Consider the following 66,539-nt stretch of genomic DNA (forward strand, 5'->3'; position numbering starts at 1 on the left):
AAAGCAGTAATACCACCTTACGGGCTGCTGTGAGGTATAATTCATAAATATTTCTGAAAAGCTCAGAGATCCTCCAAAGAATGCAATCTGGAAACAAAATCATCATTAACACATGTGGAGGATTTACTGAATTCATCTCCATTCTCCATTACACAAATGACTGGTTTGGGGGGTTGGAGTTTGCTTGCGTGTGTGTGTGTGTGTTTGTGTGCATGTGCATATGCATATGAGGGAGAGCAAAAACTTGCCACATTTTGGTACACCTCAATGGTACTGTGAATCGCCTTACTCTTACCAGTGGTTCTGGTTTTGTATTCTTTCCTCTTAAACAGTATCTAAGAATTTAATTTAAAGAATAGAAACCTTACTAGAAAAAATGTTTGCAGAACTGTGTCAAAAACATGAGAAATGATATGATCCCATGATATGGAAGACAAAGCAAGGAGATTTACACATTCAAAAAGCTGCAGTAGGTAGTGCTGAACACCTGATGAAGGTGATCTGAGCTGTTGCTTGGACACAATTATTTCTCTCATTGGCTACCAAGAGAACCCACAGCAACTAGGATCACTAGGCATATAATTTAGATGCCTAACATTAGGAGGTATGTATAGTCCCCAAAAGGAATGGAAATTATAGATTCAAACCTACTTCAAACTAGACAGAATCAGCTGAATGCCTCCATGGAAATATATTCCCAAACTTTGCTTACCCTTGAAGGTGAACACATTTCAATACAGGAGCGCCGAGCTGGATTCCCACGTCTGCCACAAGACTCCAGTCTGATGCCAAGCAAACACTAGATGAGGGATTTTCTAGCAACCAAAGTGCAGCTAGGAAGCCCCCCGGGAGCCACCCCTCCTATCTGCAGCTTTGAAAAACTCCTTTAATTTCTCTCTGTCCCTGTAAAACAGGGATAACACCTTTCTCCTTTCTCTCCCTGTTTGCTCCATCTGCTTAGTCTGGGAATTCTTACGGATTGTGTCTGTCTCTCCTACTGTGTCTGAATGGGGTGCTTAATACAGTGGGCCACTGATCTTAGCCCTCAAGGCACTAAAGTAAAACAAACACAGGAGTGACACCTCAACTGTGGCAACTGTGTATCTATATGCTGCTCACACAGACAGAGAAAAATAGTCTCACATTCATCCCCCAAATACACAATTTAAAGTGTAGGTCTTTGCTGAACAGGGTCTCAAGTTTTAAAAATGACATTTTGGGCCTCCATGTTTCTTGTTGCTCAGTAATTTCAATATGTATATTCACTACAAGGAAAATTAGGAATGGAACGGGGGGGCCTAATTAAGCACTCTTGCTCTACAATTTTTGCCAAAACTTGAATCAAAACAGGTTTTTAGTCCAAGAATTGAGGTCTGTTTTTTTTTAATGCATGCTTTATGAATTTCTAGACCTCATCTATATTAGAACTCAATAAGCCAAAGCAAACACACATGTGCACACACTAACGCACAGCACTGGGTACATTTTCTGTGTGTAACTGCAAGAGAAAGAGAGAGTTTGTTCTCCCAGTATTTCTGCATCTGTAAGCAGGAAGGTTTGAAAATCTTGCAAAGAAAAGTCTATTCCCATGAGAATTCCTGCCTACTTCTCTGCAGATTCAGGAAGCAATTTCTGGCTACCGCGCACAGGAATCCCAGTGTTTTGGCACAATTCTAACATCAGCATCATTAAAAACATTGATTTATTTTAATTGTCACCTTGTGCCCTATACTGCCAAATGCAGTCAGAATGTCAATTCTTTATCAATGTGAGCTGTTGACATGGAAACAGAGCAGCTGTAATGAAAGCAATAGGAAAAAATGTGTCACTCCTCTAAGTTATACTTAGAAGTGGTAAATCTGTGTGTGCTACAATAGATTTAAATACTCAGTAAACTACACGGAAGAAATAAACAACTATTTGGGGTGACAGTCATTTTAGTTGTTTACATCATAGACTGCATTTAGAAAATCTCCAGTGTTACTATGGTAACCGCTTTTGCTTAAACGTAGTTGTGGCCGCACTTTAGGTATGATCTAAATTAACTGAAGACGGAGGAACAAAACTGGGGGGAACAGCTGAAGGAGTGATGGGCTGCTCCCCATCAGCCCTATCTGCTACATGCACTGGCGGGGGGACAGCCAGAGGCCCAAGTAGCATAGACACCTTGGCTCATCCCTGTCTATGCCCTCCGTGAGGACCTGAAGCAGCTCACAGACTGCATTGTTTAGAAAAACAATGCTTTTAAAAAAAGCAGAGAGACACAGAGCTGTTTATGACCCCCCCACACTCATAACACAGCCCAGAGCCACTCGTTCCCTCCCTCCAGTCACTGGATGGGTGGCGGGAAGGGGAGGCAAGCAAGAAAGGGAGCCTGCAAGCGCCAGGCTGGAGGCCCGCTCTGCATTCCTGGCGGAGTTTGCAGCTTTCCTATTTGGGATCTCTTCCAGGCAAGAGAGCAGAGCTGCAGAAAGGTGAGTCTGCTGCACAAGCTTCCTGCCAAAATCTGCAACTTGGAACTGACACTGCCTCATGATTAACGTCTTGGAGCTAAGAAACAGCCCTAAAAGATGCAGCGCAGACCTTTGACCAACACTACATTTCCACTAGAAAGATTAAATCTCTGTGCCGCTAAAGCTAGTTTCATAGTCATAGGGAATAAGGCCAGAGGGGCCACTGTGATCTGCTGTTCTTAATAGGGATTAAAGGAACCTATGGTCTCCAGCACACCTGCCTCACAACCTGAAAGTGAACGATGGTGAGATGAAGATCACTGAGCAGAAAATGGAGGGAGAGGCTCCTTTGCCCTCTTGCCGGGTGCCAGGGCAAGGGGCAGCAGAAGTATCAGACACATTTAAAACAATTTCTCTAAACAGGATCACGGAGGTGTTTGGATCCAAAGACTGTTCAAAGCTCATGGATCCTGGCAACACTGTGAGGCATTCAAGCTCGGAACTTGCTAGGGAAAAAAATCCCCCTTCAACTGAGATAAGACATCAAGGGATGTGGCTTTTTTTCTTTTTTCCCCCTTTCTCCTTTTCACATTTCTGCATGATTACATTAGATAGTAATATATACCTCCCAAAAGCTTGTGTATCAATTAACAGGGGAAGGAAGGACACACATCATTAATCACATACTGCTCTGTGAAATACGGATGTGGAATATGGTATAACATTCTAAAAATATCAGGAAGGCCTGCCTGTTTAGGTCAAGTTTTATTTTAATTCCCATAATAAAACATTTCATATTAAACAATGAAGCAGAAGACACACCACTGTTTAACCTTAATGGGTGTTCCAGATATATCTACTATAACTTAATTTGTGCGCTAAAATGCAAAGCCAAGGAATGTAAGTTTATGTGAGCATTACACATAATAGTGCTTTAAACTTACATAGCATGTATCATCCCAAATGATCCCAAACTTTACAAACCCTCTATTTTACAAACCATATGCTGAGTAACCGAAATGATTCCACCTGTATTGTCATCTTATACACAGCATTTATATTTTGGTGAGATCTAGGATATGTTAGATGCAGGACCAAATTGCTGACATAGCTCCGTACAGTCAGAGATGAGGCTGCTAGTTGTCACAGTTGTTTACGGACATGGTTACATAGAGGAAATTATGCTTTTCCCAAATAGGGATGAGGGAACAGAACTGGATGAGAAAAGGACGTGCAATGCATGTCTCTGTATGTATAACTGGTCCACATCAGAAGCAGTCAGTCAGTGTGACAGAATTGTATTTCTAGATCATTAAAGCATGCATATTGGATGCATACATACTTCAGGAATGACAGACAGCCTCTGTCTTAAACTGCTTGTAGGCTAAGCAGAATAGACTGATAAAGGAGGAAGAAAATCATCTTGCTTATTCCCAGTTTTCAGATAGGGATTAGTAATTTCAAGATCACACGAGAATGTTACAGAAAAAAAGAAAACAACCCAGCTGCTCTAAGCACTTCTGAGCATAAATCACATGCCCTTTTCTTACCCTCCCCCCCCCACAAAGCCCCAACCTCCTTCTTCACCCTCTGAAGTGGATCATGGCTGCCAGAAAAATTTACTGCAGAGGGGCAAAGAAAAAAAAAAATCAGTGCAATTATTAGTGCAAACTCCTACTCTGAAACACACCCCATAGGCAACTTGGTTTCCAGTTAGGACATACAAGATTGTCATTTTCGAAGCCTCATCTGAAAACATAAATGATGATCTTATCCTATACTGACTGGCAATAAAGGCAGCAATCTTCTATCTGTGTCTTAATCTCAGATCTTAGAAACCTGAGGTATTGTTTTCAAATGCCCCTAATATGTCTGAAGAGCAGATGCTCCCCTAAAAGCCACTGAGTCTTTTGATCCTATATATAAATTGGGTGATTAGAGAATGTCACCCAGATTTCTCATGTCAGTCCTAGGAAAACATAATCTAAAATAGAGGATAATTTTGATTTTCTTCCTGACTCAGCAGATGAAGAGATAATTAGATATGGAAAATGAGTGTTCTTGAGGGTAAATATACCTGCTGTAATCCTACTGTCAACTGAATTAAGGTTTGCTTACTGCAGTAAGGCATATATTAACTCAGTATCCGGAGGAAAGCTAAGACTTGTCAGATTTCAGAAGCCACTGGTGGTCCTCCGCATTTTATAACTTAGTATTTTAGACCATAAAAACTGAGAAAGAGAGAGAGAGAGAGAGGGAGAGAGAGAGAGAGAGAGAGAGAGAGAAGCAGGAAAGTATTTGTCATCTCCATCTGTGGTTATGAACAATAGCAATAAAAGAATTCAGCAACGCCACAGAAAACTAAAGAGGGTGGATTGCCTACTCTTTTCTCCCCATCAAACCCAACGGATTCCTCTTATGGACTGGTAACATGAAGCGGCTCATTTTTTTCAAGTGCCCTTCAGCCTAACCATGACTCCCACCTCTGGAAGTGGAAGAATCCCATATGTCAAGTAAGCAAAGACAGGTTATCCTTCTGAGGCGATAGCTCAATGCTGATTGAAAGTCTCATTTGTCAGAGGAAAGAATTGTTGTTTTTCTTTTTAAATTAACCCAGAAGAAGAAAAAGATATTTGTGCAGACCCAGGTGTTTTTTCATTCCTCAAGCAGCTGCTAGTTTGAGAGAATTTTAAATGGCTGGCCTTTATGAAATGAATTGGTAATCACAGCCCTGTGTCTCGCACACTGTAGACTGAATGATTCAGGGGACTGGTAATGGGATAAAGCCTTTCACCTCACAGGCTGTGGTTCAAATCTAGAATAATTCTTAACTTACTAAACACTGCCACTACACGATGGGCATTTGAGTGTTATCATACAATGAATCAGGTGTTTTTCCTAGTGGAAAAGTATTCATACCACAGACAATATACTAATTATTGTCAGTAATTAGCAGCACTCTGGGCAGCAACAGTAAAGAGACCTGTAGAAAATTACCCATATGCTCATCCCTTGGAGGCTGCCATTTCAAGGCAGGGGTCAAGCCCTCAGAAAGTCATTGTGGCAATTCTTGCAGCTCTTTCCCAATTTGGGTATATTTTGTGGAAAAACGGAGTTCAGCCTCCAGAGTTGTCAATCTAACACTTTTATTAGCACTAAATTACTTTTGTTTCAAATGCTGGAGGCAACTTTGAATGCCAGGTCTAATTAGATTGTAATTGTTGGAAGATCTGAGCAACAGTGACAGGTTTGGGTGGAGACTTTGTTGGTTTATACTTGTGCAAATAGATTTTACAAGCACAAAACCTACAGCTGCTTATAACAGTAGACATTCGCTTGGACAATTTAGACTGCTAACTATCTAAGCCAGACAAGCAAAACTCTGGATTTCCGCATGCATACTGGGTGATCTGCAAAAGCTGTCTGTCCAAGTAGGCAATTTCACAGGTCAGCCAGTTTTCATGAGCCCAGGATGCTTTAGTGCAAACACAAAAGGTGTGTTTAATTAGGAACAAGTATTTTTGTACAAGCAGAATGAGGTACATTGACCTACGCAAGAACCAATAGCAATAAAGACGTATATATGTAACCCTGCTTTCAGAACAAAATCCAAACTAAAAAGAAAATAAATCTCAAACATACATAGGAATAAATCCTGCCATTTAGCACTAGAAGCCTTATCATCCCCTAGGGGAAAAATACTCATGAACAGTCCAGGAACTCCATGCCTTGTTGCTGAATAGCATTTTTCCTCTGCCTTCCTTTGGGAAAGTGCAGGATCTTCAACCCTTCTAATATAGCAGAGCACAGAGATCTGCAGGGAAATCCTGAAGATCCAAGAGTGAACATTTAAAGGCCAGGGAGCTTCTGCTAGAAGACCCCGTGCTTCCACATTACCTCCTGAGGCCTACCTATCATAATGACAGCATTACCTCTTCGTGCAGCTCCAGGGAGAGCTGTGCAAAATATTGGATTATCTGGTTCAATGGCCAAACAAAAAACAGTCATGGATGGAAGACATTTCCATTGAATCTACTTGAAATAAAAGCTAAAGGGGTTAGCTTGGCTAAGGGGGAAAAAAAGGAGGGAACATTTATTAAATCCTCTAGTCTCTATTTTTTGACCTGAAAAGAAAAAAAAAAGGTCACACTGAAAATTAAATCATTTTATAAACTTTTTACTTGTCTCTCCTTTCCTTTTTTTTTTTTTTTTTTTTAAATAAGCCTTTGCCAGATTTCACACCATACCAAAACAGATCTGGTCTCCCTGGAAAGTTGCATTCTTCAGCAAATCTACTGTTTAAAAACATTTTGCCTAGGTCCAGCTCTAGGAAGAATGGTATAATCTGAAGTTGAAAAGATCCAGTGCTCAGATTTTTGTCTAAGATGCTAAGATATCAAGTTAGAAAACCACACTGATCTACTCTGTCACTATGGAACATGAAGTGATTGCCATTTTTTTGGTCCCATGAAGGGAGAAGAGAAGCAAATACTATCCTTCAAAGGATGGACTAGTAGCCTCACTCATGCACCATAAGCACTGTACCCTTTGCTTAGTTTTTCTGTAAATAAATCCACAGCCACAGTTCTTCATTCAGAAGCTGATCTTTTGCATCTGCTGCAGTGCCTATGTGAAATGAAATATAGAGATTGGTTCCACTGGTGGCAGTAACATCCATGAGACACCAAGAGCACACACATTCCTGTGTGCTTGTGTTGCTAGTTACTTACACAGCAGGGCTGGCAGCAGGTGCATGTGGAAGCCACAGAGGTTATCGGTTAATTACACAGCTCTACCAGGACTGGTTGGTGCATTGCAAGGCCACTCCTGATTATCTCTGAAAGGTTGTGGCGATCAGGAGAGGTTCCTGAGGACTGGAAGAAAGCAAATGTCACCCCTACCTTCAAGAAGGGCAAGGAGGAGGATCCAGGGAACTACAGGCTGGTTAGCATCACCTTGATCCCTGGGAAGGTGATGGAGCAAATAACCCTGGATACCATTTCCAGACACATGAAGGACAGGAAGGTGATCAGGAGTGGTCAGCATAGATTTACGAAGGGGAAACCATGCTTAACCAACCTGATAGCCTTCTGTGATGAGATGACTGCCTTGGCGGATGAGGGGAGAGCAGTGGATATTGTTTGCCTTGACTTTAGTAAGGCTTTCAACACTGTCTCCCATAACATCCTCACAGACGAGCTGATGAAGTACGGGCTACTTAAGCGGATAGTGCCAGGCTCAGAGGGTTGTGATCAGCAGCATGAAGTCCAGCTGGATTCTAGTCACTAATGGAGTACGCCTGTTGTCAATACTGGTTCCAATACAGTTTAACCTCTTCATTAATAACCTGAATGATGGGGCAGAGTGCACCTACAGCAAGTTTGCTGATGATACAAAGCTGGGAGGAGTGGTTGATACACCAGAGGGCTGTGCTGACATTCAGAGAGACCTCAACAGGCCGGAGAGATGGGCAGAGGGGAACTCCATGAAGTTCAGCAAAGGTAAATGCAGAGTCCTGCACCTGGGAAGAAATAACCCTCGGCATGAGCACAGGCTGGGGGCTGACCAGCTGGAAAGCAGCTCTGCAGAAAAGGACCTGGGGGTCCTGGTGGACAAGTTGAACATGGTCCAGCAATGCGCCCTTGTGGCCAAGAAGGCCAATGGTATCCTGCGCTGCATTAGGAAGCGCATTGCTAGCAGGTCAAGGGAGGTGATCCTTCCTCTCTACTCAGCACTGGTGAGGCCACATCTGGACAGCTGCGTCCAGTTCTGGGCTCCCCAGTACACAGGAGACATGGACTTACTGGAGGGAGTTCAGCAAATGGCCCCAAAGATGATTAAGGAACTGGAGAATCTGCCATATGAGGAGAAGCTGAGAGAGTTGGGACTGTTTAGCTTGCAGAAGAGAAGGCTTGGGGGGAGGGATCTCACCCATGTTTATAAATAGCTGATGGGAAAGTGTGACGAAGACAGGGCCAGACTCTTCTCAGTGGTGCCCCATGACAGAACAAGAAGCAATGGGCACATACAGAAACACAGGAAATTCTGTCTGAACATAAGAAAAAACTTTTACTGTGAGGGTCATCGAGCACTGAAACAGGCTGCCCAAAGAGGTTGTGGAGTCTCCATTCTTGGAGATACTCAAAACCCAACTGGACACAGCCCTGGGCAACCTGTTCTGGCTGACCCTGCTTGAGCAGGGGGGTTGGACTAGATGATCTCCAGGGGTGCTTTCTAACCCCAACTACTCTGTGATTCTGCTTCTGTGGGTTGGTAGCTGGTTCCTTTACTCTCATAGACTGAGCTAAACTGGATTCAGGAGTTCCCACAGCAGAACTGGCTTTGGTAAATACGTAGAGATACCCTCTACTAGATAAGTATGTGTACCAAAATTAGAACAAAATTTGCTTAGAATGGCAAAAATGGGAAAAATTCAGATGTCTGTAGAATTGGCATTGGTAAATATGGACAGATACCAACTACTGTAGAAAACAGATACATACGTATATATACCAAAATTAGAACATAATTTGTTCAAATTGACAAAAATCAGAAATATTCAGAAGCCTCTGGGTCAATCCAAAATTATAAAATCCAGACCCCCAGACTGTACACAAAACCACTAGTCAGGACAGTAATAGATGGGTAACTGCTTGGTTAAACCTCTTTCTTCCAGACCTGTGCTGCAAACAGAACAAGGCATTGGCCAATTTTTATGCTAGATTCTATCAACTAGCATCCACGAAAGATTTCACTCCTTTGGATCACAAGATCACGATGCAAATTGTTGTTTATTAACCCATCTTCACAGACCTCCCCTGGACAACCAGGGCTTTAATGGACAGATTATTAAAGCTATTGAAAGACACAGTTACTGAATACACAAACTAGTGCACAACCTGCACATGTGTTAGAGGAGTATGAGCCCATACTCCTGAGCAACACTGCAGAAGACAGGCCATTCTGAGGACAATCCTCAGCTTGTTCAGCATTTGTAAAGAGACGTAAAAAATGTGAACGTTCAAAAAAAAAAAAAAAAAAACCTATCACACTGCAGTGACCTACTCCAGGTAATACTCAGCTCCAAACTGAAGGCCACAAGGTATGGGCAGACCAAACACCCTAGAAGCAAAACCAGAAGAGACAGCAAGCTCTTTCAAAGTTTACCACCAGCTTTGTCTGGGCAATGTTTGCACAAGAGGAGAATGGCTAAAATGTGAAGCTGTGAAAAAGAACCTGACAGTCAACATGGAGAAGCTGGAAGTCACAATGACAAAGCCGAATCAGGGCTTCAAACAGCCACAGAATGAAAATGAAGAAATTGAGAAAGAATTCTAGAAAGTAAAGGCAGAGGTTGAGGGGGAGAAAACAAAAACTTGATGAATTTCAAAAAGAAAATAGTTAAAAAGGTATTAAAATGTGCAGGGGCTGGAAGTGCAAGTGAAGTTCCAATAGTAAACACAGAAAAAGGGAAAATAAAATTGTTGTTGGGGAATGCTGGATGTTCTTTGACAGTGTAACAACAAAGATAAATAGATACTTCCTTGCCTTCTATTCTAGGTGAGTACAAGATACCAGAGAAGCAAGCAAGCATTATAGAGGGAAAAAAGTCACACAAAAAGCAGCAGTTATTTAAATACAGAAACCAGCCAGAAAAAAGCAAACCTCTCTAATGCTTAACTAAGATAATTAGGCTTTTGTAGATGGCCAGAAGAAGAAACGCAAAAGTATTTGAGAATGGGGTACTCATCAGGGCCAGGTGTACCCCAAGTCCAAAAGCAGAAACAACAAAGAAGAGCAGAGAACAGATAAGAGTTTCTTTTCGTGGTTGTTTCAGGTTCATGTAAATGTCAAAGATGCCCTGTCCCAGCTTGATACACAGCTATTTTCTGGGATTAGGGAGCATGTCAAAGTGAAGGGACAGGAAGAACCTGATCTTTATCATCCCACTAACACACATTTCCACACCCTGAGCAGTAGAGTTGCATAGCTCTGTCAAAAAGGGCACTGCTACCTGTTGTAAAGGGCTGAAAGAGACCTTTACATGTTATACACCAGCACTAGAAATCAGCAGGAAGTGTAATGTACAGCACCAGTGCTTATGGGACCAACCTGGGGATATAAATCTGCCCTGAGAGAACAAAGCTGCAGATGAATATGTCCATTAATCTTGATTTAATAGCTTACGGCACACATGAGGAGACATGTAATGGCCGTTCTCTGTACAGCCGATCCATATCTACAACATGTCTGGCAGTGTATCTAATACTGTAATTCTGTGTGTAAGGATCAGATTGCTGGTGCTCTGCCTCTAAGACATCATTAAAACCTGTATATACTTTCATGCGGCACACAAGCCCTTGGCGGAACCAGGCAAAGGCTTCAGGGGACCTCGCTGCCTTCTCAGCCACGTTCAGCTAGAGACAAGCACTTGCAAGGAGGAGACCATACGCTTCTCAGATACTCTGCTTACTGGCTGAAAGTAAGGTGCCCTGCTAATTCACCACTACTTTATTAGTTTTTATTTCTCTGACAGTTAGTTGTGTCTGTTCAGACATGCACAATGGTTTTGTGCCTCAAAACTCTTCCTTCAGTGGAGTTAACTCAAAATTTACATCTGTTTAAAATGAGATCAGGAACAACCTTAGCGTCCAAACCCTTAAGACTGAGCTTAAACAATTCATGCTACCACTTTGGGCAAACCTGTTCAAACATGCACTCCCTAGCAAGACTAGTTTGTATGTTTGCACAGAGAGGAAAGAATAAGTATCTGTGTGAATACACAGACAGATAGTGCTCATTGCTAATACCAGCCCAAAGGGAAGGATGGGTTAGTGGACCTATCTGTCCCTAGTGCTATCTCTGTTCCTCTCCTCTTCCAGACACACACACATTGCATTGGCCCCAGGAGACGAACTGTGCAAGGCCCAGAGGTCCCACACAGCCCAGGAACAAAATTACTATATACCCATCTCTCTGAACATGCACAGAGCAAAAAGCTCTATCCCACCGAGGAGGGAGGGAAGAGTGGGCCCTTGACAGCTTCTCCTATTGACATACATACAAGTCTGCACGTCCTCACCCACGTTAAAGGAAGACCTCCTGTGCAATGTGAAAAGTCACTTTAATTGTTATCAGTACCTGCACCTAAACAAACATGAATTAATTTCTAAGGTGTTCTCATCCAGGGGTTTGGTATTTTTTTTCCTCAAATGCTGCCCAGCCAAAAGAAGTCTCTCCAGTAAAATATTAACTTCAAAATGGCTTCCGGAGCAAAACTGGCCCATGAGGCATGGACTGGAGAAAGCCCTTTGTTTTTTTTTTAAGGATTGCTCCTTTCCCCACCAGTTGGGACAGTGATACTGCCCTAACAAAAACCACTCAGGGTTTCAGCCAACACAGGATGCAGGAACATAGCTAAAACCCTGAGGGGCCAAACTGAGATTTCCTGCAGCTCACAGGCAGGCCACAGAAAGGAGGCACAAAACAGGCTGTATTTCTGAATCTTTGGCAGTTGGGGTTATCCATGTACCTACCTGCCCTTGCATCCCGGGCTCCAGAGCACTTTGAAACCACCCCCACGCCGAGCGGGGCTGCGGCCGCCCCGCTTGCGCCACTGTGTGCCCTCAGCGCAGGCGGGAGGCACGGGGGCGGAGGACCATCGCCTTGGCGAGGCCTCTCCCGCTGGCGTGCCTCAGCGGGCCCTGGCTCACGCTGGGAAGAAAAGCAGCACAGCCAAGCTCGGCTTTTTCCTCCAAAGCCGCAGGGCTGGGTTTTGTCACCGGAGCTGGAGCCTCGCTGCCGCGATCTTTAATATTTATGTGAACGCCAGTGTTTGCACACATAACATCTGGGCTGCATGTGCCCTTTAAAGAAAAAAAGAGGGGGGGGACTTTTTAGATTAATTATTAACCCCCCGGGGAGCCACGCGCGGGGCAGCACCGTTCTGCCGCGTCATGTCGCCCGGCCGTTAACGGCCACCCGCCGGGGCCAACATGGCCGCCGGGCCCCCCGCGGCGGCGGCGCCCGGGGCAAGGCGCCCTCCCCGCGCCCGCCGGCGGCACCTGCCGCGCCGCCGGCTCCCCCGCCGCGCCGCCGGCAGCGCCCGCCCAGGCGTTACGGGCGGCAAAGGGGATGTCGGCGGATTATGGAGGAGCCGCGCGTCGGCTCCAATTAGGATCAACGCGCCCGCCCGCCGCCCCCGCGCCGCGCCGCGCCGCGCCGCAACGGCGGGGCCGCAGCGCCCCCTGCCGCCGCCCTGCCGCGCCTCCGCCCCGCCCCGGGCAACGGCGCTAACGGCCGGCGCTAACGACCACGCCAACGGCCACGCCGGGGGAGGGGGCGGCCCCGCGGCTGCCCCCGGGGGAAGGGGGGAGCCCTCCGCCCCCCCAGCTACGCAGCGAGTAACGAGCGGCGGCAGCCGCTGCCGCCGCGCTCTAAAGGGTTGTGGTTTTCTCTCTCCCTCCCTCCCCCTTTCCTGAGATAAAAATCTCAGGACAGCGGAGGCCGTAGCGTTGACGAGGCTATTAAGATGGTATTTATGGGGTAATCGCTTATTTTAACTGCCAGCCGCATAAAATTTATCCTGAGGGGAGAGAAAAGAGAAAAGAGAAAAAAAAAGAAAGACTCGTGGAATTTTATTATTATCATTTACACTTAAAAAAAAAAAAAACTTTAACAAATGGAATTGGCGGTGCCTCCTGCCAGCGGTGGGTCAGGAGGGCTTGCGAGGGCGAGCTGGAGGGTGGCTGGTCGTCGGCGTTTCCTGGGGGGAGGCCCCACTGCCAGGGAGGGCTTCCCCCACGAGGCTGGGGAGCAGGGGCCCCCCAAAACCCAAAGGAGGAGACTCTGGTTTGGGGAGCGATGCAGCAGGTCCACACTTGAGTGCCGCCTGTGAGCAGCTCTGGTCTACAGCTGAGGGCTTGGGCCCAGAACCTAGAGGGAGCAAGCAGAGGTGGGGACACACAGGTGAGCAGGGCTCGAAGGGCATCCCTCTCCCCAGAAAACACCACCGTGACCAGGCGATTTGCTCTGTTTCTTTCAGCTGTTTCTCATCTCCGTGTGCACACTTGCTCCCAGTGCCACCTGATCTCTCACCCGACCTTCATGTCGCAGGGGTGAGTTGCAAAGTAATTTCCTAGAGTACAGGAAGGAAAAACAGACGAATGACGTGCCCCGCTTTGCCGAGGAGCTCTTACACCTTTGGATCTTTTTCCCAAGTCAGCAGTCCCAAGTGGGCATGTCGGATTCCACATTGCCTGTCGGGAAGAAACTGGTATTAGTTCAGCAGGTCTTTTGACTTGGAAGTTTGGTATGCCACATACTTTTAAATTAAAATGAAAGAAAGCTGTAACCTTACAGCTATGCAAATTGGTTATTTAGTGTGCTAGGCTTCACACAGTAGTTCTCAAATGTCCTCAGTGTCAAAGTAAAGGGTGCTAAAGTATTTTATTTTTTTTTGCCTTTTTGAAAAACATTACAACAATTTCTGGCACTTTCTGATGCATTTTGGTATCTGTTTTGGATTTCATGTTTATTTTTTTTAAGAGAGCTTCCTGAGTATGTTGTGTAGTTAGCAGCATACTGGAGAGCAAGAAGTTTCAGCTTCAGTATTACTAAATCAGTTTTGTGTTTGTGGATGAAGCACATGACTTCTCTCGGTGCCTGTGTACCTGTAAGCATCCTAATGTTTAGTGCAGAGCTTTGATACCAATATCGCAGCAGGACCCTTATGGTCTTTGGATGGAGTGTGCCCTACAGGGATGATCCACAGAAATCATGGCTTTGGCATGCTGTAGATCATGCCATCAGTACAAAGTGGCAGTGTTATTTTATCACTAACAAAAATACACAATTTACTGTAGGTGAGCCTATTCCAGGTGCAAAACATCTGGAAGGAACATTATGTCATCTGTTCCATTTTCTGCTGAAGTGCATATTTGTCACCAGATAACCTCACTCGGATTTGAAGGCAGAGCCACTAGAGAACATAAAAATCCTTGGAAAAGGGGATTCATTCTGTTGAGAGGAAAATTTGGCAATACAGCTTTACAAGTCATAGAGCAAACCATATAATGACTCATTATTTATCAACAAAGAAACAGCCATGAGCAGGATGTGGTGGTCTGGGATAGGCTGATGTCACAGCAAGGACTGGGAAAACTGCAAAGACAATTAAAGTATTATGACTATCTTTAACCACATAATATAATCAGACACTTTATTACTATTATTAGTCACTATGATTCTGTAATTCTACAACCCACTCCATCCGTGTGTGAAGTTGTGAAAAATTTATGTAGCAGATCATTAATTTTTTTTACAAATTCCTTCTCATTTAAGTTTTTCTAAGAGATGTCTAAACTGAGCAAAGTCGTTTTGGAAAAAAAAAAAAAAAAAGGCCCTGAAGTTATCCCTTGGGGAACAAAATATAGTATTGCCAACACAATCTATTCAGAAAAATGAATCAGCCTCCTGGAGAAAGAAAGAGAATGGTTCAAACCATAAGACTAAATAAAAAAAAAAGGTGATACTCTTTATATTTGGCTTCTGTTGCTTTTGCATATTTAGGGCCTATATTTTCAAGCTTTTCTTGCAGTCACAGTAGCTGGAAACTTGCTCTTTTAATGGAAAGTGAGAATCCAACTTAATCACATGAATCCCAGAGCTAGAGCTTCACAGAAAGCTCTGTTCCCCTTCAGCTTGTGATTTGGCAGCGGTAAAGGTGCAGACAGCTTTGAAACTTCCAGGGACAGCCCGTAAAAGATCAGCGTTTAAATAGTAATCCTTAGCAATACTAATGGCCTCCAAAGGAGCAAGTTTTCATCCCTCTAGGGGGAGGGAACTAAGCATTTACAATACTGCAATTTTTTCCTTTTTGAATTGTGTAGGAGAAAATGTGGCACGCTGTAAAAGCAGGCAGCTGGAGTATAAATATCTCAAAAGCCTTATCACTTAAAGGAGAAGCAGAAGCAAAGGGCTGTCCACGGCAGCTCTTCTCTTTTTGGAGAAGGGCTACCCCCAGCCCTCTGCTCACACACCAAATTTGGACACAAAAGACCTAACACAGACTTCCTGGCTTTGCCCAAGGGTCAACAAATCTTGTGAGGGGCTGGGGCACCCTGCCCAGTTGGGGGGCAGCTCTTCTGCTCTTCGTCTATCAGACTCGAAGCAAGTCGTTTCCTCTCTCTCTGCCTTTTTCTCCCACCCATACTGTGAAGAACGCTGCCCGTTTTGTGGAGATGTTTCAGAACCAACCTTGGAAAAATCAGTATCAGGCCATGTTCTCCTTTGGGCCATCAGCTGAGGAGCATCCATTAAAACCAGGGGAGAACCAAATCTGTGACTTTTGGGTTCAGGCAGGGTGGTTATGGTGAGGGGTTAAAGTCAAAGAAGCCAAAGTAACTGGACCTTGATTCAGAAAAACACCGAACTATGCCTAAGGGACCGCTTGCGTTGTTCGGAAAGCGCTGGTGCTCGCAGTCCATTATGGGCCTACCTTTTAAAGACATGGAGGGGTTTCTTTTTCAAGTGAGTTAGGTACCTCGGCGCCTTGAAAATTACCAGTTTTCACCATTTCCCCTTGGGTGATTACTGGCCATACTGGTATAAGGCTCAGCTCTTTAGTGAAGACACAGATAACAGATGCCACTAAAGAAAGATGTCATGGCTCAGAATTTCATATTCTTGAAGCAGATTTTTAAAGAGGTTTTGTTTAGGGAAACAGAGGACAGGAAGCTGAGGAGCCAAAATCAGCTATTCACTCTATTGATTCGACTCCCAAGGACTCCAGTAAAGGCTGTGCTAAGGCAATGGCTCAACTCCTGAGTTACAAATCTCACCAGAGAAGCAACCAGGAGGCCACTTGGTGCTGAAAATGGTACTACAGCCTAAAACTCAGGGGAAAATCCCCGCTCCCCGTCCCCCTTACCTTTCACAACCAAGTCATTCCTTAATGTACGGTGCATCAGACACATTACAAACTGAGCATCATATGATAGGCAAACATTTATGAATCAATGCAGTACCCAAAAGGGACCAGGATGCCAGAAGAAATCTACAGGAAGTGTAGCAACAACACAGAAAACATGTCACCCGGATCTAAGAGGGTTTATCAGAGTCAAAACTTTTCTGCTTTTTCTGTTCTGCTTGGCTTCTAACAAAGAACATCATTATCAGTTCTAAATAATTTGTTTTGCCAGCTGCAAAAATCTAAAGTAAGGAGATTATTCTTCATTAGAATTCACTTTTTCAATTAATTTCTACCCAGTTTTATTGGATTGCTCCAGTTATCTTTGATACTCATTACCGTAGGCTGTTTCCAACCAGTGATGTCTCTGATATAAGTGAAGAAGTTCAAAAATAGCAATACCCTTTCAAAGAAGCAACCACAGAAAGACCGTCAGCTCACCTTGCTGTAATCATGATTGAAATGAAGAACAAAACCGTAGACTCTCTTTGCCCAGCAAGCTGCAAATCAGCAACACCTTAAGCTTTAAAGCAACAGCACAGCTTGTCAATATGGTACGCTTCTTCCTTATATATTATCTAAATGACACCCCCAATATAAAAATAAATCACAAGTTTAACCTTGTGGGAGCTCTCTGAATTCACAGTGGTCAATGCTGTTCATCTGGGAGAGAACCCAATATCTGATTTTTTTCTTGTTTTTCATTATTACTGGGACCTGGCACATGTTTCTTCTCCTTTCCTTAGTTATCATTTTCTGACACAACAAAATCTGTAAAGATGAAGCTATTTTTATTAACTTCTCAGGCCACATATTACATCTGTTCCAAGCTTTTATCTAGCCAGTCAATCACTGTGTCTCTTCATCACGCCCCCTTTAACCTCTGTTTAATAAGTCACTGGCACCAAAATCTATTTTACCACATCTTGTCCCCAATTTACCTGTTCTGTCTAATTACATACTAGTACTGTCTGCCCTGTGCAGAAAGCTTAGGGCAGCACGTAGGGGAAGTGGGAGGCGGAGAGGGGAACCTGTTCTGTGGATTTTCCATTACCTGCTGTTTTTCTATAACATTTTTCTTCTGCTTGATTTCAGAATGGGAAATGCATTAGGTCAGTGATACCTAGGAACAGCGTTTCTGCGCAGTAGATCTGAGTGAGCAGAGGAAACCTGTGGTGAAAGAAAGCAGGTCTCTCCTGCCGTTTCCCTCCTCGAATGCTTGGCCATTCCTGCTGGCATGGTAGACAGCCTGGGACTGTATTCTGTGTGGGGTTTGGTTTGGCCCGTTTTTTACAAATTTTGCCCTAAAGATGTCTTCAGCTCTGCTGATGTGAATCGCAGACTTGCCCAAAGGCAGCTCTTCCAGCCAGCCCTGGGAGCCCAATACTCAAACACGTGAGTGTTCAACATACTGCGAAGCACTTGGGTTGTTTTGCAGCACAGGTCCTGTCACGTGCATCATTCCTGACACTGGGAATACAGAGCAACCACCAGTGAAAGCAATTGTGTGGGGTTTTTTTCCCCTGCAAAATTAACATGTGCTGGTTGTCAGAGCACCGTGTGCACGTCCCCAGGTGCAGCCCCTTCTCTGAAACCTTCCCTGAGGTCCTGCGAGGGACACAGACTGCTGCTCACTCCTGCGCTCAGAGAAAATGGCAGGCACACAAAATGACTTTTTGCCTCCTTTTCAATTTAGTAGCCTCTTGGTGCTACTCCAGTAATTACACCAGTATGTGTCTTTGTAAGCTTTTTTTATTATCCCTGGTATTCCCCGTGGCAAACAACCAAGGAAAACGTCTATTTTCTAAAATCGCCCTGGCTTAAGCTGGCCTCTGGTGATGTAGTGTGGCCATCCCTAAAGTGTACAGTGTATAACTATAATCAAAATAGGATTATTTCTTGTTTCCAGAACAATTTCTTTAGCAGTAGTAAGAAAGAGACTGTAGGAAAGAAACTATAGCACTGAGCTCCTATTTTTTCTGTGGATACAGGAAAGCATTTTTTGAGGGTCTATTATAAAAAGTGTACTGGTAAAATGCTTATTTAACAAAACTTTATGTCTGCTACCTGGCTGCTGCCAGCAGAAAAAAACATATTCTCAGCCTTGATGTTTCTACCAGTAGTTTGGCATCTGCGATGAGAACAGTATTTTCATTGCGACAGGTAGTTTTAGCATTTATCCACAAATGATGGACAAAACATTTTTGTGGTGAAAGAAAGGAAGAAGAGCATTGTTATGGAAGAGTAATTTTGTCCAGTTTTGAAAATGTTCTGTAAGATAATGCTATGGGGTTTTTTTCACTCTACTCTTAATAGATATTTGAAATTACAGGAACCCGCACTTCTAGAAAAAGTACTAAAGTTAATGCTAAGGACTAAAATGTATCAAAAGGCTCAAGCTATTTGATTTCTTTGACAAAAAATCTCATTTCTCTCTTCTGGACTAAAGTTTGTTTTGTTTTTTATGAGCAGATATCAAGCTGATTAAAGCTGGTACACTTGGAGTGAACTTTTAAACCATAATAGTTTAACAGGACTAGAAGCAGTCTGCGGTATCCTGTGGTACTGGTACATTCTTAGTCATTTTTGTTTTCCCTTTTAATAAATGTATTGCTTCTGCACCTATACAGTGCTCCAAATAAACCTGATGAAATGAAGTGTGCCTACCTCTATTAATAGTAAAGCAATCTCTTTAGGGTCTCCTCCAGCTTTTATAAATGGTCCTCTGAACTCCTATTCATTAATATGTTATCCAAAAACCAGAGAACAACTCTTACCTCCTTCTTCCATGACATATGGATTGGCCACTCTGAGGGGTAATTTCTTGTTTGTAAAATAGCCCCTTATGTGTGTTCACTGTCAAATCCTTTGGGAAGATCTGAGACCAACCTGGAGAGATAAAATCCCCCCTTTTCAAAGCTTTTGCAAATAAATCTTACAGTTTAGGAATTGGATATTGATCTGTTGGCAGCCAGGGATTTATGGTGACTTTATAGTTCCCACAAATTCTTCCACTGTCATCGGTCTTTGGAGCAGACACAACTGGCACAACCCCCTCCCTGACTTCCACAGGTGAAGCTATACCTGCTTCTGCTGTTCCTCCATTGCTTCTCTGCAGCTGCCTTTCCCTACGCAAGTGGCACCAATCTCACTTTTGCAAATTGAGGAATGGCATTATCCACCACCTCTAGCCTTCCTGTTGTGCTGCGCATAAAACAAATGCCTGCAGTAAATACATCTCTATATTTTACCTATCAATTCCCCTTCTGTGACAGTCTCTAGCATGCCGCACTTTGGTCCAGTTTATGCTTATATATTGCCTTTCTGCCTATCAGCAGGAGACCATCTCCTTCAGTCACAATTAGCTCTAATGGTAAACAGATATATTTATAAATTATTGTGACAGGCAGCCAGCGTAAAACTCCTTGTCTACCCTTTCTGGAGCACGGTAAAAGTATATTTCCTTCAGACTTATTCTAGAAAATTTTCTTTGAGAGACTCCCTCAGACACCCTGCACGTACTTCCAGTTTTAATTTCTCATAATTTGTTTTCACATTAACAGAACACAGGGGAAGTCAGTCCATTTAATCTGTGTTAGTAAAGCGTCCCAGTTCCTTCAGCTCTTTCTCCCCTGAACATCATAATTTTGGGCCACGTTCTTCCATACCTCAGAGGTGTGTCTAGATTACCCTGTCCCAAAGGTTTTCCTAGATTACTGGGCTCCAGCTCCCTCTGATAGTGACACCCTCTTATTCATCCCACGCAACGAGTTTTCCAGTAACTATGTGTGTAATGGCACAAGGTTATTCCATACAGAGATACCTGGATGAGGCTGGATTAATCTCAGTAATAGAGATGTATTAGCATTGTACACCAGCCGCGGTGCTATACTTTGCTTTTCACCTGGGATATATATAAAGCTCCATGCTATCGAAGCCGTACTGCACCTGACATATCTCAGGTGGCTGCCTTCAGGGCTGTGTTGTGCTCTGCAGACGTACACCATTTTTCTGGTGTTTCGCTCTGCAAGCAAATTGATCTTCACCTGCATTTTTCAAAGAAATATCAAAATAGCAAGGAACAATCGCTATTTAGCCTTGTCAAAGACTTGGTAATATTCCCTCCTCTTAGCTGGTTCTTGAGATTAAACTTGGGTTTAAAAAAAAAAACTGTGGTAGGCATAATGTTTTCAGGTGCTCTATTACCTCTTTATATTCTTTCTCACCATTTTTTTTGTGGAAAATGTAAGTCTTAAGTCACTCAAAATGCTTTCCAGCCAACATTAGGAAAACAGCCTTTGCTGAGCTGCATTTTCTATAGCATTTGCATAAAAATACAGTTCAGTTCTGTGTATATGCTGCAAAAATCTGACTCTTTCTTTTCCATTAGGTTGGAAACTATCCATATTGCCATATGTAGCCATTTTATCTTTCCTCTTTCCTTTCTTATAAAACACAATCCTTGATGCCAGCTTTCTTTATGTTTTTGCCATTCGCAGGGAAGTAAAAAATAGCAATACAATTCCTGAAGAAGTGGCAACAGAACAATAACTGTACTGAGAATCCAAAAGAGTAACTCACAAAACAGAAATACACCAAAACTATTTAAAGCACCCATTTAAACCACCAAAAAACAAGGTTCAAACTGTGCATTTTCCTAGAGACTGCTGTTTTCAAAACAAACTCTTAATTTAAGTGATAGCAGAATTTCCCAATGCATCTCAAAACTGTGTGTTCATGATATATACCTGATATGTAGTCATTTAACAGAACAAAGCTTCCTTTGCCTTATTTATGGTTTTATGTGATATACAGTACTAAAATTTGCACAACCAGTAATACACTTCTGGTAGCAAAGCATAATATCTGCAAACAAACGTAAAATTTAGTTTTGCCATTCACACCAATTTCATTCACACAGACCATATCATCAGCTTTATCAAAATTACAGGAACAATAAATGTAGTCCTTTTAGTTTATATTTACCCATTTGTAACTTTTTTAATTGGGAAAAATATAATTCTGCAGGCAAAAAGATTTCTGTTTAAAGCAGCATTTTTCTGGAGAATGCTACAGCACCATCACATGATTTCAAGGTGTTGAGATGCAAAGTAAAGTTAAATAAAATCAGACAATACAGAAGGAGACCCCTTGTACTCCTTATTCCAAGTGGGCATATTGATATGGACGTTCTGTGCAAAAGGCTTTGAGATTTGCACTAAGAGGGGTTGAGAGAGCTATTTTTACAACTTGCGCTAGTTTTGCATCCCTGCCCATAGTATTAGTATTCCAACATAAAAGTAGCCCCCTATTTATGACTAGATACAGCTATATCCTATCTGAAGAAATCACCTTATGGAACTTGGACATGCTGACAGAGGACAGAGTCTGGCTGTGGGTCCAGTCCCTTCTTCTCCTCCATGGTGTCCGGTCGGGATCTGCTCCCTCGAGTCCTGGCACAGGTCGCTCCCCCTGCAGCCGAACCGCCTCTGCACCCACCAGGGCTCAGCCCAGTGCATAGGAGTCAGCAGGGAAACGCAACCTTCACCTGCACCAATTCTAAGGTATCAATTTGCCAGAGGAAAGCAACTATTTCTCCTCTCAGACAATAAACTAATTAAATTTTTTGCTGCTCATCAGCAGCAATACTTTCTGTGTATGCTAGAGCCAGCCTCGGTTTTTAACAGTTCCCAGTTTTTATTGTATGTCGTATACTAATCAGCAATCCCATCCTGGGCTAGCCCAGCTTTACAAGCACTCCTTGGCTCGGTCAGCGTGGTGCTAAACCGGCACCGCAATAAGATCCTTTGGCTCCAGTTGTTTTGGCGCGCTGGAGTCCTGTGGGCAGGTCTCTGCCACTGGTATGTACTCCCATTTAAAAAATAAAATAGAATGAAACTGCAGCTAAATGGAAAAGCTTCCAGCAGAGGCATTGCCAGCTTTCCTCTTGGCCAAACTCAGACAAATTTAGTAGATGAGCACAGATCTCCCTGAAGCAGCAGAGGCACTGAAAAACTCAGGAGCGGGAGGAGGCAGCTTCCATTAAACAGTACCAGGTGAAAACAGAGGCTTGTAGAAAACTTGGGAAAAGGCAGAGAATAAACTGTAGGATGCACAGTTTGCTACTGGGAACAATCCCATCCAAATCAAATGGAGCTATTCAGCGTGGTAGAGGTAAGCACCTAAATGAGTATTTCAGGATTAGGGCCCTGGCACGCAAAGCTTTCAGGACAGCTGCTGCCATAAAACTGTTCAGCATCCAAAGAAACCTAACATTTGACTAAGTCATGCAAAAATATTAAAATAACAAATGATAATAAATTGGATTTGTGCCCAGTTACCTTACACCGAGGTGGGAGCAAGCTCCTGCCTGGATGGCCTGGACGGCCGCCCTGCCTTCAGCCCTCTCAGCAGCGCGTGGGTTTAAGGAGTGCCAACCTCACCGCAGCACCACGTCTCTGACATCTGCTTTCTAGCTCACTCCTACCCAGAGATCAATTTATGGAGCTTTTGTATGGTGCCTTCATCACTGAACTCCTCAGCTCCTCTTTTTATTTAAACTTGTTCATTACTCGTGTTTAGAAATAATGGTCAACTGCAAGCATGTCTTGAATCGATTTGTGTTGTATTTTAGTGGATGATAATACTTGTGGCCCTGGTTTAGTAGACTTTCCTATTTGTTGCCACTGCCCTACAAATTTAGTGCAAAATATGAATCTCAGCAAAATGACAGAAGTTGGAGAGGCTTTCTGATTATTCAGAAAGAACTGGCAAAGCAATTGTAAAGTATTTTGAATCTATATTTTAAAAAGAATCATCAAGATCCCCAGCCATACTAAGTCAGCAGAATTACACTGATATTAATGAAAAGAGATCAAATTATGCCAGCCAGAACACTGATGCTGTAAGTAGATGCAAAACAGAAACGCAGAAGCCATCCCCAGGAGCTGTAACGGAGGGAGGCGTTGGAGCCCACAGTGGGTGCTCATGTGCATTGCTGGTACCCAACACTAAGTGCGTTGGCATACACTTAATCGCAGGTGACGCCTGTCAAACACTGAAAAACAGTCAGTGCCTTTCATAATGGTAAAAAGATAAAATCATTCATGACGGAAGTTCAAAGCGATTGTGCAGCCTTAGAAACATCAATCAGGTACACCAGATTTCGCCACAGCACTAAGTCATGAAGGTAGGAGCTTAGCCCTTAGGCAACCATGGTGTTAGCCACGTTTCTTTTTTGTATGACAAAACTGAATTCGGGAGAGTGTAGAAATATCAGCTGAGCTTGTTCCTTTTCTGCGCGTGAGCGCCGGCCTCCTCCGCTTGTGCGCCGGGCTCCCGCCACATAACTGCTGGTTGGTGACGGCCTGGTGGTTTGGCCAAGCGCAAGTTTCTTATTAAAGGCACCGGTGTGACGGTGTTCCTTCTGCTTTCCTTTTCTTGCCTTCCAAACGCTCTATTTTTAAAGTTTGGGAAAGGATTCAAGCTGAAGAAGAAAATCAGCCGCTTCTAGGTATATTTATACAATGAAACAAGTAGTCTTTTATTTGCCTAGTGGTTTATTTTTGCACATGCTGTGTTTTCTTTGTGGGATTTTTTGCTTGGTTTTCATTTTTTTTTCTTTTTCTTTCTTTCTTTCAAAGGAAGCTGATGGAAAAAAAATCAGCATAGCAGCCAACTGTTATCAGGTTAAATACGTGATAAAACTAGACACGAGGACCCTTCCTCCCACAGCCTTCACACGCCGCCAAGGCACAGGGGAACCTGTGACCGTCTGTGACAAGCACTATGCACATTTGCAGGCAATGAATACCTGTTGTGACAAAAAATACGAAATAAAGCGAATAAAATTGCACGGGTTGTTATTTCAACTTGGGATAATGACTCCACAAGCATCTGCAGCCTGACATATCGCCTAGATTAATGTTGCTTTCAAGAACATGGCTTGATTTTTCCTTTAAACATTTGTCTTCACCAACAAGCCCCTCACCTTAGTGCCGCATAATTGACTCTGTCTTGAAGCTACTAGAGCTTGTCACAGCGCTTTAAATATTGGGCCAGCCTCAGCTCTCGGGTAGCCAAGGGAAACTCCCGAGAAGCCGGCAGGGTTTCACCTCCTGGTGCCACGGAGGACTCTGGCGAGTGGAAGCCCATCGCCTGCCAGCGTGCTGAGCGGCTCAGTGCTGCTGCCTCCAGCCCTGCCCAGCTGGGCTACCGGCAGCCTGGTGGTCCAAGCCCAAGCGCTCGCCTGCCCCGGCTGCTGGCGAGGGGAGAAGCGGGGAAGTCTCTTTGCCATCCACTCCTTCTACGACACGAAACCAGGTAGCTCTTCACTGCCTTCAAAAGCAATGGTCTGTCTTCCTTTTTAAATGAAATATCTTAATAATATCTGAATTAATAATTTCACTATATTTTGTTGTCAAGTTCACTGGCCAAGGAGGCCAAGTGCAATCATTGTATCAGGGAAGCTGTATATTCCCTTTCAACCACGCACCAACCTTCCTCCTAAGCAGGAGGAAACCAGAACCAACAAAAACTTATTAGCTACAAACTATGTTATCACTTTCTCAAAAGATACAGTTTTAAGCATTATTTAGAGCACGGAAAGGAAAAAAGAGAGGAAACTGTTTAAAGTCAACCACACAAAGGTAAGATCTGTTCAGATAAATGTATACGTGACTGCAGAATACTCTTTGGTCTTCTTTCTATCAAATCTAAAAAATTATTTTTAATTGATTCTTGAAGCACTTTTTGAAGTTCAATAAATGCTTCAGAAATCAGTTGGGAGTCCACAAATGTTAATAGTATTTAGCTCATTTCAATAAAAATGGTCTCATTAACATGCCAGCTGCTGAAATGTGTGATACCAACTGTGTCCTTCTGCCAGCCTGCAGGGAAGCAGTCTTACTTACTACTCAGCTTTGCTTTAAAAGAAACCCTTTGGAAAACATACAGATTTTACTGAATATGTGTGTTCAGCTAATAATTACTTCACTCCTGGCCCACCCCCAAAACAGCTTTAAAAGTTTCAGGCACCCTTTGAGCAAGGCAAGCTCGCTTTTGTTTTCTTCATGGGTATTCTTCCATGGGCAAGTAAAACCTCATTCCCGTTCCCATCAGCCAGCGTAGGAAGAGCCAGGTGAGCACAGCTCCGCTCTGAGGCAGTAAGTTTTTCATAATGATGCTGCAACATGGAAATAAATAATTTTCGCTCCGCTCTTACACTGCCGAGTCATAACCAGGAGCCGTAGCTCCCTTGGCTGCATGCAAGCACCAGACCTTCAGCTCCAAAACTGCAGAGTCACATCATAGCTAGCATGAAAGCAAATGCCCACCGCCTTTGGAGAACGTGTGCTGATTTACATTAACTAAGGACAGCCTACATCTTGGCTTTATGAACAACTTTTTCATTAATATTTGTGCATTGCCATTTGCTTTCTGAGATCTTTGGATGAAAATTAGTAGAAGTTGTAACTTTTCAGAACAAGAATGATTACAGTGTTTGAATGTGTACAGTGCTTGTGTGAATGTGAATGCGTGTGTGTGACAGTGAATGTGTACACAGGCTTGGGGCAGGAAAAAAAAAAACATTTGGGAGCTCATTTTGAAACTTTTAATTTGCTGTGTTAAACCTCCTTAAGCCAGCTCCTGCCTTCCCAGCATCCCCAATGGTCCTTGCCATGCAAGGGCCCCAGGCAAAGCTGTGGGGCTTCAGAAGCAAATTAACAGCCGTAATAACGACATACCAAATTAAACTGTGTCATTAGGTCACTATGCAAGTATTACTATGTAAATATTTCTAGAGAAAACATGAGGGCGTTTGCTCAATAAAGTACTGACCAGGTCAGCGAGACTGGCAAAACACAACTCCAAAAAGTTACTAACAGGTGGTAACACCAACAATTTCCACACCTAATGCATATCTCCAGCATAAGGCTGGTTAATAATTCAAGATCCCTTTGTATGTATCTCAACTCAAGAAGAAAAAAAAATGTGCTCAGGCCTTTGCGAGCCAAGTTTCAGTACTGGGATTACGGGACTGCCTCTGCCATGGTGCTCGCATTTGTGACCGTGTGCTCAGCTGGCGTTGTACCTGCTCAACAAGCCGTGCACGCATTACGCTGCGCTGGACGTGCCAAGCAGCGGTGGTTGTACGCGGAGAGGCAGCATCTGAGCCTTGGCTTAAATCACTGATGAAGGCAGATTTAAACTAAGCCACAAGCCAGCGAAGGGGCTGGCTCGGCTCTGCCAGTTCTGCTGCAAAAGAGCCCCCAAAGCGTGGCAGAACAGAGAGCAGGACTCACTGAGTATTTAAACCAGTGCAGCTTGTGCGATTATCTCCTGACCTCCTCGTGCACTCCGCAAATGGTGTCACGCACCTGCTTTCTTCCCGAGCTTTGTCTTTGCCCCTTTTTCTATCTTCTCATTTTCAAATCTGAGCTGGCCATGTTAAAAAGGTGTTATCCTGAAAGGGCTTTTCCACAACGTACGTTAGCGCTGCCCTCGCTGAGAAACACGAGAACAACCAGCCATCCCAGCATCGCCCGAGCGACACCCAGACCCATCAGAAAGGCGCCCGAGAGACATCACACGTGGTATCTCAGATACCCTCAAGCCTCTATAAAACCTTGCTGGGGAAAAGACAGCAACGCCACAGCTTCGAGCCCTCACCAAGATTTCAGGCAGAGCTACATCACCCTACAGCACGGGAAGGACCGGACATGAAACCGTACGGGTCCCGCAACTGTAGGGAGCAAGCGGCTCGTGAAACGCTCAGGGTGCCGTGGCCAGGTCCCTGGGACGGGGCTGCCGGGGCAGGGAGGGTCATCTAGCAATTTTGTTTGCAATTTGGCTCTGAAGCACTTGCTGCCCGAGGTTTCTGAGCATTCGGTGCATTCAGAGAACTGCGATTTCTGAATCCTTATGGTTTGCTGCAGGCCAGCACATTTCACAGCATTTCTCTTCCCGCCATTTGTTAATTATTAGTCTGGAAAAGCCATGAGGGAAATATTTAGCGTGGATTATGCTCTCGCGCTGCACGAAAACCCTTCGCAGAGCGCCGTAGGCTTTGCAGCCCAGTGAACGCTTCAGCGAGCCACAGCAGACCCTTTGCAACCCCCTCAGCACCCATCCTGGCTAATAGTTTAAGACCAGCGATGATGGCTCCAGCCAAGATTTATTTCCTCCCGTACTGGAGCAAGCCTCAGGGTTATTGCTTTCTTTTCCCTTATTGCTCTCTTTTCCCTTTCCCCCTGTTTTTCCCACCAAAGCCTTCTCTTCTCTCTCCTCACGAGCCCGCAGGCAGCGCCTGCTCCTTGCAGTCCCCCTTGTGCCTGCTGGCCTCCCGCAGCCCCCTCCATCCCACCCTGTGCGCTCCCCATCCCGCCACCTCTGCCAGTGCCACGCGGAGGATTTCAGCAGGCAGATTTCCAGCACAGGATTTTTAAAGTGGGGATTAAAAAAAAAAACAAAAAACCCCCCACCTAGCCCAAACCACAACATGCGAGAAAGGCCGCTGTATGGCTGCACAGGTTCAAAAGAGCCAGTTCCTCCAAGTTCACTTTAAGCAACTGAATTTAAAGTTTGAGCCAGGATCCTCCGATGCTACCCTGGAAATCAGAGTAAAACCGGGGAACTAATTGCACAGGGTTATTGCGAAGGCCAAAGGCACAAAGAGCATCAAAAAGCGCTTAGACACGTTCACAAGGGGTCAGTTTGCCTGAGACTATGAAGCGTAGCAGCCTCGGTGAAAACTTTGAGGGCCGCCGTAAAGTCCTAGGCTGGTTCACACAGGAGCGGCCTTTCGTTGATAAAGCGCGGCTCCCGTCCCCGGTCCCTGCGCGGGAGGCAGGCGCGCTTCCCCGGAGTGAGCAGCAGGGCTGTCGCCTATCGCTGGATTTTACGGCGTCTCTTCACAGGGTTAAGGCTCTTGAGCCCCCCCCCCACGTTTTTTCGGGTCAAACGTATTTCACGGGGAAGGTCAGAGTGTGGCAGCACAGCCGCGGAGGAGGCCTTCCCGCAGGGAGGAAGGTAGCGCCGGGCTTTTGAAGTGCTGATAAAAAGAGAGCCCTACAATTAGGGGTTTGAGTTGCTCTGGCAAATTTGCATTTTGAATTACTTTTTGGCATAATTATGTTTCATCTTTCCTTCCACTCTGACTTCTGTAACTCTTTTTGTCTAAGGCTGGTTAGAAATACTGGGTAGGATTACAGTTTAAAAAAAAAAAAAAAAGGAAGAACGATTTTTTATACCAATACAAATTTTTTCCTCAAAAGATTCCTTTGAGACTGACCCTTAGGAAGAGAAGGCGGGGGCCGACGCAGGGGAGCGGAGAGGGCGACCCTGCGAGGATTTCCCGGCAGGACGGGACTGTGGTGACCACAGCGCCCACGACGCCGGGCAAAAACGTCCCCTTCCTCACCAGATAATTAATGCTACTTTTCAAGCCTAGACGGGTGGTTCAGCCCCCGACCGAGCCGTGGAGAGACTGAGCCCCCGCAGCTGCCGATAGCAGGGAAAAACCCAAAAGCCGCCAGGAAATGTCCCCAAGTGTCTCAACCAGCCAAAAGCCCATCTAGAGCTTGCCAGAGTGCTACCAACAGGAAAGAAAAACTCAAAGGAAAAGAAAATGCACTTCAGCTTATAATAAAATAATGTAGCTACAGTTGTCAGGCACCTGAATGGAGAGGCGAAGGTTAGATGCGTATGTACTGTATTTAATTCTGTCAAACAGTATTTGAACACAAAGTGGAGTTTGCGTTGTCGCTGCGCCCCCCTCCGCGTCCCCGCCTGGCACGCTGCCCTACCGCCTGAAAGGGCCGTAAGCACCTAATAGGATAATTTGGGGTAATTGCAGAATTTGAGTCAAGAAAATGATGGGGACTTTGTATCTGAATGTCACCTCTGATATGCCGTGTTAATTTTCTCTCTTAATACCCTCATCTGGATGCTAATGCTGGATGATTACGTTGGTGGATAAAATGAATGTGAGCGGGTCCGAGTGAAAGGGCATCGATGCCTACGGCATCCGGCCATCGGCTTATTGACACACCGGGCCCGACTTTGAGCCGAGTTAAGCCGGCGTAAATTAAAAGCAGCCCCCGTAGAGCTCTGCGGGCAGGGGCGTCCGCGGCTGGCACCGAGCGGCACCTCCCCGAGGCAAGCCGCCCACTCGCCAGCACAGGCAGCAGTTGCACTATTTCCCGCTTTTGCCACTACAGCAAACAACGCTTAAAACATGCTGGGAAGGCAGGAAAAAAAAAAGGAGCAGCTCAATAAATCAGTGCTTCGTTTTGCCATGCGAGCAGCATGAGGCTTACACAATATCCTTAGGATATTATTAATTAACGATCCAGCCCTCCCGGCTTCTCCGTGGCGGAATAAAAGTTGGCAGAACAGAGGAGCTCCAGATGGAGGAAACCTTCTGCATCAGAGCAGACTTTACGAGTGACGAGCCCCTGTCACTCACGGTTAAGGGCACAGGCCTAAGCGGGTTGCTATGTTGTGAATCATAGCTAAGAATACCCCAAATCTAACGTGTTTCTTTCTAAAAAACTACCTGTTGCACCAGATGTACTCAAGAGTCCAGCTCTCTACTGGTTTTGGTGCAAAAAGCACTTTTTTTAGTTAAAGAGAAAAATTTATCTCTGGCGAAAAATAAGACAGCAGAAGATGAACTGCAGCCACAGCCTCACTTCAAACACATCCTGCCAAAAGTTCATGGAATAAAACGCTACATGGCACTGACAGAGAGTCTCCAAGCTAATTCTGCGTGAAATTTCAGACTGATTGACTAGTTCCTTTTTTTTCCCCCCCCAAAAAAGTGTAATTTATGCTCTGTTCTAAGCCCACTTTAGAAAGTGGCTTATGTGGGTTTGATGCCAAGCGCTCAATAATAATAATAGTACTCCAGAAGTAATAGAAAAGACTTCACCGTCCTTTACAAGGGCCACCAGCCCTTGGACTCATGGGCAGAAGGCCTCTGCAGCCAGCACCTAAAAGGCTTCTTGAACCAGAGAAAATTAACTGCAAGATCTTTATGAAAGAACTGTTTCCAGCAAATTAAAATACAGGAAATATGACAAAAACACAAAGTGTGCCTTGATCAACCAAGATGGAAAATCCTGGCAACCCACCGCTGTAAGACCCGTACTGAGCAGACCACCGTCCTGCATGGCTTGTGCCCATGCTTCTGCATCACAGGGGTGCGTTCAGCTCCTCCTGCCGCCACTCTGCCCTGCTGGGCCCAAATCTTCCTGGATTGCTCACCCAGATAGCGGGAGACGACAGCTGAATTTTGCTCTTTTAGCTCCAGAGAGCTGAAGCCTTTCATCAGTTTAGGAGGAAAATCCACCGACCACGCGGCTGTCCAGCTATCCAAACCGTTCTCATGAGAGCTGCCCATTTGGCTCATGAATTAACTACTTGTTAGCATGGAGAGCTGAAGACCTGCAAGTTATAGCACTCATGCGCCTCTGCTGCGCTCTGCTTAACAGACTGAATTACCACCACTTGACCATATTTAAGAAAAGTTTTGGTTTTCAGAGTTGGACGTCATTTAATTTCCACTCCCATTTAATTTCACTCCTCTAACTACTGAATCATTTTGGTGCATTCTTACATAAAAGAATCCCGTGTTAGCCAGGATCCAAGCTTAGCTGTTTAAATCTAAATTTCCCATACCACTGACCCCTAAAGTTCAGTCAAACCTAAAATCCTCATCCAAGTTTGCTGTGCTAAGGTTCTCCCATGGGTCTCACCATGGGTATTTAGTTTGGTTGCAGTAAGGACTTGCACTCTTTCCTCAAAGTTATATAATTTTGTATGTTATTGGAATGGCCTTTTTTTTAAACTGATGAAGATAAAGCATTTAATTTTGCACTTTAAAATCTGTACTCCATATCGTATCATGGTTTAAAATGCCTGTTAGGATTAAACTTAAGACTTTTCTCCATTGGGTCCATTAAAGCTCTTGCAATTTGAACCTGTATTTTTTGATAACGCAAGAGGATACCGCATAAATCGCCAGAGTTTATTATTTTTAAGCAATTCCCCCTCATCTTCACAATGGAAAGGATAATTTGAATTTTAGATTTTAAAGGCTGATCTCATTTGAGTCTCCTTCTTTTCTAGATAGTGACGTTATCCTTATTGTCTAATTAAGGAAGAGATGGATTAAGTGGGAGATTTATTACCTATGTTGGAAATTACCATAACCATTATTACAATAGTAATGTCTGTGTCCTGCAGGATCCAAAAGCGCTCAACCAACTAAAGAAATGCTGTTTCCACTGCGCACGTACAACAGCAGCGGCACCTGGAACACCTCCAGGCTAAAAATCAGGTCAGGATTTAACCTAGTGCATACACACATTAGATGTATAGTACGTATGAGTGGTCCTAATCCTTGTGAGTTTTAACAGTGCTAACCATAGGCTTAAAGATGCATGTATACAGAAGGGGTGATACCACCCCCCAAAACCCCACATTTAGGTAGCTAGAGAGGGATTTAGGTAACTTAGGTGCCTAAATCCATAGCCAGGTCCTGAAATTCCCCCTTTAGATGTGGTATAAGTTCACAACATATCTTTTTCCTTTTAGTTTATAGCTGCTCGAGAGGCTTTAGCTCTGCTCCTGGAGCATCTCAGCCACAACAGGCTGGATCGTGCTGGCGTCCTACTCACACCGAAGCCCAAGTGGAATAAAAATAAATAGCAGGTAAGTGCTTACGTCCCCTAAGGTGCTTGCTCACAACCCCCCAGGGGGTGATTTGGAAGGAAACGGAGACCAGCGGCAGCCGCTGCTGCTTTGGCTTTGTAACCGTGAGGGGCAAAAGAGGCTCGGCGCCAGCCTCCCCCTTTCTCGCGCCCCCTCCGAGGCCCCCAAGCAGGGTCCCCCCAGGCGACGCCGAGGGGGCCCTCGGAAGCAAAGCACTGCAAAACTGCCGGCTGCACCCCACGGGCCCACGCGCCGTACGCGCCCGTCGCAAAGAAGAGGGAGCGCGTACGCGTCGCACTTGATGCTCTCGGTTCGGACGGGCGTTGAAGGAAACGAGGCTTCCGGCAGGACGTATAAATCACAGCAGTCTCTAATCCTCAGCTAGCTTTATCGAATCATCTGCTAGAATCAGAAATTCTTGCAGGCCGGGAGGAAGACGATCAGCTGGTGTAAATTGTCATACTTACAAAACAGCACGTTAATTGCTGCGATAATTTACACCAGCTGAGAGTCTCCCCCGGGGGCTGCGTTTATTACTCAGCTTTGTGTCTGCGACAATAGAGGTCTCTGTCAGGGACTGGGGCCCGGGGTACCTTCATCACAGCAATAATGACGGAAAGCAATAGCAACCGCCTGCCCTTCAGTTCTGGATAACCCATGCAGCAACTGAATTTGACTTAATTGCACAACAGTGCGAGCGGAGCCCGCAAACACCCGTGGAAATCACCTTCGGGGTTTTTCTTCCGCTCTCCCCCCACCCCAGTTACCTTTTCACCAAGTGATCTTTCATCTATTTATAACGCTGTGGAGAACGTGGCATTTTGCTCCTGTTTCGGTGCGCAGATAGCCAAGCTGCGTTTTGTTCTTTACAAACGCAGGCCTGAGAGGCACACCGAGCGCGTGAGGAGGGCGCTTCGGGGGTTAAGCGCTCGGCGCTCAAGTTTGCCCAGCTAAGCAGCGAAAACATTTTTGGCTCACTTCCTCGAAATGTGACCTGTCAGTTGTGTTCAACTTGATAAGGTCTTTTAAAGCTAAAAGTAGTGCAGTGGGTAGGGCTGGCAGCCGCTGCCCGAGCGAGCTTGGTTTTCTTTTAAAAGCTGGCACCCTACAAAATGTTCTTTTGTTAACCATGTAAACGTTATCAGAAAAAAAAATGCAAACTAAGGAACTAAACTTTGCTGTGCGGCGGCACCGTGGGATTAATAGCGTTCAACTGCTCTGGGAGCAGCAGCCGCCTTCCTCCGGCCCCACGTCCGCGCCGCATCTCTCCCGCCACCTGCCCCTCGTTTCACCCGCTGCGAAAAAAGCAGCCGGGCAATTCTGATCCCCGAAGGCACCTCCAAAACCGCTGGCGGCAGCAGTGTCCCTCACGTGCCCCGCTGCGGCCAAGCCGGCGCGCGCTGCAAGTCTTGCAGGAGCTCGGCCGCTTGTCCCTCTGCCCTAGCGCACACGCGCTCCTAATGATGCGAACAGCACGCTGCTTTTTATTCTGTGGGCTGCTCCTAAGCTCTTCGCTGTTCACACCCTGGTCGAAAAAAAGGGCTCGCCTGAAAATCCACTGCAAGGGAATTTGCTTTTCAGCAAGTGTTGGCCTGAGGGCTACGAATTAGTCGAGATCCACAAGCGCACAACTTTCTCCAGAGATACCACCTACCCGCAGAACGGCCAATGTAAATTCACTTTTAAAACTGGAATGAATATTCATGGGAAATGTCAGGCGATATTCACCCGCCCGTTATATAATTAGTCTTTGCTTAAATTCTAATCTCGCTCCTCTCACTGTGATTTATTGTCTTTTATTGCAGGGTGCAATATAGTTTGAAAGGGTCTAAGCGGTCTCAATCCTTTATTTCCAGTGGGAATCAGGTAATTTTTAAGAGCTTCACTCATTGTTCCCAATGCAGCCCAGCTTGACAGAGCAACAGGGGTGACAAAAAAACCTGGAAATATGGGTAACGTGTCAAAGTTAAAACTTTTAATTTTCAAAAATCTCTGTATCAGCCAGTCTGAACAACAAACGGTTTCGAAACAGACTCGCCTTGGTGCATGGGCTGGGTTATTAGGAAGCAAATCTAGTGAGCATGCCAGCAGGGAAAGCTGTCGGGAATGGGATAGGCACCATACCATCCCCAGAAGGCGCGCTGTGGAGTAATGACAGCCCTCGATCAAACGATACGCCTGTTAGAAATGCCCTACCTCAAACGCGCCGGTAGATATTTACAGTTAACTCTGGTGATGAGAAGGTGTGATTTCGTCTTGCTTTCTCCAACGCACCGCCGCAACCCGGAGAGGCATTTTGCAACTCGAAGGGTGGGATCGCGGCATGCCCCGCGGTGTCCGCCGCCCCGAGACCGGTGGGTCTGGGCTGCCGCCCCTTCCCTCCTCTGCTTTTGACCTGTTTGCTCGGGTTTGCGCCCTAAACGGCATCCCGGTGACAGCCCTCGTCTCCCCTGGCCGCCAACGGGCGCAGTCTCCCCGCAGCGAGCCGGAGTCAGGGCTGACAACACGGCTTCCTCTAACCCGTCACGGCTTTGCTTTTAAGGCTCTGCGTGGGCAGATTTTTGCCTTCACGTGGCTTTGATTGAAGCTTTGTTAAAGGAAACATATCTGACACCACCCGAACGCAGTCAGGTGCTGTCATGGTATTGATGACACAGTTTGAGACAAGATAAGGTTGTTGAGTTGGGGCTTTTTTTAATGTCTGGTTAAGTTTTCCCTCTGTATATATTCCTAAGATATAGATCTCTTAAAAAGCCGATTCTGAATTTAGCAAGAACCTAAAATATTTTAAAGACATACTGTGCCAGGAAAAAAAAAAAAAGACTGTCTTCAAAATAGTCCCTGCTATTAGAAGAACTATATGCGCACTTCACAAAATGCAGCCGCCTTTCGGCTGATAGAAACAATATGGGGAACATATTGCACAGGAGGTCTGAGCACGGCTCTTTTCTTCCGTTTTGCTTTAAGCATCTCCAAAGAGGCTGCTTGTTTTGCGTGCTGCAGCTTTGGAGGGCCCTGCCAAAGGGCTTGTCTGAGCGTGGCAGGGCTGCCGGCATGCGCCCAGGGGAGTCTCGGCCCCGCGCCACCGAAAATTGGCCTCTGGACAACCTGCCCAAATGGACACCCCAGGAATCAGAGGCGGCTCTTGAAGGCTACCTAGATGATGTGCCCATTGCACAGAACCGCAAAGTCCTTTTGCAGCAAGCTTTGGATGAGACATTCATTATAGCGGCCTCACCCTTACAAAAGCCCTAATTTTCTTTTGTGCCACAAAGGCAACACAAGTCCACTCTGCTCCGGAGAGATCTTCACACAGAGAAAACTCAATTTCCAGCATAAAGCATTCACAGAGTTTCATAGGATTTTTTAGCATGCGCAGATACCACAACTACAGTTAGGTTACAAATGCCCCAGCACGCACATTAGATCAGTCTGATAAAATATTTAAACAATACCAAACAGGTTAATTTTGGCGTGGTTAAAATTTCCTGCACTGGTCCATTAGTGGAGATGTTGGTGACATTTTACTGTAAAACATGTCTTGTAATAATTCACGGTGACCCTTAATGCCTCCTTTCATACCAGTCTTTCTAGTGGCAGCAAGTTTTCACTGAAGCCTCCGTTCCCCCCCATCAAATCCCGTAAAATAACAAGCAGAGCATCTTAAAAAGACCTGAGCTCTTTTTTATTTGACAGCTTCAAATTAACATTAATGAGGACGACTCTCACTCAGACTGTAAAACAAGCCAATATGCGGTTAAGTTCAGCTATTGACAGGGGCAACGTAAGTCACTGAACCTACAAACGATAAAAATCGCAGTTGGCCAGCAATTAAACTTACAGCAATAAAAAATAAAAAAAAACCCTTTCAGCCATTAAGGGCATTAGCTGGTCCTCATGAAAAAGCCTTACTGACCTTTCGAAAGGGAAAAAGCCCTGCGCGTTTTCACGTTCTGGCCGATTTCTGTGCATGCCGAAGCGGAGGGTCCCTGGAAGCGCAGCGCCCCCTCCGGATGCAGACGGGGACTCTGCGCGCGGGAGCGAGCCGGGGACGGGGCAATATTCTTTATTTTTTATTATCTTTGCTGCCGCGGAGGGCAGCGGAGCGGCGCCCGTTCCCGTCCGCACCAGCTCTGCCTCGCTCCGCACGGGCCCGCGCCCGGCTCAACCATCCCCATATCTCTCTGCAAAACTCCCTGCTGCCCCAAGTGCCGACCCCAAGATAGTCTATTTGCCTCCACCTTCTTTAATAGCTTAACCGCAGCCTTTTCTCATGGCGCTAAGGGCACCTTCTCTGGTTGAGGGATCAGGATTTTTAAAGTCTGCGTGTACGTCCCAAGAAGGGAAGTTAAAACTTTACCCATTTTCTGCCCAAACTGCCCTCACCAGAGCTGACTCTGCTGCACCAGAGGAGGATATGAGAGAGAGCAGCGTTGCTCCTGCCGAGCTGGTTAAAAAAAAACTCATAAAAAAGAACATTTCTCTGTGTACAAACAAAGACTTGGCTCAAATCGGAGGGTTAAGATGCATCTGCCGTAAGTCTGTCCAACGTATATAGGAATTTGTTAAATTCTTCCATCTGCTGTAGTGTCTGGCCACCGATTTGTCCTCGTAAATTCCTAAGTGGCGTTGCTTTTCCAACATTAAAAAAAGGAGAAAAGCTGTGTTTGGGGGAACATTCAAGCGCATAAATATCACCAAACACACACACACAGAGAAAAAGGGAGGCATGTAATGTAAAGGCTCAATGCTGCCAATTAGTAAGAGGATTTTAGGAGCGCTCACCACCTCTTCATGAAAATGACCTTTTAGGCAGGCTGACATCACCCAGATGTTTTTAATTACAATGACTCTGGGATTAATTTCTTTGCTTATCTGTTACTGCCCTCCAGCACTGGTTCCTGTTGATTAAATCTGCCTCCGTAACAGAATACAACTTTGCTCCTGGATACAAAATGGCTGGAGATCTTCGGTTTCCTGCTTATTGTGTGTTAACGCTTCACTGCGTTTTCACATAAGCTAGCAATATGGTGTGACATGAATAAGGGGGATCAGATGCATAACATATTGCCTGCGTTGCTCTGCCTTAAACTCAGAGCGTGTTTGTGTTTCTCTGCGCCCTGACAAATCGCCCTGTTTAAGGGTCCGTGCATGTCTCCGAATTAAGAAGCCGGGGGCCGGGGTTTCCGGGGATGACCAGAGCCCAAGCTTCACGTGAAAGGTCGAGAGGATCGGCTTCCTCGATACAAGCTCCTATGTCTTCAGCAGGGGAAGTATCTCATGGCGCAAGTGCAAACTTCCTGCTGGAAACCTCCTCCGGACCCCAGAGGTTTCCCGGTTGGAGACCAAGTGTTTAGTCCCACCAAAAGCCAGGGGAGGTTTTGCCGCCGGATTTAGTGGGGCTCTTCCCCTTCGATTTCATCCTGCGGTGCAAAGGGCCGGGGCGCCTGTGGTGCCGTGCACGGCTTTCGACGCACAGAGCAGCTACGCCTGCGCTTTGAAAAAGGGGCATGTGCAGCAACCAGCCGGCCGATATAAATGCCTGTTTTGCACAGGGGACGCTAGGAACTGCCCAAATGTCTCTAGACACCAAAACACGCGCGGTACAGTGGCTTTGCACAGAGGTGGAGGAAGGGCAGCTTTAGGGAGCCGACTCCAAGCAGGAGCAAAGCAGCCGTGCCGGTCCTGGGGGCTCGGGGTCCCAGCAGCACCCTGGAGCGGCTCCAGCGGATGCTGGAAAAGCACACTTTCTTCCAAACCCTCTGCGATTCCCTGAGTATTGGACCACTTTACCAGGCCCTTATGAGCTCAGAGCAAGGTTTGGATTTATTAAATTAAGGACTGCCTATTTTTCATAACTCTCCAGGAGAACAACACATCAAAGGCCTGATCCTGAGACGTATTTAGAGTCATTAGTTTCTCTGGTTTTGGTGGCAATGTGCATATTGCATACGGTTTGGAAGCAATTTGTCGGAGAAGCCTTGAGAAAATAATAGAAAAGAAACGCCGCTCGTGTTTGCAGGTGTGCCCCCACTCAAGGGCCCCCATTCGATACCCAGTGTGGATTCGGGGGTAGTCAGGATCTCCTTTTATCCCAACAAATCCTGTTGTACACTAACATTATTAGCTTTACAGACTTCCCTTTACATATTTAAAGCGACTGTCGTTCCACTAATGACTGTAATTGTTCCAGACATCCATTAATTTTGATTTATTAACTTAGTTTATTTCCCATCTTGCCCACTCTATAAGTAATTTACTGTTTTAATATTGTGGGTCAATACTAATCATATAATCTGTAAGTTGTTTAATTAATAACAATTAGCACCTCCCATCAAGAGCTCATTTTCCTGCATGAACACTGCTAATGTGATTTTCAGAATAAATCTACCTGTTCCCTCCTCCAACAGTCTAGTCAACTTGTTTCACTAGAAATGGCTGCTTTAAACTGCCACAGTAGCTTGCCAGCTTCCATGATTTTATCAAGTATTTTGTCTTATTTGCTTTTCTTAAAGCCTTGACCCTTAAGTCAAGCAATAGCACAGGAATCTGCTTTTCATTGTAATAAAAAAAATGTTGGTGCAGCATATGGGTGTAGGAAAAACCCTTGCAAGCATAACCACTGGTCTCAAAAAACAGGAGGTAAATAAGAGCTAAAATAAAAATATTCCTTTTATTCTTATGATTTTAATCTAACCTGTGCTTTTCTGAACCTACCATCTTTTTTTTTAATATTTGGCATTGGCATTATTGCAATATCTAGCAAGGAATGTACAGATATAAAAATGTTTAAGCTCCTTTCATAAAGACCTCAGCAATTCCTCTACAGCATGGCCGCTTAATCTTTCATGTCAGCACAAAAATAAATAACAGAAATTAATAATAAAGTTAATTAATACCTATTTACAGACCAGATACTCATCTCCTAAAAATTCTTTCCAGAAGAAACTTAAATCTAGCTTCTAATATTAAACTTGCTGTGCTAAATCTTAACCAAATAAAACACAAAAAACAAAAAATGCACCAACATGCACCAGCTTGCCCAGGTGCATAGCAAAGGCAATGAGCTGGTACACATAAATGGGTAAGGATTGCTCCCTGTCCTTTGAACACAAGAACTAAGAGGGAACCATAAGCAGCTAGCAGTCAGCTAGTTGAAAATGAGAAAGATATTTATTTGCGCAGTGGCTGGCTAAACTGGGGACCGCACTGTGGATGCTGAAAGTTTGCAAAGGTTCAAAAGAGGAGCGGGCTAATTCATAGCAGCGAAACCCACGGAGCACCGTTAAATGCAGAGACACTGCCTTCACCCAGGACGTTGGAGAACCACCAGCCGGGAAGGCTGGGAGGCCCCATCGTAGCCCTGCTCTCCCCTGGGCGCCCACCACGTGCCTTGGTCACAGCACGACCACTCTGACGCCTGTGTATACCAGCTGCTTCGATTTCCGCCGGTAGCTTTTCTAGCTCACGTTTGAAAGACCAGAAGGGCAGGCAAGGGAACGACGGTGCTGCTGGAAGGGATACGCTACCTAAACTGCTAGAGTACGGCCTGTCAGCAAGAACGAATAAGCAAAATCAAAGAAGAAAGAAGGTACTTATAACCAGTGTATGCATAATGATTATAGCTGAAGCGATTATTTCTCATCCCACCTCCTACTGGCATTTCCCTATGAAGAGGATACCTGATAGATGTAACCAACCAAAGCTACTCACAAACCACACACAACTTTTATTACCGCATTGGTGTAAAGCAGCACTTTCTACATCGTCAATGGTGATGCGGCGTGAACCAGCCAACAAAGCAGTTGCTATGCTTTCAGCACCTTACTACCCAGAATGGCATTAATGCATTCAAAATTTGGTTAACCTTATAGGTCGTACGGTCTTTAGCGCCACAACTCTACCAGTGACATAGCGAACAAAAAAATACAAAATGAATGAATGAAAAAGAAAGATTAATATTGCTATTTTACGCAGATAAGCAGTTGACACAAGAGGAGGTGAAGTAAGAGCTCCACCACCACAAAGGAAGCCTGCGACAGACCGACAGGCTGAGCGCAGATCTTCTGACCATCCTTCCTCTTAGTGCTCCCCCACGCATGGTCATGTTTGCTCTGCATGGTTGCACCACATCCTCACGTTTTCTGTTCTCAGGTAGGCTCCGACATGTCAGATGTCCATGTCTAGTTTATTTTTTCTCAAAGGAACGCAAGGTAAGCGAGCAATTAATGCAAATACTCAAGCTTTCAGAGAAATACCAAGCATGGGAGTTAAGTACTCCCAGGGAGTTTTAACTCTGACAAAAAGATGTTTACCCCAAGATAGCTGGAAAAGGTGTTACAGTACAATCCTTGGCAGTTGCTTTATCTTAATCTTCCATGTTAAAAATTAAAGACTGTATTAATGCAATGTCAGACTTACTTAATAGTACTCTTTTATCAAGTTGATATGATAGTAGCTAATTATTAAATGAGTTAATGTATGTCTTGTTATTTAATCTACCATGACTGATAATGAACTGTGTCAAATACTTATTAGACACTCATTCTCTCTACACCTAGCTGACACTAACATGGCCCACAATTAAACACCAGTGCTCCTTCACTGCCAGACACAATTAGGCTGTCAAACATTATTCTACTCGCTATTCTTTGGTCCTAAATAGAAGACATGTCATCCTCCATTTGTCTGGTCCCAGAAACTGTCCAGGAAAGGAAAAGCCAAGGGAAATCTAATGGAAAGTAGCCAAACTGGGTTAGATACACCCAGAGACAGCCAAAACCATCAGTGAAAGATCAGTGTCAATAATGACACAGAGTGAAATTATCATGCTTGGGTTTGAGGTTTCTACTACACCTCGTTCTCTAGGAGACATTGAGACGACAGCCATGCTACTAAAGAAAACAGGTCACAGCGCAGGGCATGGGCTCATGTGCACACGAACCGAGCTCTCCTTCCACCAAGACAGGACGGCTGCTTCCTCCTCTGGGACACACCGGGCCCAGGCACTGACTCCAGGAGCACAAGTTGGCACAGACCAGAATTGCACTCAGAAGTGTGCTACAGGTTCAACACTATGGGCAATCGTGGATCAGTGCTCAAGTCTTCATCCCAGTCCCCTTTAATTTATTAATAACTACATTGCCTAAGAATAGGATCCTAAGAATCTTCTGGGCCAAGACCTCACAAACTCATGGCAAAAACTCATGGGTTCAGCTCAATCTACATGGTACTCACCAGATGAATTTTGGGGTCCTCAGTGATACCACTGCTGGATCCTTTAATTTAGTGTGTTTTTTGTTCGGAGGAATGAAATATTGGATGCATTTGCGCACCAAGTTTTGACTTTTTAGTTAGCTAGAGACACGAGGTGAGACTCACCTCCTGCAGACCCCACCGAAGTACTCAGTGTAGCCCTCCAAGGTGGACCTGGTGCCAGAGTCACAAAACAGCAGCGCTCTTGGCCAAGGAGGTCCAGCTAGTTCTGCTGCGGGAGAGATGGGTCCAGCAGCTGGGAGTCCTGAAACTTGACTATGCTATGCACTTACTCTTGGCACACTACACAGACTATCCTCCATCAACCTCCCGCCCCACTCTTGGCTAGACCTTGACAGTTCCACCAGGAGAGCTACAAATACATACAGAGTAAATTTATCTTACACTGACCTTCCTTCAGCCAGTTCAATACCAGCTTTTTCATGAAGGTGGTAGCAGTAACCTGAACACAGCTGAGACTTAAGAAACTCTAGTGCTCCTCAGGCTGAGACATCCTCAACACCTCACTGCAAGAAACAGCGCTGCAGACAATCCTCACGTGCCCTTCAGTCACAGCACTGCCAAGTCTGAGGTTTCCTTCACCCACAAGACTATTAATCGTTATAACCATTATTAATCATCACTATTCACTTGTGAAGGGACAGCTATCACAAGGCCACCAAGGACTGCTCCAAGCAAGCAGATTTCTGGGGCCATGCTCTCTCACTCTGCCTCTCTGCACTGTCATTCCGTCCTCCCTTCCCTGGCATCATCACCCCCAAAAAAGTAAAAAACCCCACCCAGCTACCCTCATCTTCAGCCAGACTGAGCCCCCCCTTTTTGGGGTTACCCTCATGACCAAAGTGAGGCTGAAGGTACAACCGATGAAGGCTGCTATTCTGGAGCAAGACTAACAATCCAGGAGCCAGAAAGAGTGGAGGAAGAGCAAGACGCAAAGCTCGACATACCTGTTTTGCTTTAGGCATTCTTGAATAGCTGCTCTCTCAACGTTAAAATAACAATTTCCAGTCACGCTGTCAAGCAGACTTCTATTGTGCTCACTTTGCGCATTAAAAAATATATCCCTCCCTAGCAGGAACCTCTGGAAATGTCTCACAATCACCTAGAAACACAAATGCGGTGGGGAGATTTCTGCCAGAAAGAGCATTTTCTAAATGACTGCATGGGCCATACCATTAGCTTATCAACCTGCTCCATGATTTTGACTTTGTTTCAGGGAGCTGCAACTGGGCAAACAAGCTGTTGACTTCACTGCTGAGTTATAGAGCTGGCTTTAGTCTGCATCCACTTCTGAAAATCCTGGCCATGAGAAAGTTTCTGCTGGCAGCCTTAAAATCCCGGTTGCATGTTAGCTCATTAAGGAGAGCACGTGGGGGGCGTATGGGATCCAGCAAGGCGCTTGTATCTCTGCTAGTACCTCTGGAGACCGTCCCTTTGGTATTTCATAGGAATTTGAAGTGTAAGCAGGAAGGCTGGGAAAATGAAAGTTTTGAGTTATTCACACTACTGGCAATGGCTCTCTTAAGAAGAGAAGTTTGTGTAGAGTCTAACACAGTTAGGACAAATCTCAACATGGGTTTTTGGCCCCTATCTTGTAATAAAGGCTTGCAAGATGTTAGGGCGTTTTGAATCATTTTTGCTGGAGAAAATTAAGAATGAAGTAACAGCATATTTTATTGCTGTTTTACTTAGGGGGAAGGGGAGAATCAGAAAGCATAAAATTAAAAACTAATCATAACTTCAGCTCATACAAAGTCTCAGGAAAAAAGTTTGGTTTTAAAAATGAAAAAAAAGGAAAGCTGTTTGTTTGCTTATCAAGAAGTCAATTGAAAATAAATTAAAATACAGCCTGTATGAGAACTTCTTCCCACCTGCGTGTGAACACCTAAGGGAAATTACCTGAAAATGCAGAAATTGTTATACAGATCAAACAAAAGCACTTATCTATAATTACTGGACTTATCTGTTTGTCTCAGGACTAGCAGCAACAGCTCCCTTTGTTGGGAATAAATTTGGTGCTGTGATTTGTATTCTGCTCTTCTATCAGTTCCACCAAGATCAGGAAGGATTCAGTTTATAAAAGAAAATGGTTTCCTTAACTTTACTAAATAAAGGCAGATTGAAGTGATTTGGCCAGGTAAATGAGGGAGAGAAAGAGAACAAGAAAAATAGCCACAAGCTCTTTAGAGAAGGTTTTTTTGTTTTTTTCTTTTAATAACTTTACAGCAGGACTTGCTAATATCTCAGAGGGTTTGGAAGGTCTCCTGGGAAACTCCTTGCATTTCTGCTATGTCCTGGCTCTCATCCTACCTATTCAATAAATAATTATTAACGTTTTAAGCATTCACAGAAGAAACTTCCTGTTGCTAAGACCACATGGGGTCCTGCCAACTTGACAAGCCAACACTGCACTGACGATGTAGCATCAAAGCAAAAGGATAATTATCCGGTTTATAAGAAGCTAAAGGAAGCAGGTGCCCCTGCTAGTTTGTAATCATTTGCCATTGGCCAGTGGCCATAAGGACTTGTCTCCGTAATACGCTCTCAAGTTTGTAGTTTTCTCCAGAGAAAAGCTGAGATGAGGGTCTCTCGTTAAAATGGGTGGCGCGGAGGATCAAGTGTGTGCGTCAGGGTGGAGGGCAGGAGCTGTGGGCAGTAGGAGCTGGCAGGGCTGGGGCATGTCTGGAGAGACAGGGTGGACCTGGTCCAGAAAAGTAAACTCCACAAGTATGTGAGTTAGAGCTGCTCCTAGTAAATTCTAAGCTAGGAAACTGTCGTTTCAGGGAGTATGTAATTGCTAGAGGAATTACTTAGTTAATCATCAGGGGATAGATTCATAAAAAAAAAAGAAAAGAAAAAAAAGCACCAGGCAAGACTCCCAAAAAATCAATTACTGGAAATGCTCTGCTGACTCTTTGGAACTGGTGTTGGCTTAACCAATTATTTCTAATTTAATACAAATCACACACTGCTCCTCACCCTTTCATCCACCCACTTCCTGGAGGTTGACCTGATGCCTGTGGCTGGATAAAACATTCAATGAATCCCAAATCAGCAGTGCTGTTTCCTTTCAGAGACACAAATTTTGCTGCTCCATATTTCTGAGGACTCGATTATGCCTTCAGGTGCAATGCAGCATTAGTTTTACAGCCCTCTGTGCAAGAGCGGATGCCAGGAAACATTTGGATGATTACCCCTTTCCAAAGACTAGTTCCTCCTTTTTTTTTCCTTTTTCCCCCAGAGGTGATAGAAATTCTGCACCAATGTGTACCAGCAGCATGTTATCATCGTCTTCCTTGGAGGAAGGTCCAAAGCTCTGTCCACTCTCCTCCCACTTATTTTTCAGAGGAAAGGTGTAAGTGCATAAACACAGTTTGGCACTGCAAGTCTTCACACTAGGATTAGTAAAAATTTTCAATCAATCAGAACTGATTTTTAGGACAAAGATAGATTTTCCACTAAGGAATTATTTTTGAAAACATTTTGAAAACTTGATTTTTCATTAAAACATCTAAAATCAGAATTTTGGATGGGAGGGGGAAGAGAGAGAGTGGGAAACGTTGGCTATAATGCTATATACTTTTAACCTCTCTCATAGGCGCTGCTTCTCCTGTGACTCTGTGCTCTGCCCCTCCTCTGGGGCTGCTCAGGCAGACACGTGTCCCCTTCTGCCATGGGGGAAGGCCACCTATCCCGCCCGTAACCCACGGCGGCGCCTCCGAAGCACGATACCCTCGACGAGACCCAGCCGTGAGAGACCTTTTCTGCCTGAAAGCCGCAAGCGAATGCTCTCTGGCCAGCAGCTGCTCGTGAGCTCCGGCTGTTGGAGGTCTCCCGTCATTTTTTCCATACCCAGAGGCGCAGACGGGTCGGGCCGGAGAGCCGAACAAAACCTCGGGGGGGAAATACTCCCCGCTCCCGAGCGGCGAGGAAGAAGAAGGGCGGCCGGCAGAGGCGGCAGCCAGCGCGGAGCAGCCGGAGGAGCTGCTCCATACAGGTACTTTCGGGCTGCTCTGCATGCAGGTACTTTGATGCTTGTCTAGAAGCTGGCTGCACGCAGCTGCCGCAGCTACCCGAGCCCGGGCTCGGCCAAACTTCATCACACCAGTCGTCGCCTGCACGCTCGCCTGCCCCGCCGGTTTCGGTCACCCATCCGCTCGCCGCCTCTCCCCACTCTCTCTAGTGGCAGTGGGATTGCCTGCAAAACGAAACGCCGCCCACTCAGAGTCAAGTGAGCAACGTTTGGCCCGTTCTGCTTATTCGATAGTGAGGGAATGACTAAATTCACAATCGGGGCATGTTTGCGTGGCAACAGTGCAGCACACTGCATAATGTCAATGTTTTCTCTTTAGAAGGTGAGTGATACTGAAACCGGCCTCTCTTTCTTAACTTTGTCTATTTTTGCTAGCTTGTTTTTTTTTTTAAATATGCAGGAGGGAGTATTTTAGGAAATGTTTTCTTCTCACAACTTTTTCTTTTTTTTTTAATCTTAAGTAACCCTATTTTAAAATGCTGAGTACATGCTTGCTCAGATAAATACGTATCTGAACACACAACTGACTATCCCATTTTCCTATAATTAATTTTTTTGATTTTGCATGTGCATTTCTTGCTCATTTGACCATGTAATAATTAATTAGCATTAATTGTATTAGATTGCACCTTCACAGTCTACACACATATTCAATTAGAAAGGCAGGCTCTTTACAGCACTCTTATTTTCAGAGGGGAAAAAGGGGCATCCACAAGCAGCGGAGAATTATCCACAGAAAGGACACGATTCACATCTACCAAAGAAAGTACTTTGAGTAAGAAACTGTTACTATTTTTTAAGGCATTTAAGCCATTGACTAAAATGTAATAATTTTTTCCCCCCTAATTAAAAGGCCTGAAGAAAACAGCAGAAAAGATGAGCTAAGGGAAAAGTGGAAGTCAGATGAAATCCAGGAGTCCTGCCCCCACGTGGGACGGTTTGGTGTTCGGCCTGACTATGGCTTGCGATGACTTGGGAGCAAGAAGGTGACTCACATGCCTAAAGCTAAGCGCACAGCTGCAGGCCTCGCAGCACCAAAGCCAGGGCTTTCGGCAGGACTTGGACCTGCTGCCCCACGTACTGCTCCTCGTTTGCCCTCTGCTCATTTTAGACGGACTACGTTCAGTCACGGCACATTGGTCAATGCGAAAAGAGCACCACGTTAACAGCTTTAGCCAAATATTGCAACATCCAGCCCAGGGCTACACCTGAATCCCTGCGCAGGGATACACCGTGTGATAAACTATAAAGTCAAAATCTGAAGTATCAAAAAGGCAGCAGACAGCTTACAGCCGGGATGGTGCTACCTGATCTTCCTCCTTTCAAAAAGAGATGCCTATTTTCCATCCCAGCTGTTTCCCCAGAGGGAAAACCTTCTCCAGCCCTTCCCTCCCGTCTCGCCCTCATCTCCGCCTCCTGGTCACCTCCTCTGCGCTCTCTCTCTGCTATGCCTGCATGGACAGCATGCACGGTCACACACAAATACAAAAGACACGCACTTGGCGGCAAAGCCCAACAGCTGGAGCTATCGCAAAACCCAAACATGAGCACGATGGTCAGGGCAGGGAGAAAGCAGGGACTTCAGGAACATGTGCAGGGGCTGCAGATGTGAGTGGATGTGGTGGTGTCCAAGCCACACATCTAAATGGTTTCTATGATGTCCATATGCTGGGTGCTGGTCCTCCATCCCCGGTGCTCTCAGCTTTGCTCATCTCTCCTGCCCACCCCTTGTCACCAGACTCAGCCCCAGCTCCTGCTTCTGCTTAACTTCCTCTCGCTGCTCTGTCACTTTGCTCAGTGGCAGGGTGTTAACACCTCCCTTTGCTCTACCTCCCACACCTTTCCTCTCCCACACCCTGCATACCTCCCACGGGTCTCTCTGCTCTCACCCATACTGCCTTCAGTCCTTCCTCCACGTCCGTCAGCCTCTTTCTGTTCCTCATCCCGTGCCTGTCTCCATCCTGTCTTCCCTTTAAGACAACAAGAACTTCCCCTTCCTGGCTCCCTCGCGGTCCGTATTTCATCAGGCTACTCTGCAGTCTCAGTTTCTTCTCTTTCTTTGGAAATATCTCTAGCTTCAAAATCTTCTCACTCTCTGAGCTTATTTCACAACTCTTTGACATTCATCTGCCCTTCCCTTTTGCCGTCTCCAACTGGTGCTCGGAAAAACCCTGTTCAAAGTCCTCATGCCCCCAACCCTAATTATCTCCAGCTGCTCTTTCTCACCACCTCACAGGCCAGCCTATAGAAGACAATCAATATTTAACTAGCTTTATTACTAATGGTTGAAAGGATTTCATTTCAGTGCTCTTAAAAGTTTAAAATGTGCTTTGTTATTCTAGATGAGTGCTTTAGTCTCTCTTAGCTAGTCCGTCAGGACGTGCTGAGCCACTCCATGAAGGAGCATCAGAGCTCCAGGGGTGTTCAGGGGAGACATTTCTCAAGGGATGAGACTTTTCAGCCAAATTCACCACTTTCAGTCAAGCACTTCAGAAGCCATTTGAAGAATGGTTTTGTGAGACCAGAACATGTTGCAGTAATCGTTGCCAGCAACATCCTAAAATATTATGGGTTAGATGATGATGAAAAATGTCACAGCCTGATAGCTGACTGCCCAACACCACGTCCGCATGGACATGCCTCACAGCTCTTGAGTTTCCCTTTCAGATTTCCAGTGCCCTAACTTTGCATTGACCCCATACAGCAAATCGGTGCTAAGGCTCTCCTGAGGGCAGGAAATTTTACACCTAGCTGATGCCTACCATGCCTTACTAATCCAGACAGGTAATGCTATCTCTGCTGAGAAGCAGCAAGAGTTTCCACATCATTTATCCTCTTTCATCTTTCCTAACCACTGCAAGCAGCTAGCTCAGGGGACTTCTTTGACAAAGCGTACATAAAAGCCATCCTTAGCCCTTGTTACAGGCGTTAGATCAACGCATTCCCAAAGGTCACGGGTGATGTTCAGATATTGGAGTGCATGTTATTCCTCCAGGAGAAGCTCATGAAGGTTATGAAGGGAGCCAGCTCACCCTTGCAATGGTCACCTTCAGCTGTTTTACAAGCCAGCGTATGAGGATGAATCATGGTGCTGCTTGTTGGAGACCTCTGTGCCCACCTGTGACCTGGAATACCTGGATGTGCTGAACCCTAGCATTTCTTGTCCCATTTGCAGAGGTTAATGAAGAGAAAATACTCCTCTGCAGCGATAGCCCTGTATTTCCTGAAGGCCAGAGCCTAACTTCTGAAACCCGGGGTTGCAGGGTTAGAGATTAGCAAGGCATTTTTAGGTGCCTTTGAGGTTTCTAAAGTGGGTGTAGGCAGACAGCATGGCTATCGCCACAAACACTTGGCTTCCCGATGGTCTTGAAAACATTACCTCATTCTGGTAAGACCTGCCCTATGTGAGATAAAAGGTGCAAATCGCACCTCCGCGCAGGAATCCTGAGGCGACGATTCAGAGAAACATTTCTGAGTCACCTCGGTGCCTCCCTTGCTGAAGGGGAAGCGCCCGCCGCTGGCTGCCAGCCCCCACCAGGAGCAAGTCAGCCGCCTCCGCCGGCCCCCGCCGCAGCACCCAGCGGGAGCCGCGTGGCCGTCCGCCCCGTCCCACGTCCTGCCCCAGCCTACGCCCGCGCTATGGAGAGCCGTGCAAGTGGTGGGGTGCCTGCAGAGCCACGGCTTCAGCTAGACAGCCAGCCTTACCTAAACAAGAAAGCAGAAAGCAGACGGTACAAAACCCAAGCCCGTGTGCCTCAGCAGAGGAGAGGCGACCAGCTCCGCCGGGGCTGCCTCGAAGACGGCCCACAGAAGACAATGCCCTTGGGACTGAAGCTTTTGAAGTACCAGCATAAGCAGATGAATCATCTGGAGATTAAAAAAAAAAAAAAAAAATCTAACCTGAGTCTGCAGATGAAAATCATAATGATTCTAGAGATGAATCATCTGCCACCTGCTCCAATTCAGAGAAGTGACAGCAGCGAGCAATGAGAGATGGCGTCGGTGCCAACGGTTATCGCTACAGCCCAGCCCCGGCCAGCGGAGGAAGATTACGCAGAAGGTCTCGAGGGAGGCGACGGGGCGGCACGCGAGGCCGGCTGGAAACGCGGACCGCTTCATCTCTGTATCGCTGATTCAGAAGCAGCCTGCACGCGCCGTTATTTTTTCAGGTGTGCCTGGTGACTCCTGCCCAGGTCACGGCGGGGCGGCCGTCCTATTTTGAACTCACTAACCCTGCAGGCGACAGCCTTAGAAAGCCCCAGGCAGGGCGGGCACCCACCGACACTGAGTCAGCTTCGCTGCTCCCTGCAAGCGGCCGCTGCGCCGGAGCGCGGACGGACACGGCGAGCCTAGAGCCAGTTTGCTGCCGGGGCTGCATCCCCTTGGGCCTGGGTTCAGTAAAGGCACTCAGTCTAGGAACAGAGCATGTGTGTGTGTGTATATATATGTGTGTGTTTATGTATATAAATATACATATATTTGTGTCTGCATATATCATCATGCATATACCACATTGAAAAATATGCCCAGTCGTCACCGAGGTCCCCGCACCGCCTCGCTTTCCCGGCTCATGCCTCCCTCCAGGTCCTGCGCTGCTGCTAAATCTTCCCTGGTGGCTCCCCTTTGCCACAGGCTTCAACGGGAGCGTCTGATCCATCCTCTGCCGGTGCATCCAGCCGCCCTCCAGTGCCCTATTTCTGCTCGAGCAATTCATCACATCAACTGCTATTTGTCAAGCCATCCTGCAGCTAATGCAGAGGTCTCTGGCTCCTTGGAGCTGAGCCAGCACAAAGGTAAAAACTCTTTCTTTTTCAGAGGCAGGTCCCTTTTTGTGTTGGAAATTGTTTTTTCCCCAAAGAGATGTTGCAAAGAATAAGATTTGCCTCTAGGACGAGGAGTGCCTCTGAAACCTCCTGCACCTGGCAGCCCAGCCGGAGATTTCAGCTGTGGCAATGACGACACTACAGGAATTTCTTTTCCCCCAGCAAAAGCAAAAGGCGATTCAAAGGAAGAGGGAGAAGGCAGGATGAGCCATTTCGATCTGGTCCGTAGCAGGGAAGGGAGAGGAATTCAAAAGAGTGGGAAAAGGGAAAGTGTTGAGACTTGAGGGCAGTTAAGGGCGCTCCAGATGACAAATCCCCAAACTAATTGTTCCAGCTAAAAACATGCACATACACATGTACGTATACATATATAAATATATACGTATCACTCTTGCTTGGGCTCCCTTCAGGTTCTCCACAGATAATGAAGGATTCCCATTGCTAAGGCCCAGAGCGCCCAGCCATTCCCCTCTGATGGTTTAAACCATCTTCTCCCCCGACACCTGGTCTGACACAAGGGTTGGAGCGAGGAGGAGGCATGGGCCGCAGGGCTCGCCGGGATTTGTTGGACGCCCCTCGCTGACGGTGGCCACCTCGGCTGCGGCCCTGTGCCCGCACCTTCGCCGGCTGGCGCCGGGACACCCCGGCTCCGACAGCCAAGGCAGTTTCGCTCCCTCTTTTCAGGATGTTGTTGTCCTTTGCTACTTTCCTGAAGGAAAGCCATGCAATTTCTGCAGCTTTTCCTTTTCCTTTCCAGTTTCCCCTCTCTCCATTGCAAATAACAGCTGTCCTAAAAACAGCTAGCATTTCTTCCTAGACATCAGCAGCAGCTAGGCTTATGGGCCAGGTCATGTGCCAGAGCACTAAGCCTTGCACCAAGTGTCCTGTGTTTATCCAAAGACGAGAGACGCTAACTAAACAGTGAAACCTGGCAGGCGGCTCGTTTCAGTCCGACATCGCAACTTCCCACTTTCTACGCCCCGAGTCATATTTTTCCTGTTGTCAGCCTACGGGCCATCTGGTGTTGATGTATCTCCCCTGTGAACTGCGGAGCGGCCCTATTTCCACGTCCTTGTTCGCGTGACGGGACGTCACCTTGGCTCCCTCCCAGTCAGGAGCTGCGCTCTGGCCACAGGAGATAAGGCTCGTCGGCAGCCTCGGCCACCGCGCGGCGAGCCGTGAGCCCACGCGCGGCTCTCCCGCTGCGGCGGAGGCGGCCAGGTAGAGGCGGAGACGGCGTGTCCGTTTTGCTCCCCGGCGCTGCCTTCAAGCCACAGGATTTCTGTTCGTGCGCTGGCAAATAGCGAAAACAGGAACTCAAAGGGCAGAGGCAGTTGCAAAGCCTAGCAGCAATAGGAGAGGCTGCTCAGACGCCAGGAGGGGGGGGAAATAACTGCGTTGACTTTTTTTTTTTTTTTCTTAAATCCTTAAAGCTTCCAGGAAGAGGACTGTGCCCCTAGATGTTATCCCGTCCCACCCCCAGCTCCACAAGGCACCCGCCGCCAGCGACGACAGCGGCCGTCCCGTTTTGACTTAGCGGCACAGGTCTCCTCGCTGAGGGACACCTGCGTCTTGCTCCAGTTCGGGCTGCGGACAAAGGCAACGTAGTTGGACCTGCGTGAAGACAAGGGGGTCTCCCCTGCGGAGAGGGGAGACCTGCTGTAGTGCCTCATGCCACCTCGACTCATCTTTCTCAAGGTGCAAGAACAAATCTCCTCGCGCTCTTCTCTTCGCAGAATGGGGACGAAGGAACTTCACCTGCAGGAGTTTTGTGGCCGTACTGAGGAAGAGCATTTGGAAAGCGTATTTCCAAGTCACAAAAGGAGTAGCCTGGTGCATAAATCATGGAAGGCATTTATACGAGGGAATTGTTTTTATACGAGTAGCACCGAATTTTGTCTGGGATAAGAATGACAACAATTCACGCCTCCTAAAGGAAGCTGGTAAAAACATACCGCCCCAGGTATTGTATGACAAAAATATGGGCTTTCTGAACTTGAAGTGGAAAATGTATTTCTGAAAATTTGTATTTTCATTCTCTATGGAAATAAGGACATTCTGTGACAAGCGGAAGAGGGATTATGGCTCTTTTTCACAGGGCAGGGGAGAAAATCATCTTCCAGCCAGCTCGTTCGTAGCTCACAGAGAAAAGCACGTGTCCACCATCCCTATTTTCCCGTCTGTTAAGTGATTACTAGAGCAGATAACGCCAGCAAAGGGGCCTACTCTGCTGGGGCAACTCGGGTTGCGTGCAAGAGTGGGTGTCGGGGAGGGGGGGAACAAGCAAGCCAAGCAAAACAGGGAGGAAAAACCTGAGACGGAAGAAAAATCTTGGAAGGAGATGCCCTTTCAACAACTTCCCATTAAACTCTTGGTCTTGGCTTCCTTCTCGCCATGTCCAGTCCCTGTTATTGAAATGCTCCCTGGGTTTCCCATGGGGTGCTACGTCTGCCTTGGTCTCTTCACCGGGCGTCTTCCCGGCACCACCCTCACTCCCGGGCCGCCCTCCGCACGAGCCCCCCCCAAAACCACGCCGGCGCTCGGCTCCGCGCAGCCACAAGCCCTCCTCCCCTCCGCCCTGCGTAAATCACGGCAATCCTGGCGGAGCGAGAAATGAAATAGCATAAATTCACCCAAACCCTAGCGCGCTCGCCTTTTCCTAAACAAGAGTTTAAATGGCTGTCAGCCTATCTGCCGATAGCAGAAAGCAGACTGTAAATGCAGCAGGATGCAACGAAGCCAGGCAATTCCAGGGAGAGCACCAGGAGGCTCAATATTAGGACGACCGGCATTCGCCGTCTTTGCTAATGACTTAGCAATCGTTTGTGATGATTTGTGTTGCCTTTGATATGCAGAGAGCCACACTTTCCGCTTAAAACTGGAAGGAAGCGCCAGCGATTTTACCGACCACCCAACAACTGCTTTCCATAAATAAATATTTTCGCCACCTTAACATTAAATAAACCTGCCAAGGAAACAACAACAAAAAAAGCCCTCAACTGCGCATTCGGCGGCGTGGGCATTTTCTAAGCGATTTCCTACCCTGCAGCACGATGGTGCCATCTAAATACAGCCAAAAGCATCAAAAGGTGAGAAAAGGCTCCTGGTTAGCCGTGGGGCAGAAACTCGGTGCCGGCTGGCCTCAGGACACGGCGCTGGCGGCCGCTGCAGCGGGAGGCAGCGCAAGAAAAGCGAGAAAAGGGAAGCGTCAGCTCGGTGCGTACCGGGAGCGCGCTGCCGCTTCTCCGCGGGGAAATCCCTTCCCCAATTCCCCCTCTTGCGGAGCGGCCGGAAAAGGCTTTCCTCTGCATATTTCCGCGCTGGGGCTTTATACGGAAGGCAGCTCCTGCAGACCCAGGCTGAGACCTGCAAGAGAAAGTGGGGTTGGAGTCACAGCAGGCAGAAGCGTTTCAGAGCAGTGAAAGATGGCGCAATTTTTTCCTCCCTTTAGGAGCAAAAGAAGCCCCAAAAGTCAATCCCGGGCCGCCATTTCTCAGGACTCCAGCCACAGAGGACATGCTGGACTTAGCCTTCACCTTTTAAAGACACTGATGGGACGTGTCTGAAGAGGTCCCCGACCCTCACTTTGAGGGCAAAAGAAAGAAACAGAGCATCTTTCCCCGCCTCGCTGCTCTCGGCCAAAATCTGAGCCAAACTCCTACGAAAAGTGCAAAAAACCCTCCCGTTCTGTGGCGTAGTTTTTCTTTTGTTTTTCGCAGTAAGGGAATTGCCGCCGTTTCGACTACAGGCAGATGAACAGCAAGTACGCTGTGCCTTTGAAAGCCCAGGCGTCGACCCACACAAGATATACATAGTAGTAACAGCAAGGGTTTACACATGTGTCGCAGCAATGGCAAGAGTCAAGTGGAAGAGCACCAGCATCCAGTCCGTGGCAGAGGAAACGAGGAACAGGAACGTGCGCTCAAAATAGGTTTGCTCACAGAAACCAGGCAAGCAGGTCTGCAGACCAAATTTTGTGTGTTGGGGGGGGGGGGGTGTTTTGTTTTTTTTTTAATCTGCGTTGCTAACTTTATTCCCGTGTCTTCTGACAGAGCGGCACAGCTGGCTAGCTCAGCCCTTGCTTCCTTTCCCAGGACTTCCCCGAGCAGGTCCGCGGCAGGGGTGCGGACCCACGGAGACACACGTACGAGCCCAATTAGCGCGCGGGAGGTAAACAGCGGCAGAGCAGCTCCCATTGTTTGTTGCCTAACAGCCGGAAGAGTGTCAACACTTTTCTCAGGGGCTCGGAAATAGATGTTAATTGTTAATTCCAGCTTAGCGCATCCCCTGGGATGAGGCCTGGCATGCTGCAAGAATATTTTGAATATTTTGAAAATCCACTGGCAGAGAGAAAGCCCAAAATTTAAGTGGGGAAGATGAAAAAAAGCCCTGGAAAACAACAAATTGCAATAAATCTACGATGCCTGGCAGCGCCTGCATCTCGGGGGTCTGGGCAAGGGTGCAAGTTAACTAGCCAAGCATCCCTCCGCAGCCCCGGTGGTCTCACTCCTCTCCACATCACCTTTTGGGTAAAGCCCCAGCGAGCGCGGGGTTAACCCCAGCAGCCCTTTGCGATTCACCCCAGACCCACCGAAAGCTGCATCCTCCGCGTCCCCCAGGCCTCCTGCCTTCCCGCCGGCTTTCTGCTCCAGGTGTATATGCAATAGCGTACTTGCACTTTCCCCTGCTACAACCCATAACGGCTGAAAAGAAACATCTTTTTTTTAATCACCCTCCCGTAGCTTTTCTACACACCCGTGCAAAATCCTCCCAGAGCAGACAAATCACACGGCAGGCAGCTGCCTCGATCTCCGCTCGGCCGGAGGCAGCCCGCTCCGGGCAGCACGGCTGACGTCGGGGCACCGCGGGAAGCTGCTTCCAGCTGAGCTGCGTGCCGCCGGGGAGCCCGGCCCCATTATCCGCGGATACGCTGCCCCCGGCCTTTGCGTTATCAGCGAAAGCCACCTCGGTCTAATGGTGAGCGCAGCAACGCACAAAAGCGGGAAGGGTTTTTTGGGGGGGGGGGGGGTGAAGCCACCTGGGAATTCAGCAGGGAAAAGGAGAGCGACCTCCCAGGGAGAGCAAACGCTCGAATGCGCTGCATTAAACCCCATCGCTGCAGCTGCGCGCAGGACTCCCCTTTCAGGGAGCACGGCAGGGTTTCCGCCGGCGTTGACCATTTACCGATTTTGCCGGAGCGGGTAATTGGGAGGGTGAGAAGGTGATCGGTTAAGATGTGCAAACTCCTCAAGGATCAGAGCACATGGCGCAAAGGGGCCCTGCATCCGGATGTGGCTCTTCCCGGCCCCTGCGGGTGGTAGCGAAACCCTTGGACTGGAGCAAAAGTATCAGTGAGTTTAAGTAGACGGAAACGCGTAAAGCACCCGCTGCTAGAGGATGCTCGGCTCCAGGACCAAATCCTGCCCTCCTCGCGGCAGCCGAGCTTGCTCCAGGTAACACCTGCAGGAGCGAGACTCTCACTGAAAAGGCGCCGTTCGTTGTCCAACTCCAGCTCCACAGTAGGACACCAGTATGTATAAAAGAAGCAGCGTCGCTAGGAGACGTGCTGAATATTACCTACCAGAAAAACATTACATTTGAAACACCGCAGTGGCAAAAGAGAAATTATCAACTTGCTTTCAACGTGGAGAGCGGGGGCCTCACCGAAACTTGGAGTGAAGCAGTATCAATTGCATCAGCTGCAAATTCTTAAGCTGCAAACTTTTAAGCCGAAGTGTCTTTCCCGGCTAGAGAACATGTATGTGCGCACGTACGTGCACATCCAGTCACGGGTCCGTGCAAACACACATGCTCTCTGCCTTCACCTGGGAGAGGCATCTTGGCCCTTCAGCAACGGCCCGCCCAGGGCGATCTTCTCGGGGACACCCTGAGCTGCTAAAAGCACCCGTCTCAGCAAACAGATTTAGGCCGTTTGCTCTTAGGACAGATTAATATGGGTGACCAGGTGTGAAAAAGCCAAGTGCACCCCAGCCCTATGCGTTTGTGGGTCCTGCCTTTTTTAGAAACATGATACTCTCCCGAGCGTCCTCAGGTTGAGCAATTTTTTTTTTGATACTTTAAAACTGGGAAGAGCTCTCAAAAGGAGTGACAATCAGCAGACAAAGTTTCCAACGCGCTTCCAAAGAGAGAAAAGGGAGGGCTTTCCACAGCCTCGCTGGCGAGTCAATAGCCAGGTCGCCTGACTCCCTCCCCTCACTTTAATCCAAGTAACAGCACGTGTGACATAAAACTGCGATCCGCAGACTAGACGGGGCTACGCTAACCATCTCGTCTGACCTCCTGGGCGACACGGCCCTTAGGTAACCAGCTAGCGACTCCTGCAGCAAGCCACAACTTGTCTTTTAGCCAAAGCCTTGGCAGAAAGGCTCTGCCCCTGCCCCTGCCCCTGCCAAATCGCTCCACAATAAAACGTAACGCCACCCACACTTAAAAAATGACGGCCTTTTGGACTGAATTTGTCTAGCTTTAGCCTCGATCCACGGGGTTTTGTTTTGCCTTTGTTTGCTAGATTAAAGAACCAGCAACTACTAAAAACGTTTGCCTTTGGAGATACTTGAGGACTGTGATCTTAACCTTTCCTTTCTAAAAATAAATAGATTGAACTTCTTTAAATGTCTCTGAGGGAGGCGAGTTTTCCTGACCTCCGATCGTACGGGCAGCTCCTCTCCGAACCCTTCCCAATTTGTCAGCATCGTTGGACGTGCCCACCCCGAGTGAGTGCCGCATTCCCGTAACCGCTTTGAAAGTCCCGGCTTTCCTATGTATTTCCCATGAGAATTTTATTCCCTTTATGTGACTTCATATTTATGTATTTTTATCACATCTAAGACATTTAAAATACTTCCAAAGCTTGGCTTTGTAAGGCTGCCATTTCTATGAATCAAACACCTTTCCATCCAAGTCACTCCACAGTTTACAGCTAGTCATATTTTTTCAAAGTACATTTTAATATTCCAGGTTTAATCCACTCCCCAGCATCCCAGAAACAGTAGTGCAAATTCTGCCCTCTTCCTCACAAGTGACGGTGTGGCCTGTAACTATATGCATGCCCAGCGAGTGGCAATAGCCCAGCAAATGCTGCAGATCTGCAATATTTGTCTTACTCCCACCACCCAAGCGGTAACCCAGACTTTATTTTCTGTATGTCCTCCAATGGGGATGCTGCTGTGGGACTCCGGCTTCCTCCTGAGGCATTTAAAAAACATCCATAATTTTCATGGCATTGTGGAAATGTGGGTCTGAAAGGGATTGTAGGTGATCTGCTGGTCCACCCTTAAACTGTGGTGGGAGACGTGTCCCTGGCAGCCGCTCGTCCAAGTCTGCCCTGCTGAACCGCCAACACTGTATTTTCTCCGGATAACTTGTTTCAACGCTTAACTATCTTTATAGTTAGAAATTACTTTCTTGGCATGGTACCTACACGTACCTTGCTCCCAGTTACTCCAGTTTTTTATTATTTTATTTCCAGTGGCTGTGAAAGACAGTCAATTAGCACCATTTTAACAAAACTTAATACATAGTAGATGATTTCCCATGTCCTCAGATCCTCTAGTCTTTCAAAATCCAGATTCGGCAATCCCAAATTCTTTCCTTTCTCTGGGGAAAAACATGCTCTAAATTATCATTCCTGCTGATCGTCTTTGAACTCTCTCTCTCTCATCCACACATTACTTAAAGTGTGGATCTCCAGCTGGAAGCATTTCTCCAACTGAAGCTTCGCCAAACTGAGAATGATACAGAATACAGAATAATTCCTGTTGCTTTAAAAAAAATCCTGGTGGTAAATACATCGCAGAATGCAATTTGCCTTTTAACAACGTGATCATGTTGCTGGCATCAGTACAGTATCCACCACTATCTTCAGATCCTTTTCTGCAGCACATGCTCTAGCTCCAAACACACCCTCTCATTTTTTTCATTAGATTTATTTTCCAAGTATAGAACTTGTCCTGTACCTTCACTGATAACTTCAGACCTCATTTTTACAATATCAAGAGCATTTAGGTCATTAATCTTTTGTTCCAAAACGCTTGCAGCTCTTCCCAGCTGGCTGTCACCTCCGGATTTTACAAGCTGCGCGAGCCAAGGCACGGCTGCAATACGAAGCAGCCTGGTCGGGGCCCTCCCAGACGGCTCCCGCCGCCTCCTCCCGGGGGGACAGGGAACCGAGCGCCACGACGAATCCTTGCGGGTGGGCTCGTGCTTTTCACGAGCGGTGCGCCACTTTGCGAGATCCCAGCTTTCCCAGCTTCTGATCCGAAAGAAATCAGGTCTTGCCGCCATCGAGAGGCAGCACATCTGCTGGGCGTCCCCACACGCGCCGAGCCCGGGATCCTTTCAGCGATGGTCCCCTCGCGTCCCGCACTTGCAGCGGCATGCGGTAGGTGAATTTCCTCGGTACAAATACGCGGTTATCGTAGCGGCTGCTTACACAGTGTCTTTCCAGAGCTCTTCCTGCTGATCGAGTAGGCTGCAATAACCCCAAACGTGACAGTGCCTCTGTTCTTCTCCCCTTTTATCTTTCTCCAGGCTCATGCAACAAGTTTTCCTCTTGCTTCTTCCTGAATTTCAGACGAAGGACACCCTTTCCTGAGATTTGCTGCAGAATTTAACTGCTTTTTCCTTAAAAAACACTTAGTTTTCCTGAATAAGCTGTGTCCTTTCTCTACCCATATTTGTAATCTGTGATATGTCCCTCTGAATCTCCGCAGTGCCAATTAAATTGTAGTTTTGCTTGTATGCTGAGACTCCAAATACTTCCTGTTTATTTTCTGTACTTCTGGAATGATTTCTGAAGGAATTAAAAACAAATCTGTTTATCTTCACTAAATCCCTTTGCTGATAAGGGTATTAGTGGTCTTATTTATGAATGGGAAAGCAAGGCAAAGGGGGGCTGGATGCAAAATTGTCATAAAGCAGACCCCTGGTTTGAGATGCCCTGAAAGCATTCAGCAGCTGAATTTTCTGAATTTGCTGAATAACTATCCTCTAAAACTCATGCTCCTTCAGCTAACTTTAGTTTAGGTATCTCCAAACTGTGGGACCCCTCTTTCCTAGGCACTGTAGAAAATTCAGGATGCCACTGTCACACGGGCACAGAGCTCATCCACAGCTTTTTCCCGGACAGAAAGAAAATACATTGCAGAATATGTGGCAGCCGGAGTCTGCAGCCACAGACAATCTCCCTCTCTCATAGCCATCACTTTTTAGTACACCTTGTAATTTTTCAGAAAGAGGGAATGCAAGCCGCAGATTGTCCCAGCCGCTGCAAGTTGTTTTCCCCCCCACACACACACACTTTTTATCAGGTTCATAAAATCATTTTTGCCTTGTCTTTCAACACCCCATTAAGCGAAGGTGAAGACAGGGCAGGCTGTCACCGCCGAGCAACGCCGCAGCTATTTTTCACTTTGACAGCCGGCGGCGTCTCACGTCGGAGGCCCCACCTGCGCGGAGAGGCGCCAGGCGCGGGCCCGAGGCTCGGCAGCGAGGCGGGAGACCAGCCGGGCCGCCGACCCGCTCGGGGACGGGGAGTAGCCTCCCCAAGAGCCCCACATCCACCTCTCTTCCAGGAGATGTGTCTGCTACGTGCTTCCCGCCCCTTGCTAGCAAGCCCTGCGACCCCCCTCGGCTCCCGCGGGAAAAGGGGGGACCTCCCTGCCCTCTGCCCGCTGCCGTGGCTAAACCAGCGCAAGCCCCCCCGGGGCCTCCCCAGGCACCGCTACTTCCATCATCCTTACGGAAAGGCACAGTGCAGCCTTTGCCCTTGCTCATCTGCTCGCCAGCTGCAAGCACCTATCGCCACGTCACACTTCTCGGGCGTTTTCCACCCATGTTCCGGGTTTTTTTAGTCTGTATTTCCACACTCACTCTCCAAAGTCTTGAATTCACCAGGGGAGGCAAGGGGGGGGGGGTGTTTATTGCTTTTAATTGAAAAGCTTAAGCTGCTTCCTCTTCAGCAGCCTCTAACACAGCTGCTGGCACCAGAGCCCTGCTTGGCCCCCGGAGAGCGGGAAGAGGGGACGGGACAGGAGGTAGCGTCGCGTGGGGAGGCTACAAGTGGGGCTGGAAAACGCCTGTTGGAGCAAAGGAGAAAACAAAAGGTGAAGACGTTGCCTCCAGGGAGCTAACACGGAGCGCTGGCTGGCCTCAGTGGGATCAGGCCGGACGTATGGGGATGGTACCATGCCCTCGAGAGAGGCCCCCTCTGCCCCAGGTTTCCAATCGCAGATGTTTTGAGGACTTGCGCGTTTGGCGGGGACACCCCTGGGCAGTGACGCTCCCCCAGCGGTGCTCTTCCCTGCACCCTTGCCCACGGGATTTCGGCAGAGCTCCCCACGGCGCAAGGCACGCGCCACCACTACCAGAGAACGGGCTTCTATAATGTGGCGACTAGTCTTTTGCACGTACGTGGCTTTCAAGAGAGCTTTTCTATGGCTTTTTAAAGAAGGGAGGAAGGGGGACCACACTTTAAATCCTCACGTTCAAAAAAAAAAAAAGAAAAAAAAAGACTAAACAAATAGCTCTTCCCCCAAGCTGCAAACCACGAGGTCGGCCAGGTCGTGCTGATTCCCTGCCTGCAACAGTAGTAGGTGTGCAAGAAAAGAGTCACAGCAAGCTGACAGCTCAGCTAGGACCACAGGCCAACCGCTTGGCCAGCGAGGGAAATCAAAAGCAACACGGACAGCTATAACACACATCTTCCCCATACGATGTCTCTAGGTTAGCGAACCCACACTAAGGAGATCACTGGTATACGTGTGTTCACGTTGCTTTAAAACACTATTCAGCTGCTCAAGCTCATGCTGCAAAGCATTTAACTTTGCACGTAGCTTATATTTATGGGGCAAAACTGCTTTACGCAGAATGCAACTCGATCCAGTCGTGCCTGCATTAAGGTAATGAACAAACGTGACCCAGTCACATCTGCCAGGAGGCTGAACGTTTCCCAACGATGGAGGAGACGGCAACCCACCTCTCTGCCTGGGCTTCGCACGTGGACTGCCCTGGGAGAAAGGCAACCAGCAAAGTTCCCGCACACTTCTCCCTTCGCAAGACCGAGAAAATCAAAATCTGCCTGGAAATCACAGGCTGGGTTACAAAAAGCAGCAAATCACACTGGCTTTTCAAAGAAAACAGCAAGATCTTTTCCCTCCTCCATGTGAGGTGAACTGTATAAAATGACCAAACTCCTGAAATCTAAAGTTATGCATTTACATATGTATATATTGGAATAAATATCCATATAAAAGTGACCTGTACCAATTCTCTGGGACTGCTATTAGTGACAGCAGCGGATGCTAAGCTTACCTGAAATAAAGCCACCTTTCACTGGTGCCTAGCTATAGACACAGGGAGCCTATCTTGAGGCACCTAATTTGAAAATGTGGTTGCATGAGATAAGTGCTCAGTCACACTTTCATCTTCCATTCCTGTTTTCTGAGGGAGCCTGAGTCACCTTCCAAAGAGAAACCATGAAGAGCATCTCTCAAGAAAAAGCGCCTTTAGGAATTTAGCCCTTCGTGGTTTTCCTTTAATTTGTAATTGACCAAAAGTCAAATTCAGAGACGTAGGACAGAATGACCCCGAAAACAAAATGCTTTCTAATTACGATAGTTATTGGCAAAGAAGAGGAGAAGGAAGGCCCTAGGAGCAATATTACATTGGCCAGAGCTTGCATTCAGCATAAACGTTACTGATGTACGTATTTGAAACCAAAGGCCCAAGACCTCCCATTGAACTTTCCCCTGCTCCTCTCGTGTTTCCCCATCTGCTTCTCACAGGATCTGTTTTTGCAGCTACTAAGAGCTAACACGCAAGGGATGCTGCACTGTCGCTATCTGTAGAGACCAGGTAATGCCTGGAAAACCAAAGGCGGCGCAGGAGACCTCAGGGCCTAACCAGCATATCTGGTAAGGGCTGCCCGCTCAGCCGTGGGGAAGGAGCCACGCAGCGATCGCTGGCAGGAAACGCAATGCAACGCTGGGCAACGCAGTAAAAGGCTCATAGTTCTGGATTGAAAAGTCCAACAATTTGCTGCTCTTCTCCATCACCAGAAGCACACGTGTCCCACCAGTGCAACCACTGTACTCCACAGATAACACGCCACAACTTCAATTTCGTCCAGGCAGGGATACCAGCCTTTCTGCACCTTTTCCCCCAAACTCCACACTGACCTAACACAAACAGACCAAGCTTCCCCCGTGTTTCCTCTTTACTATTTTCTCTGCGCAGTGCTGGAAAGCCACCCTCCTCTTCAAGGAAGGGATGCCACGACGTGACAGTGACCTTTACTGAATGCAGGAAAAAAATAAAGCAACTTCCTGCGATGTCCCAGCCCCAGGTCACCTCAAAACCAGCGACTCCTCCGGCCCAGCCGTGAACGTGCTGCTCTGCCGCGACAGCCGCAACTCCTTCACGCGGGGTGGGGGATCTTCAGCACGTGCTCAAACAGGTGCTTCGGTACCTCGGAAAGCCCTGCAGAAAGCAAAAAATCAAAGTAAAACGATGGTTCACTGAACTGGTCCGGTTGCCTTTGCTGCCGGTGCTGTAACACCTCATCTCTACAGGTCTTCTGGTAGATGCCGCTATAATTTGGACATGGGCTTATGAAAAATCGGGGTCCCTCGGCGGGAGACAGAGATACATACGTACATAGGGAAAGGACATTAGAGATTTCCGTAGACCTATCTTGCTGATCTGCCAGTCTTCTAGGCTCCCGGGGGGCACCCGAGGGGGCAAAATAGGCTATCCAGCAAATTTGTTTCCCCTGACCTCACATAGCTGTTTATCACTGAGGAAAGAAAACATGATTAAAACAATATGAAGAGTTGCAGGCTCAGTACAAACAATTTAATTACGGCTTTGAACTTGCTTTTGCACAGAAATTTTAAGCCAGAGTTGATTTTGGCCCAGCATGCTACACAAAGCACGTAGTTATAACACAAATCCTCTTACTCCGCAGCCTGGCGTAAAGCGTGAAAAAGTACATTTGTCCCATGCGCCTTTCTGGACGTTTCACAAACAGGTTCGAGGGGCCCAAACGCATCACACACCTCCACCCGGCAGGAGTCGGATGTGCTGGGGCGGCTCTCGGGAGACGAGGAGACGCGGGCCACGGCCGGCACCCTGCACGCCTCCCGGCCGTCCCGACACCCTTCGCCGCGCCACCGCACGCCGGGGCCCAGAGCGACCGAGCCCTCCCTCTGGCGGGGGGCACGGCTCCCGCTCCGGAAACTGCTGCTCTCATTAGTACGTGCAATTACGCATCGCACACACAAATATTGCAATCGCCGCGCCGGCTGACAGGGTGCCCCCCAAGTCTTTCCTGAAGTCACACCGTGTGAAGATTAGGCCTCTGAACTTTATTGCTATTAATCCTCTGCTGAGAAAGTCAGATGCAAACAGATTATCCTGTTCCCTGCAGGTAATTGGACACTGTATCTCCGAAGGAGGAAAAGCTGCTCCTAACGCTTACAGCAGAAAACGCATGTAAACCAGAGGGGGGGGAGTTGCAGGATGCCCGACTCCGGGTGTTTAATCAGTCAAAACGGCCATTTTTCCCCCTTTTCACTACTTACAGATGCAAAGGCCGACGGAGAAGAAAAAAGGTGAGCCTGGATGGACCTAGAAAAACCTCCAAAACAGCTTCTGCACCAGGTGTCTTTCAAGGCATTTCAAGACCCAATAAAGTTGCATGTCCTTTTGAGCAGATGCCTGGCTTGAAAAACTCATGCACCTTCAGGAGTGAAACCTTACGTTCGAGATGTAAAAGTTGGATAGGGGGGATTTCTTTTCCTTTTCCCTCTGGCTTTCTGAAGGCCCACGCCGCTCCTGCCGAGCGCGCTGTGCCCTCGGACGGCACCACCGTGAGACAGCAGCAGCAAGCGGGTCTGGCGTCCCGCGCGACGACGGCTCTGCTCGCGCGCCGCGCGAAGGTCGCTCGTCCCCCAACACAAACACGCGGGCTATGCTCTCCTGCCTTGTTTTGCCCCAGAAACGCTCTGAAGTCACCAGAGCTGCTCCCGGGGAGAAACGAGCTCCGCGGCGCTCGCGTTCGGCTGCTGAGATACGGGGAAGGCGCTGCACAGCAAGCTGCGCTTGAGGGAGGCGCGTGCAAGACAGAGCGGTCGATCTGGAGGCCAGAAGATCCTGCGGCCTGTCAAACCGCGGCTGGGCTGCCGCAGGGCACCGGGTCCGTCGGGAGGCTGGTAGGTCAAGCTGGCTTAGCCCTGCCGAGCCGAGCCGGGGGGCTGCTGCAAATTCGGCTTATGTTCTCGGAGGGAGGGAGGGCGGCGCTGCTGTTTCGGCAGGGATCCCCCTGGTTTCATCAAGCCTGTTGATTAGGGCAGTAAAGTTTAAAAAAATTTAAAAAATGAAGAAAGAAAAAGGGGGACAGAAAGGAAGAAGGGACTAGGGTAGCCAGCCGCATCTATGACAGGAAGCATTGCAAAAATGCACGCGTCTCCTGCGCTCGTACTTGCAGGGCAGACACGCATGAGTTGTCTCTTGCTTACCCGCAGCCAGGAGAGACAAGACTCCCGACTTGGTGTAAAAACCCCTGCTGGCATGTGTGGCCTTTTTTTCCCCTTTTTCTTTTAAAGACCCGGTTTGCCGGGCCTGCAGTCACTTTCCTGTGCACGGGGAAGAGCGGGGTCGGTGGCAGTGGTGGAGCCCCGGCCGGGGGGTCACCTCATCCAGCTGACGCCGGTGACGCTGCATCCTCCTTCGGCGAACTATGAGGGGTGCAAAACATGGGGGCGTCTCTTCCGGCGGGGCACGAGCGGCTGAGCGGCCCTGAGCTCGGGGGGCAGCAGTGTTTTGCACCAGCTGAGAGGGCGCGCGCGCTCCTGCTCCGCACCGGCAAAAGAATTTGCCACACAAGAGGGGGGAAAAAAAGCAACACCCAGCGTTAATAAACGTGCAGACTTAAAACAGTTGGAAATACTGATTAAAGCCTGTTGGAAACCAGACAAGTGCTGTGAAAGCACAAACACACACACGAAACTATGGCAAAACCGAGATGGACCTTGGCTCTTCTTGGTGTAAATGACTCCCCAGGAGGAGACCACGACACTTCTTCCCAGCTCATTTGCACAGGCTGAGACCGCATGAAGTGCTGCTGAAGTCAACTACACTCAGAAAAAGCCATCGTCTGGGGGAAGCAAAGACGAAGATCTTTGCCTAGAGAAACCGCGGTTCGCCGTGGTGCGGGGCTGCGCGGGCTGGCACATCTCTGAGGGCCTGGGAGGCCAGACTCCAGGCAGGGCTGAAACCCTGCCTCACGGATTCACGGCAATGAAACCGCATCTGCAGCAGGGGCAAGCGGCAAGGGAACCCCCTGCACCGCCGGACTGTTTCACAGAAATTCAGACAAAAAGAAAACTCGGAGAGCAACCCGTGATGTGGAAAATACATTGGTTTGCGACCATTTGCATTTCCTTAAAAAGAAAAAAAGGAAGAAAAAAAAAGAACCGTGATCTGAAATGCATATGGCAGATTTCGTGTCTTGGTAAAGCCCTTTCTCCACAGGTCTGTTTTCCCAGGGTAGGGGACAGCTGGGAATTCGCTCTGTCCGAGGCCCAGCCGAGGAGCACAGCTGCCTGCAGACGCGCTCCCCCCGCTGCGGGGCACGTCCGCGGGCCGGAGCGGGGCCGGCCGGGGAGGCGGCGGGCGCCTCAACGCCCCGTGCGAGCCCCCCGGCTAGAGCAGCCTCGAAGCCGCTCTCGTCTGCACCGCGGGAGGCGGGAGGGGGACCGGCAGCCGGATTTCGCTCTCGGGCTCAAGCTGCTGCGGGCACGAAACAATTTCTCCCGCGGAGATCAGCAAAGCACGAGTTTCGGAGCGTTATAATTAGCCCCGCTCACCAAGAAGCAACGCGAGTCACGCACCCGCGCGCCGGCGTCACGCTAAGCTTTCGCAGACATGTGAAAGTGACTGTTTGTGTTGCCGGACGTCCAGTTGGCTCCGCTTTGAGTCATCTCTGGAGCCACGGCTCCAGCACGTGGGCTGCGATGTCTGCGAACGCGGGACTTCCTTTTGAGGAAACCAGGGGAGATGTGCCTGTTGCTTTCTCGTCTCTAATTGCCAGCGCGCTGTTCATTGGCATTACTTGCTTCCCAGGCGGCCCGGCCGAGCCGCGGGGAGAAGCCCAAGGAAGAAGCTACAACTTCTGTTTCGCGGAGAGCGGCCGCGCCACGCTCCCCCGCGGCCCGCGGCCACGGGACAGGGCACCGCGGCCGTGGGGA

The 66,539-nt window shown here is 47.3% G+C and overlaps 2 long non-coding RNA genes across 3 annotated transcripts; one reads left to right on the forward strand and one right to left on the reverse strand.

Annotated features, from left to right (window-relative positions):
- Positions 1-13,074: 13,074 nt before the first annotated feature.
- LOC136992248 (uncharacterized) lies at positions 13,075-47,581 on the reverse strand. 2 transcript variants are annotated; one of them, XR_010884348.1, is made up of 3 exons: positions 47,313-47,581; positions 19,200-19,311; positions 13,075-13,711 (listed from the first exon to the last, which is right to left on the reverse strand). It is a non-coding gene; the product is annotated as an uncharacterized lncRNA (long non-coding RNA). The 2 variants fall into 2 exon arrangements; XR_010884349.1 differs by lacking the exon at positions 19,200-19,311.
- Positions 47,582-55,130: 7,549 nt separating this feature from the next.
- Positions 55,131-59,097, forward strand: LOC136992249 (uncharacterized). Its single transcript, XR_010884350.1, has 3 exons — positions 55,131-57,005; positions 58,329-58,672; positions 58,822-59,097. It is a non-coding gene; the product is annotated as an uncharacterized lncRNA (long non-coding RNA).
- Positions 59,098-66,539: the final 7,442 nt, after the last annotated feature.

Source organism: Apteryx mantelli, chromosome 5 (genome assembly GCF_036417845.1).
Source record: "Apteryx mantelli isolate bAptMan1 chromosome 5, bAptMan1.hap1, whole genome shotgun sequence".
Classification (NCBI taxonomy): Eukaryota; Metazoa; Chordata; class Aves; order Apterygiformes; family Apterygidae; genus Apteryx; species Apteryx mantelli.